This window comes from Uloborus diversus, chromosome 5 (assembly GCF_026930045.1).
Source record: "Uloborus diversus isolate 005 chromosome 5, Udiv.v.3.1, whole genome shotgun sequence".
Lineage (NCBI taxonomy): Eukaryota > Metazoa > Arthropoda > Arachnida > Araneae > Uloboridae > Uloborus > Uloborus diversus.
In genome coordinates this window covers 70,339,307-70,411,395 of record NC_072735.1, presented here as the reverse complement: position 1 = coordinate 70,411,395, position 72,089 = coordinate 70,339,307, and positions in this window count along the sequence as shown.

The following is a 72,089-nucleotide window of genomic DNA, read 5'->3' as shown; positions in this document are numbered from 1 at the left end:
TTGGGAATTTTAAATTTCGATAAGTATTTATTTAGTTTAATTAAAGAATTGAAAAAACGTGAATCTGCTTTTCTCTCTCTCTCAAAAAAGGTATCAAAAACGTAGCAATTCATGTTTATCTATAATGGTGATGTTTTTAAAATTATTGTTACAAAATATGTTCTCATTATAATACCAAATATTTCAATTATTAAATCGAAATATTTTATCAAAGTAACCATATTTCTCTAGTTTCTGTCATCAAATGCAATGAAAAAAACACATTTCAGATATATTTATTGCTATTTTAATGTTACTGGGACACTTTCTTCCCTACAAATGTTAGCCTATTTTGGTTGTATTCCCCTTTAGTGGTTCGTAAGCAAGATTATTGCACAAACGAATAAAACAACAAATGCAAGTAATGGAAAGTAATTAAACTGAATTTAGATTTGAAATTAGCATTATCGTTTTTTACTGAAGTTGTACAATAATTACCATTTTGGCGCTAGTACAGTGCAGAATTTCTTAGTAAATTGAATCAACCTCTCTTAAAAAGTTCCACCTTTCATCAATATTTTGTTTTAAAATGAATGCTGGAAATGATTACACTGCAAATCTTGAAACACTTACTGCACACAGACACTTTCCCTCTTTTTCCTAACATTTTGAAGCGCACTTTTATGAGTTTTCCGAACACCTCTGAGAACACTTATTTAGTTCGGCACACTTTTTTAACATTTGAAAACCTATTTTGAGAAATGTCCTGTTTTTTAGAACAACTTGGAGCATGCGTTTTGAGTCAATTTTTATGTTTTATGTAAATGCTTTTTCCAAAGTCATTCATTTTTACAGTAGTTTTTGCTGGTTACAAGCAAGTAGTGTTGGCCTTCCAATCAACCACAATTCAGTACCTCAGAGCCAGAGTGACGTAAGTCCAAAAAATGTGATTTTCTGTTTATTAGTGCATTGTATGTGGAAGTATATTCCACATCGAGCCATGTGAACGAAATTCTTTATAAAAAATATTTTTTAATTTTTTACCAGGGTTAAAAGAGCGCGCGTCCCATCCTTTACCTGCGCCAGAAAAAAGTTTTTCCTCTGTACTGTAAAATGATCATAATGTGACTTACGTTCCTCTGGCTCTGAGATACAGGATTTACGGAGGTGGCCGATGTCAGCCAGCAGGCAATAGACACTCCGATGGGAAAAGGTCATCCCCAATAAAGGTAATTTGTGACGATATTTAATAATGTTGAATCGTAACACGATTTCTACTTGTATCACATTTTCTATTTTTCAATAAAAATCGAAACGTGAAAGGGGTGGTAATACATGACACTGCCCCCCCCCCAACAAGTTCAATTCCTGATGCCATTGTACTTTTGTTACGGTCAGGACTTGAATGTGGAATTAACTAAGAAATATTTTTCCGTCATGAGGCAAGCCAACTCATAGTTGTATCAAAAAAAGCGATGATTTTACAAGTATACCAAGATATATTCTCATTCCGTTTTCACACGTTCCCAACCAGAAACCACATGCTGAACTTTTGTGGAAGTTAAGCTGTTATAGTTCCGAACAATGTTTATGGTGCTGCAGCAATCAGGTTGCTCCATTCTGATATCTCTACTAATAATAAAGCTGAAAGTCTCTCTTTCTGAATCTCTGTCTGGATCTCTGTGACGCGCATAGCACCTAAACTGTTCGGCCTATTTAAATGAAATTTGGCTCAAAATTAGTTTGTAGCATGAGGGTGTACACATCGAAGAGATTTTTCGCAAATTCGATTTTGTTCTTTTTCTATTCCAATTTTAGGAACATTTTTCCGGGGAAATTATCATAACGGGGAAATATAACACGGGACATAGCAAATTGGCGAGAAATTCATCATCCATTATTTAATTATACAAATACAAAGACAAATTCAAAAGTGACAACCAGCAACAGGCTCTGGGCCCAGCTAGGTTGCTCCTAGTCAATTTATAACCCCCACACTCTCAAAAATGGACTTTCAAAGTTGACGAAATTTTCTTCGTTTTTGACGAAACCACTTCCAGGGATATGCTCCGAGCGAACATTTCGTCAAATTGAAGAAGCAGCTTTTGTTAGTGGTTTGAGGATGCGAATTTCGTCAAATGTTACAAATTATTTCTTCATTCTACTTTCGTCAAATTAACAATCATTTTCGTAGTTTTGAGAGCATTAGTTTCGTACAAATTAATTTCGTCATATATGAGGACGTTAATTTCGTAAATTTTTAAGAAAATTTATTTCCTTTTTTTATATCTTGGAGCACATTAGTTTTTTTTTATTTTTCAGAATACAGTCGAACCTCGTTAATTTGAACACGCTTAAAACAAATAACTGCTGAAATGAACTTTTTTGCAATCCTTGTCTTATTGTTTATTGTTTTTCGGATAAAGCGAACCACGTTTTTAATCGATTTTAATGGTCCCTTTAAGTTTGTTATAACGAGGTTCGACTGTATTTTATAAGATTCGTGTGCGTGTATTCAAATCGTAACTTCAGAAGCTTACCACCGTGATTTCCCATTTTAATGCGTATAGTCACTTTCACAGGCCCGTCATTTATGTTGTCAGGGGGTCAATTGACACCCCCCCCCCCTCCCGTCTTGATTTTTGAACATTCATGTTTTTACACATGACTGGCCGTCGTTTTACTTGGTATTCTGTAAAATTTTTATTGAGTACAGACTCTTTCCCATATTTGGGAAAAAAATGAAATAACGGGTCTGCAGCCTCCCCCGCCCCTATAAAATAAAGTAATTGTTGAAAAAAGAGGCACATAAAATATGTCAAGCAAAGTTTTATTTATGGTAAAAATACAATTAAACAACTTCTTAAAAAAGGTAAAACAAATCATTGCAGATTAAACTCCCCATGGTATCTAATTAAACCCCCATAATGGGGGTTTTCCTTCAAAAAAATCTAATTTTTGTCGGATATTTTCCAAATTTGGCACAGAGGTTCGTTATTGGAGGCTCGGGAATTCACACAAGGTCGTTTATGTCTCTCTATGTGGGGGGGGGGGAGAAGGGGGACAGACAATCCCGCATTGAGGGTTCTCCGTATTAAAAAAAAGTTTTTGTCCGATCTTTTTTAAATTTGCCACACAGAGGCTCTTAGATGCTCAAGAATCACGCAGGATAGTTTTCATCACTTTATAAGGAGGGGGGAAGGGGGGGGTCCTTGAAAAAATCTAGTTTTTGTCGGATTTTTCCAAAATTTGGCACAGAGGTTCTTTGATGCCTGGGGATTCACGCAGGGTAGTTTTCGTCCCTCTTGGGGGGGGGGGGGGCTACCCCTATGGTAGTTTTCCTACAAAAAATCCAGTTTTTGTTGGATCTTTCTGAATTTGACACAGAGTTTCGTTATTTGATGCTCAGGAATTCTCATAGGATGGTTTTCGTTCCACTATGGGGGGCAAGCCCCATATGGGGGGGGTCTTATGAAAAAACCGTTTTTATCATATCTTTTCCAAATTTGGAACAGAGGTCCTCTGGTGCTCGGAAATTCACACATGGTAGTTTTCAACCCTCCATGATGGGGGGGGGGGAGCAACCCCGCATTGGGGGCTCTCCTTATATAAAAAATTTTTTTGTCCGATCCTTTCTAAATTTGCCATAGAGGTTCTTTGATGCTCAGGAATTCACGGAGGTTATCTTTCGTCACTCTATGGGGGGGGGGGCGACCCCGATGGGGGTTTTCCTTGAAAAAAATTAATTTTTTGTCGGATCTTTCCAAAATTTGGCCTAGAGGTTCGTTCATTGATGCCCAGGAATTCTCATAAAGTAGTTTTCGCGCCGCTATGGGAGACAACCACCAAATGGGGGTTTTCTTATAAAAAACCAGTTTTATCAGGACTTTTCCAAAATTGTCACAGATGTCATTTGATGCTCGAGAATTCCCGTTTTCGTCCCGCTATGGAGTGAGAAACCATGTGTGTGTCGGGGGGGGGGGGGGGGTCTTATAAGAACCCAGTTTTCGTCTGATCTGTTCCAAATTTGGTACATTTGTCTTTTGATGCTTGGGAATTCCCATATTGTAGTTTTCGTCCCGCTATATGTGCCAAAACCCCACAGGAGTTTTCCTTATAAAAATCCAGTTTCCGTCGAATCTTTTCCAGATTCGGCCCAGATGTCCTTTGATGCTGGAAATCCACATAGGATAGTTTCTATGGAGTAGTATTCATATGGGGTATTACCCCATGTGATTAAAGGACCTATGAGCCAAATTAGAAAAAGATCTGACAAAAGCCTGGATTTTTGTGAGGAAAACTCCCCTAATGAGGGAGGGGGGTGCCCCTAAAGCGGGAAGAATATTTCAAACTGTTTGGACTACATCGCGATGCATCGCTGCATCGCGATGTAAGGATGACCATGCATCACGATGTAGAAATTCCTACATCGCCCTGTCCTACTGGGAATATAAAAGCAGTGGCGTAGCCATGGGGGGGGGATAGGGGGTCAGAACCCCCCCTATACATACATATATATATATATATATATATATATATATATATATATATATATATATATATATATATATATATATATATATATATATATATATATATATATATATATATATATATATATATATATATATATATATATATATATATACATATATATATATACATACATACATACATATATATATATATATATATATATATATATATATATATATATATATACATACATACATACATATATATATATATATATATATATATATATATATATATATATATATATATATATATATATATATATATATATATATATATTATATATATATATATATATATATATATATATATATATATATATATTTTAACCTACAGAAAAAATTAACCCCCTCCTAAGGATTTTTTCTCGCTACGCCACTGTATAAAAGTGCTACTTCCTCAGCAGACATTAGGTTCTGGAAAAATAAATTATGTGCCACTTTTATGCACAGTTACATCGATATATGCTCGGGAGAAATTTGCTGGGAATTTTCTTCTCCATTGCATTGCATGAAAAAATTCCAGAAAAAAAAAAAAAAAAAAGATTTTTATCCAACTTATACCACAAATTTCAAAGGAAGAAGTACAATAAAATGGACGACTTTAAGTTAGTATATCTTTGTTCTAAAATTAGATTATCTTAAAAAAAAGCTTACCTTTTTCTTTTTCCAATCAATTATTTGTTTTATTAATTTTGCTTGTATGTAGAATGTTTATTTGGCCAAATTTATGTTTAATAAAGGAACTTTATTATTGCATGCATTTCATACTTCATACTTTGAAAACAATTCTCTGCCAAAATTGCAAAAGGTATTTCAAAATATGAATCTTAAAAAAATGCAGATGTGAAATAAATATTTTGGTAAAATTAATTTATTGCAATGTTTGTTAAATAATTATATAATATACCTTTGCTTTTTACCCCTAAGTTTTTATTATTATTTCCAAACATGTGTAACATGAAATCAATGTATAATGTACGAACACTCTGAATATTGTTATAATTATGGAAAAAATCTTCGTCTGTCTTGGTTCTGATTATCTCTATGATGTTGGATCCATCCTTAAAGAGTTTTAAAAAAGAAAATATATGTATAATAAGTAAATGTGTTAGTCCATGGGTGTATGCCCTCATGCACATTGATCTTTTTTCTATTTCGAGGCAAGTTTTACGATTAAATGCAGCAGCTTATTTCTGAAATAAAGCATTTTTCTACAATTTCTTTCAAAATTGTTCCCTTTTAGTTAAAAAGCTACGATTCTCTTGTGACTTTAAGGAGCATCTGATTTCGTTTTCATATTTTTCAAAATATTATTATTCCGGCGGTGACAGCTATTTTTCCAAGCAGATTGAAAGAGTGAGTTATTTTTACAGCGGATGGGCAAAATTTTTATTTAGGCAGACAGACAACGATTTCTCTCAGTTGATATCTGAAATTAATTTGTGAATAGCGTTCTGGAATTAGAGTTTCTTCAATTTATCGACAACCAGCATTACTTAGCCATTAAACTAGTTAATTCCTTTGCATATCAAGTCGTGAATTTTCAATTCTTTTTTTCGAGCTATAAAAAAAAAATCAAGGGTGCGACAATTGTTGATCTGTGATTTTTTTTTAAATTTATTTTTTATTTCAGCCGACAGCCAAAATGCACCGTTTTTTCCCGACTTTCGTTTTCAGATTTGCAGTTTTCTTGACAAATGTTTTCTGAAGTACTCCCTACACCACAAATTAGTTCTATTAAGATACTAACAAATTAAGTAGTACTAAAACTGATGATTATGATTTATTTTTACTTTTTTCAGAAATTTTATTGTGTTATGTTATCAATAAGTAACATTTACTTACCTCCTTAAACCACTACCAAATTAGAGTGAAAAACCAAGGGCCTCAACACTCGATTAATTGATAGTATAGTACCTTGAAATCTTTAAAAAATATTCAAACAAAATCATAAAAGCGATAGAATTAATCACTGGTACAAAAATATTCAAACGTCGCTCTAGCTAGCTTGAGACGGAGGGAGTATTACCAAGGAAGTATTACCTTTTCCCCAAGCATATTTGATTTCTAAAATATGTAATTTTCACGCAGTAAATAAAAAACACGCCAAGGGAGAAGAGTTGCCAAAGACAGGGGAAACCCAATAACATAGTGCTTTTGTTTGTGTCTTGAGAACTAATTGACATATATCGATGGATTTTCTTTTTTTTTTTAATCATCCTTTCAATTTTTTAATTAAAGTATAGATGTTCAGTTAAAATTTCAGATATTTTACTTTGCATCCAGCAAAAATCACAACTGTAATTTACATTTGGATTGATTAATAGCTCATCTATAAAATGCTTCTTAGTCTGGTTTCATGTAGACCCGGATTTCTCATTTTTTGTTGACAATACCTTGAAACGTGAAATATGGCAATAAAATTAATGCTGCATTAATTTTAGACGTAGAAACTATGTATAATAGAAAAACTCATAATTATCACAAATCATGTAACACAAATTGACATAGAAAAACTTATAAATTTAGTGTATTAAGTTTGGAAATAAACAACAAAAAATGCTTATCATTATTATTTTCAAAACATGCTACTATATATGTATTTTTTTTAATCGAGGTTAAACATTAAAACTCTATTTTCATTAATTTATTTAATTTGCGGAAAAATTAAAAAAAATATTGAAAATATTCTGCTGAAATATCAAGCAGAAAGATAGAGTTCTTTATGGAAGTTAATATCTTCTCTAACTTAAAATGATTTGTATTAAATTGATATTTACTTTACTTCATGTTTTATGCAAGTAAAAAAAAGGCTCCACAAATAATGAAAATAAGCACTTATTGCTAGAAACATCTGCCGTAGGGAAAGAGATTATATAAACAACATAGGGTAAGCATTTATAAGTCCTGTCTACGAGCATAAAAAAAGAGGGTATCATTTCGGATCCAAAAGCTGATATAATAGTCCAGTTGCATACTTAGAGTAAAAGACCCTCTACCACGTGGGAAATTTCGTGAGGAAATTGTGAGACCAATTCTAATACATTCCTTATGGCCTATATAACTATGCCTCACCGGGTGTTTTGCTTGAATTTGTGTCAGACGACCTGTGTGACATCATTAATCCAAGATGGCGGCTGCACTAGATATTGATGAAAATTTTCGGTTTTGACTCATTTTTAAGGCATATTGTGAAAGGTTTTAAACTTTTATTATATATTTAATATTTTAATACTATTATATTTCAAATTAAAAAAAATATCTGTATAAAATAAATTATTTATTTTGTTACTTTTAATTTTCGATACAGATTTTATGAACTTTTTTTAATAAACAATGGCAGTTAAAAATATTTTGGAAAGCTTGTACGATAAAAATCAAATTTATTATTCCAAAAAACCTGTAAAATTATTTGAATGCACGTGATTTTGGGGTTATAAGAAGCTTTTTTTTTTTAAATGTAGAAAAAATTTACAACTTCCGTTACTAAATAGCGGACGCAATGACAATTTTATTATATACATTTTTTGTGCTTTAAATAATGAAATTAATTATTTAAACTCTGATTTTAATTCAAAAATATAGATTTAAAAGTAAACAAACAGATCTTACTTAAAGTGTCATCAATATCGCTTTGTTGGCTGTGCTTTTCACATAAGTCCCTCATCACCTCCACACATACGAAGTTCAGTGCATGCAATGTTTTAAGATTTGCATTTGCATGCAACTATGCATTTGTCCTTTACGCAAATGCATTGTTTCATGCAAATGCAATTTGGGTTTACTTGTCTTTGCTACATCGAACTAATTTCAAGATGGATTCAGGTGCACAAGGAAGTACACATAACTGAAGCATAGAAGTTGTCTTTCTTTTCCCATCCGAAGTCAAACGGTGATATGAATTTGGGTGCTGATGGTCAGCAAGACGCCACTCTAATACCTGATAATGAGCTCTTAAAATATATGAGGACAAAGATATTCTTGTAGGGGGCAAAGTTTTATTTTGGACCCACTGCTTGGAAAACATGAACCAACGAAGTTCTCCAATACCTGAAATCTTGGTCAGCGGCATATACAAAAAGTAAATAAATCCTTCAATAGCAACTTTATCATTATAAGAATTATCAGCATTAAATTCTTCGGTTGACCCCAGATGACTCACAGCATCAAGAGTATTTTTGTTTGCCGTCTTATAAATTTTTCAAAAAGATGGTTTCCCTTCTTAGAAAGTGAACCTGTTGTATCACATCTTGATAGAGCATGGAGTCCTAATATTCCTTGAGTTTTTTTCTGGTCCTAATACTGTCATAATGCCTTTAATATCTCTCTTTGTGTTTTCTTATCTTTTAATGCTTCCCCATATGCTGAACGTTTGGGCTTACTTATCTTTGCAATTTTATAGGACGTTATTTCAGTCAGAGACTGAGGTAATGTCGAAAGGGAACGGGATGCTGAAGGTATGGTAAGAGAAAGTGGAATTCGTCTATCCGAGTCTTTTTTTTTTGATAAAGTACCATTACAATGCCATGCAAAGTACCCTTCCCATAAGATGTGTCTTCAAAGAAATCAATGTTATCTGCAGCACAAAATAAAAATCTTGCCTTTTCAAATCAGGAGGAATATACATCCCGTCACTATCATCCATGCGCCTTATTAACCTATTTGCTATCTATGTTTCCAAACGTAGAACTTCGGCACAATCAATCGAAACACCTAGTTTATGTAAAGTATCAATTATATATTTGCTTAGGGTAACAGAGTACAAAGTAAGGCCAACACCTACTTGCAAAGGCATATCTCGGGCGTGTCGATGAACAGTTTCTTTCGATGCTTGGTGCGGAGACAGTATTTTATACATGAATATGTGTGATGGTCTTTTTGCTTTATTCAGCACGATATTGTCCTGCACGTCAGAAATAGAACTAATTTCGAATTTTCCGTTGCAGCACCATTTAAAAAACTGATCAACTTCGATTGGAACGGCATCAACTATCTGATTCTGTTCAAGAGATCCTGTAAATGTCCATTTCTGGTCAAATGAAACTGCTTTGCGTAATACGTTTGCAGCTTCAGATATAGTTCTCATGTTTTTTCCAATGTCTATAAAATCATCTTCTGCATTAGATAGGGTAATATCTGCAGTTTCCTTTAAAGATACGCGTTGCGACTCATTTACACTTTTTGGATTATTATAAATAAAGCGTCATCAATTTCTTCTTGAATGAGATTTTTAATTTCTTTTTGCGTTCTATTTTTTCCTAAATTTTTTTTTGCAATTGACTGATAATTCATTTCAAGGTCTGATATTGTAGTAACTTTTCCCTGAACAAGAAAATCATTTAATGCACACAGGAATTCTACGTCTGTTGCTTTATTAGAAATAATGTCTTGTGACTTTGTTACTACATCAGGATCGCATTTTTTTCGGAAAACATTAAATATATGTTTTGCTCAGCAATATTTCTGGTGTAAAATGTTCTTTGCATGAGGGTCTCCTGGATCTGTACAGTCACTGAGTTTAATTTTGAAAGTTTCATTTTTGGAAATTTCAATGGCTTTTTTTAATTGCTGACCTGCAGAATCTGTTTTTATCGCCACCAATGGTTTTCTTACACCGCCTTTTCCGAGGCAGAAAAACCACTTATTTTTGTCACCAACGACAATTTTGGATCTCGTTGTGTGTAGCCTACAACATTGTCTTCATGAATGGAAGTAGAACAATATAGTTTATTCTTATCCATTTCGTGAAATCTCTTACTTCTGTTCATGCTTAATTTATGAGTGCACTTCTCTTAGCATCCTGCATGCCTTGCTTTTTTCAAAGATGGAGGCAAAAAAACTTGTAAATGAGTTTCTGGGAGAGAAGACATCTATACATATAAATAACTATAAGATGTTTGTGTGTGTGTGTGTGTGTGGCGCGCATCCGGGAGGAAAACGGTAAAGGCCTAGACAAGATGAAACTTGGTATATAGGTGTTAGTCTTTTTGCTGAAGTTGTGCACCTCGGTGCTTTCGATTTTTGATATTTTTAATTAGAAAAAAAGTTATTTAATGTTTTATGTGATTGTTTTAGCAACTTTTTAGTACTTTCTAACCTCACAGACTCCGAACCATACGCGCCAGACAAATATTTTTTGTACTATAGGGTCGGAAATTTAATATTATAAATATGATGAACAAAAATATTTTGAAAATAGAGCAATTTTTGTATTTCTTTTATAAATTTTTGAAATAACCTTTATTTTGAATTTTTTTTCTGGGTTTTTATATTTTTCGAATATCATCCTGCAGAGAAGCTATCAAAGCCTCATTTCTAAAATTTAAGTTGGTAATAGTAAAAAACATTTCGCCCTCTTCAGAAGAAAAAAGTTCTTTTAAAATACGCAATAGTTTGTTTTTTTACAATGTTTTTTAATGCTGAACACATCATGTCCTTTAACGCATCAGTCGAAAGAAAGCGTTCTCTCAATCTTTTATGCCCTGTGACGTCACTACTTGGGTTTCGATTCGATATTTACGATGGAATCTTAATCGCAAGCAATGTTAATCTTTTTTTTTTTACTATACAGCTTACTTCATTTTCTGACTTCATTTTCCAGGAGGAGGGACATGCTTGGTGGGGGGGGAGCCATTTTCTAGAAACAATAACTCTAATGAGTAGGGTCTGTGTCGCAACTCGTGATTGCGCAAAACATAATTTGAATTCAAAGTTTCAGAATTCAAATTAGATTTTTTTTTTTTTTTTTACTATATAGCTTACTTCTAATTTTATGACGTGATGACCACGTGTTTTTTAAAGCAGCGCTTGCTTTTTTTTCTTTCCTTTTTTTTTTTGTTTTATTTAGGGACTAGCCGCCTGCGGCGACCAGCTGGTTCGCCTTCTTACGCCATTCACCTTTCTATGCAAGCAGCCACCTACGGCGGCTTGTTTGGCTAACTTGTCATTTACCATTTTAATTCAAGTTTGCCGCCTTTGGCGGCTGTTTAAATAAATTTGGCAGCAGTATTAATTAATCCATCTCTATCTTTTTTTGTGCCATTAACAATTCTTACGCCAAGATTGACGCCTTCGGGCGGCTATCTGACCTTTACGATCTATCTCTAAAATTTCTTATCCATCTCTATTTATTTTAAACCTCCCAGCTCATTTCCTAATAAAAACAAAGATCACTAAAAAAAACCGCTTTTTTTATTTAAGTAGAGCAAAAAAAAAAAAAGTTATCTCCAAAATTCCCCGTAGTGTGCCAAAAGTAACAAAGTAAAGTAAGTGACAAAGAAAAAAAAATCTCGCTGTTTTCATCAGTGACTTAAATGCGCGACAACTGTGAAATATAACGTAATATAGATACAACAAAAACGTCCAGCTTGTGGGGGGGGGGGGGAGAATGAAAAAAGAAATAAATGCAATCCCTAAATAAAACAAAAAAAAAGGAAAGAAAAAAAGCAAGCGCTGCCGTAAAAACACGTGGTCATCACGTCATAAAATTAGAAGTAAGCTATAATAGCTAAAAAAAAAAGATTAACATTGTTTGCGATTAAGATTCCGTCGTAAATATCGAATCGAAATCCAAGTAGTGACGTCAGAGCCATAGAAGATTGAAGAACGCTTTTTTTCACTGATGCGTGGAAAGACATGATGTGTTCATCATTAAAAAAATTGTAAAAAAAAAAAAAACTATTGCGTATTTTTAAGAACTTTTTTCTTCTGAAGAGGGCGAAATGTTTTTACTATTACCAACTTAAATTTTAGAAATGAGGCTTTGATACTTCTCGCAGGATGATGTTAGAAAAATATAAAACCCAGAAAAAATGCAATATAAAGGTTTTTTCAAAAATTAATAAAAAATACAAAAATTGCTCTATTTTCAAAATTTTTTTTTTCATCATATTTAAAATTAACTTTCCGACCCTATAGTACAAAAAATATTTGTCTGTCGCGATTGGTTCGAAGTCTGTGAGGTTAAAAGTACTAAAAATCACATAAAACAATAACTTTTTTTCTAATTAAAATATCAAAAATCGAAGCCCCCTTTTGGCACACTACGGGGGATTTTGGAGATATATTTTTTTTTTTGCTCTACTTAAATAAACGGTTACATTACGGTTTGTTTAGTGATCTTTGTTTTTATTAGGAAATGAGCTGGGAGGCTAAAATAAATAGAGATGGATAAGAAATTTTAGAGATAGATCGTAAAGGTAGATAGCCGCCGAAGGCGTCAATCTTGGCGTAAAAATGTGAATGGCACAAAAAAAGATAGAGATGGATTAATTAATACTGCAGCCAAATTTATTTAAACCGCCACCAAAGGCGGCAAACTCGAATTAAAATGGTAAATGACAAGTTAGCCAAACAGCCGCCGTAGGTGGCTGCTTGCATAGAAAGGTGAATGTCGTAAGAAGGCGAACCAGCTGGTCGCCGCAGGCGGCTAGTCGTGAATAAAATAGCAGTGATAAGTTAAGGAAAAAATAACCGTTACTTGAAGATTTACAGACTATTCACCAACGAACCGAGAAACAATACTTTCTCTATATCCGGTCAAAGAGTTTAGGGGGTATACAGGTTATTAGAATTCTGTCAAACGATTATACAGTCAAACCTCGTTAAAACGAATTCAAAGTGACCTTCAAAGTGAATTTGTCTCAACAGTAGCTCATTTTATCCGAAAAACAATAGTGTTAGGTGTGTTAAGTGATTTTCAACAGAAGGACGGGGATCGCAAATGTAGTTCGCTTTAGCAGTAGTTCGTTATAATCGTGTTCGAATTAACGAGGCTCGACTGTACTAATGTTTAGTGATCTTAGCCTGAAAATTTAACGTATTTTTAACTGCGAAAGTTTACCCGAGGTACTTTTAAAACAGCTAATTCTGAGAGCCAAAGTAAAAAAAGAAGATTTATCAGAATTTTTTTAAAAATGAGTTAATAAACAAAAAAATTAAATATTTTGTTTTTAATTTATAATAGGAAGATGAATAGAGTATTAATCAAGTGAATTCACCAGAAAATTATCACAAAATACCCAAAAATTAACTCATAATTGCAAAAACTCATTAAAGCCGCCATCTTGGATTGATGACGTCTTACAGGCCGTCTGACACAAATTCAAGCAAAACACCCGATGAGGCATAGTTACACAGACCATAAGGAATATATTAAAGTTGGTCTCACAATTTCCTCACGAAATTTCCCACGGAATGTAGTATGCCCCCCTACTATAAGCGATTTGCATGTATTTTTTATTGCATCAAGCGCTTTTTTTTCTTCGAGTTTCATCGGTTTATTCAAAGATTGCTAAACAATTATTTTAAAATATTTTCTACGAACACTTTTGTGTTATAAAGTTTTTGATACTTTTTGATCATTAATTTCTTCAAAATCATATTTTATTTTGCTATTAAAATATTTCATGTAGTTTTGTAATATTGTTTACCCATTTCAAAATATTAATTTTTACTAATGGGTAGAGCAATATTTCATTGAAAATGATAAGTGTACGAACACTTTTGGGAGCAACTGTATAAATTATAACATTGAATAAAACATTACATGTAGAGTGGAAGAAGAAAAAATATCAATACTTATTGGGGAATGGGTACATATTTGTTTAAGAAAATAAAAATACACAGTGAAAAAAAATTGAACTATTAAACTAAAAAATACACTTTGTTTTACAGAATTATTTTTGTAAAATTCATGGAGAGGAATGAAAACACATAACCATGCAATATATTCAACGTTGAAATTAAAAGCTTCAAAGTTCTATGCCTTTTATAAAAGCGCTATATTTATCATCTGCGTTAGTTTAGCTACGGTGGAATTTTTTTTTTTTTTTGTAAGTTTAAATTTGTACAAATTCTGTGATCATGTTTGACATTTTTTTAACGAAATAAAGGAAGTACGTTTTTGGAAACTAATGTCAATAAACCAACATTTCCTTTTGCAAATAAAAAAACAACGCTAGTTAAGCCTAACGTGGAGGTGACTCAAAGTTAGTTCAAAAAACACACAGAGTTCTAAACCTAATCGAACGGTTCGTTTTCAATTTTAATGTGTTTTAAACACAACACTAAACAAAGATGTAACAATAAATAAAAGAAAAAGCACATTGCACATATAAATTTTAATAAATACTAACCTTTTTTTATGAATCCTTTAGGATAATTTAACGAGCAAGTACAAGACTAAAACGAAAACTTCCAGAATGCACTACAATATGACGAAATCGGGACGAAATAATTTCGTGAAAAAGTTGAGCTTTCTGGTTAAATATCACGTGATTTGGTGACGAAAGGATCGTCGAAAATAACGAAATAGTGCTCGAGGATTGCCAAATCGTCGAAATTGAGCGTTTCATTTTTGACAGTGCAGTGAATATCAATGGCCCTTTTAAAACTATCTACTCCTTCGTTCATTACCACCTTTTCCGGTAAGCTGTTCCAAGGTTCCACTACCCTGCTAAAATAATAATTTTTCCTAATATCCATTTTAGCCTGATAGCTTAAAACAATGACCCCTTGTCCTGTTTTCAGGGCTAAACTTTAGCACCGTAAAATCTTTCATTTTAATAAATTTAAACAATTGAATCATATGCATTAAGTTACCACCCATAGCCAGGGCTACGGCAGAAATGCGTGAAATACACCGCCAGCTCAGTCAATTCCAGCCGAGGACTGCAGTTTCGTGCTTATTAGCACTCATCAGCCCGGCATAGGAGTAACAGAGCTGGAGGTGGAAAACCTCTTAAGGAAGCCAAAAGTGTCAAACAAACTGGTAGCTAACACAGAATCAGCACTGGCCAGACGAGTGACCGAAGCAATGGTTCGGTTCAACTCGAATATTGAAGGCAAGACAGGTATATTCATTAAGTTTCCGCCTATCATGTCCCCTCGGTCTCTTCTTAGCTCAAGACTGTATATTTTTAGTATTATAAGCCTGGAATCGTAGTCTAAATGAGAAAGTCCATTTATTAGCCTTGTAGCCCGTCTTTGAACCCTTTCCAATACATTAATATCTTTCTTAAGATAAGGAGACCAAAACTGAACAGCATACTCCAAATGTGGTCTTACCAAACTTCTATATAAGGGCAGAAGAACTTCTTTAGGCGAACGAAACGACCTTTTAATTTTCTACTACGGGAGGGTACCGCTAATATTTTAATAAGTTAGTATTTATTAAAAATTGCCGCTGTACTTTTGTTACGATCAGGACTTGAAAGTTTAATTAATTAAGAAACATGTTTCCATCAGGAGGTAAGCCAACTTATAGTTGTTTCAAAGAAAGCATTGAATTCACAAGTGTACCAAGATATATTCTTATGCTGTTTTCACATACGTTCCCAATCAGAAACCATAGCCTGAATTTTTATGGAAGTTAAGTTGTTATAGTTCCGAACAATGTTTACGCACTGCTGCAGTAATCATCTTTTAAATTGCTTTTCAATATTTATTCAATTTGATGCCTAAGTAATGCATATGATTAAGAATACAAATCAGGTTGGTGAGGTCGCAATATTGGATAGGGTACAACATCGAGCTAAACTCGTTATATGAAGCAAAACTCGCTTATTTTTCTTTAGAAATGGTAGAGAATAGAGAAGTGAAAGTATGTACTGCGCAGAATAATTTTCAGATGATCTAGGTGGTGAATAGAGAATTCGACATCATAAATGCTCCAACTAAGCTCATGTAGACAGCGCTGGTAAACGAGAATTTGTTTGAAGTGCACATAATTTATTTTTGAAATCTAGACTAGTTTTTTGGTCTTTGTGGAAACCCAGAATAGGAACGAAATGCATCGGAATTAGGTATTAGCTTAAAAATTACCAATTTTCGAAGGAGAATAATTTACTGATAAAATTGTTTCTTCAAGATTTTTGACCCAAATAACAATGATGCTAATCCAGAAATTTGAAAATTTCCCTATGAAACGAAACTTATTTGAAAACGTTATCGTTCCTGTCGTAATTAACTTAGAAGCTTCAAACAATTTTCAACTTATATAGAAAAGTCAGCTCTTACAATTGGTATCAATATCAAAAAAAAAAGAAAAAAATTCAGGGTGGAATTATATTTTCTTTTATTTTTCTTAAATTAGTGAATGAATGCGAAAAGTTTGCTGGAAATTGATGGTCCATGAGACCTGCTACCAAAATTTTGTACTTTAGGACTTTTCTTCCGGTGAGCAGGCGAATGACAGACGCAGATGCTCGCGGGCAGCTTATTTGTTTTATTTGTAAGAGAAAAATATGTAATACGGAATGAGCAAAAAATACCAATATTCTTTCTGGTCTCTTTCTCCAAATTTCTCCTCAGTTGGCTTAACTGGGCGATTGATTTATGCAGCAATGTAGGCTGTAACAGTTGACGCCCTGAATGATTCCACACGTGTTGAATCTGGTGATTGTACAGACTAAGAAAATGCTGAAACTTAAATAGTACTGACCCAATCTAGATATATCAGCACAAATGAAAACGATTTTTTTGTTTACCATCTGCATTGGAGAAATTCGATAGCATATCTTTAAAAATTACATTGAAATTGACTAACAGAAAGCTCTTTATATGTTTTGAATTTATTACCTTTCCACCTTCAACTGAGTTAAATGTATTTATGTTGATACTTATATTATTTTTTCTATTACTAAAAATTTTAAAAACTCTTAGATTTTTTTTATCTTATTATTACTTCTATCATTGCTATTACCATTTATTTATTGATCAAGTTAAAATGCCTTATTAATTAATTTATTTATATTTTTTTCAGTGCTTCGTATTACAATTAACACACTAATTTTCCTATGATGAAATTTTAATAAAGTTCCTTGAAAAATTCAAAAACAATTCGAAAGTCCCTGAGTGTTTTTGTTTTTGTTTTCATTATTTATTCTTATTGATTACAAATGTCTAACATTTTTCTCTATTTTTGCTAATTTCACTCTGGTTGGGAAGAGAGAAAAAACTATCTGGTCACAATAAGCTTGTTGTGAATGATACACAAAAAGAGGATTTACCTACTTCATATGACGTCATATAACAATCAACAAACTGCAGTCCTCTGTGTGAAGTAATATTTGATGATGGAATAAATGACAGCCAATAAAGAAACACGAAAGCATGTTAATTGAATTACGTACAACCAATGACATGCTCAGAAAAGATACGACAAAAATTTCTACTGTGTCAGTGCTCTGTTTTCGACTGTATCAGTGTTGTACCAGCCTTGCTAGTTACGATTTTCTTAGTAATGTTAACTTCTTATCTAAAGCAGAAAAACTTGGTTTTTTAATTTGTGAATCAGAATGACAAAAAAAAAAAAAAAAAACTGCACTTGAACAAGTCGGAAGCATTTTCATTTTATTGAGTTAAGCTTTGGTACTTTTCTGTTAAATGTACGTCACTTGGTTTGGCGACTTATTTTTATCTTGGTGACATTAGAACAATAGCTTAAAGCTAAAATAGCTAAAGGATTCTGAAGCTTTTATGGTTTGAGGCACCCTTTGAAGAATTAGAAATTACAAAAGGGACTTTAGTATATTGGATACTTCGTGGCACCCCTCGCTTCTCTGTGCGATACCAGGACTATGCGATACCCCAGAGTGCAGCGACACCCACTTTGGAAAACCATGGCTTAAAGCAATTGACAATATCAAAAGTATATAGCAACAATAAAATTTAGAAAAAGTTGTTGAGTGTCGCCACCTACAAAATTTTTAGTCTGCAAATAGCTATAATTAAATTAAAATTGTCAAAAATAAAAAGTAGGCCAAGTGACGCACTTGTAATGGAAAACACTTAAATTTCATATTATGTGCAATTTTCGTTCCTATACGGGATACTATTAGTTTAGCTTTTCAAAGAAAAAATTCAAACAAAATAAAAAAAAAAAAAATTTGCTTATCACCATAACCATTTTTATTTCATTACTTAACAAAACGCTTATCAGAACGGAAACAATAATTAGCACTTAACCAACTGTCACCCACAAAAACCAAATTAAAAAGAAACCTTATAAATTTCAACGTTACCTAAAAATAAAAACTGAACGTGTGAACTCCCTAAATGAAACTTGAGTCTTGATTTGAAGCCCCATAATCAAGGGAGGAATTTTTAGAAAATCCTAGCGTTCTAAATGAAAGTGAAAATTGAGAAAGAGCGCGTGGAAGTGAGCCAAGTCTATTTCACAGTGAAGTGGATTATTGATTTCCTGGGGATAAAGTCCATCGATCGGTTACAAACTCCTCTTACAAACTACCGGCGCCATGATTTTTCCCATCTTTAAACTTCAAGTATTCCTCTTTATCTTTTTATTTCTTCTTTTAATTACATTCAAATGAGCTTCGGAATTTTTTCTAACGTTATTTTTAAACATTTTTTGCCTCCTCTTATAAAGTAAGGCAAGTTCTATTGAATTCGCCAAAAAATTTTCATTTAAATTTGGGTCTGAACTTCTATTGTACTCACTTTCAGGGGCGGATTTAAGGGAGGGTCAAAGGGTCAGCTGACCCTCCCCCCCCCCCTGTGACAAGAATTTCATCATGATTTTTATCAATGTTTACCTGTATTTTGCTTCGTTATGTAAAACATTTCTTCTCATCGCGTCACATTTTAAAGGATTAACTGGGTACGTTTAAATGGAATATTGCTATTTTCATTTTCTTTTTTTTAAAAGCACAATCATCTTTATAGCTTAACCATTGAAAATTTTAGGGAGGGGGATTTGAATGAGTTTTTATTTCATTGGGAGGGGGGGGGGTATTTCTGGATCCGCCTCTGCTCAATTTTGAATGAACATTCGGTAGTTTTTTATTTATTTATTTATTTGTCATGTTCGTGTGCATATGTGCGCACGAGTTTTCTCGTGACGACTGTATGTACGTATGGCACATAATTAAAAAACGTAAAGTCGTAAAAAGTTAAAATTTCGTGTTTAAAATCTGTTTTGTGTTTATTAGTGTATCTTTCTGTCTTTCTTGGATGCAGTCAGATGTCAACAAAAGACTCTTAACTCATTTTCAACGGTATTTAGCAAAAGATTCCCGTGGAACCACTGCTAACCATTGTCAATAGTTCTATGAATAAACTCTGCAAATCTGTTTTGCCTGCAACGATTGCACTCAATCGGTTGCAACAAATTAGCATGTATAAGGGCCATTCCACGAAAAGGGTCGTTTTGCCCGGCAGTGACACCGCATATATTCATTAAAAATAATACTTTAAAATATTAATGAAATTTTTTTTCTGCTTAACAAATTACAAACATATGAATAATTTCTTAAGCAAAAAATATCGTCATTACCCTTTAAAATTATTAGTTTTTAATGAAATATATGAACCGTCACGTGTGAGACGAAGAACTTTTTCGTGGAATGGCCCATGATTATTAAAAACGTTTTTCTTCTCAAACTTGGTCACTTTTATGCATTGTATTGTTGTTCCTTTTACAATTTACATTTAATCTTTGTTGTTGCAATTTCAGACCTCTGGCACTAATAAAAAAACCTCTTTAAGTTTGAAAGTTAGTTGGTCTATATTTAACATACTTCTTAAGCGCAGAAAAATGTCTTAGAAATACTCAAAAATTCGTACAAAATTTATTCTTTTCAGGAGTATCACTTTTGACACGCGTACATGAACTCATACATCCTTTTCTTTTGAGCTATTAAATTGATGCTATTTAATGAGCGTGCAAGAAAGTGATGAGATGCACATCAGAACTTTTAAATCAAAATAAAAAATATCAAGTTACAGACTTAATTTTTAAGCTTGAGAATTTACAAAAAAAAAAAAAGATATGCATCTAATTTATTTTTTTTTTTTATGAGGAAACAATTTTATTGGAGATAAATTCAAATTTCCTTCTTTTTGTGTCTGTTGAGCACCCAGCTTGAGCCAAGATCAAGCTGAGTTGCAATCTTGAATTTTGACCTGTAAAATATGAGGAATTTCTACAGAGTGTCTGAGATTGAAGGGGGAAAAACATGAATGTTGTAACGCAATATGAGGCAGTGAAAAGCAAAGGGATGTAAATAGACTTTTTAAAGTCTTCAGCAAAAAAGCGAGAAAAGTTCAAACAGTAGATACACTTTAATTGAACAGTTTTCTAAATCATACTGTAAAAGTAGCAATTACCAAGACTGTTATTACCATCTTACCTCCAAAATAGATGAGTGTTTTTCCTATCATTTATATACAGTTATCCCCTTATTTTTTATTTTGGCACTTACACTCCTTTGCATGGAAGTGCTTCATAAGTAGAACTTTTGTGTACACCGTGAAAACGATTCAGAAACGTTCCTGGGAAACAATGAGCAGCTGATGTGCCCCATTTCTGCCAGTAACATCTCTTGCAAAACCAGGAAAATTTTCAGCTGAAAAATTCAGTATCCTTCCTAAAATTTTACTGAAAGCCTACTGAAAAACTCAGAAATCATCTCTTTTAGAGCCAGACGTGTCTCTTGTACTTTACAGGAAACTTAAGTAGATATAATATAATCACTTGGCACCTTCCTGATCTATCAAGGAAGTTCCAAAAGCAGTATTGCAAGCATGGCCAAAGCTAAGACAGAATTGCAAGTAAGCATTAAGTATTTTACTTGCCTGCAATTCTTGCAAAGCTGCGTAGTCCATAGACGTATAAGTTCTCTTTGGGAGTTTAATCAGTCTGGACGGGCCGTAATCGAGCTGTAGCTGATACACTTTAAAAATACGCTCAGTTAATCTTTAAACTGGGAGCTAAAAACATTTTTCACAACAGTGAGAAGTCTGCATTCGTGCAACTTGTAGCAATTCAGGAATCTTTTCGACGATGATACTTGATTTTTCCAAGAAGTGGATAAAAACCATTAAAATCCCGAAACGTTACTCTGAAATACTCAGTAGCGTTTCGGAATTTTTTTACAGTGTATAATGGATGAAACTAAAAACCAAAGTCAAATCAAAACTCATTTATCTTTTTAAAATATTTATTCAGTTGAAATTCATTAAGCACAGATAGTTTTTGGGTTTATTGGTTTATTCCAAGCAATTCTTCATTTGAAAAATTCTATCAACATTCATTCAAGTGAAATATCACTATAATACTAGTACATAAATGTCGAAAAAATATTAGCACATTTTCACCGTTTTTGTTCTTTTTGTATTCCTTTTTGTTCTTTGTAATTTTGTTCTTTCTTCATGTTCTAGCAAAATCAGATTTTTTCCTGTGGAAACGGAGCTTGTTCCTTCTATTAAGCCAAGCACACTCATATTTTCATTTTTTAAAATTTACTTAACATTTTTCATTTGTCACTTCAGTTTAGAGACAAAAGCCACACCTGAAATTTTTTTTAAAACTTTTGTTTTAGTGACTCATTGATAGTGATACTCACTAATGTGTCATTTAGAAGCAAACGCCGTCGAGTGCAGAAAAAAAAAAGAAAAAAAAAACCATATTTATTATTTAACAAAAGCTGCAAAAACGAGTACATCTTTTAATCTCTAATAAGAATATTTATTCCATTAAAAGTTTAACTGTTGAAAAAAAATCAGAATATGAACTCTAAATTTACCTCTAAGCGTTTCATATAACAACATTTCAATAATTGCAAAAATTACAGTGTGCAAAGATTAACTTTTAATAGCTACAATCTTAAAAATTCGTAGAATTTTATCGTATGAATATGACTTTTGCGGTAAGGTTAGAGAATTTTAATGACTTTTGTAAAAGAAACGAAAAAGGGGGGGGGGGAGAAAAATGAAAAAGTGTAATTATAGGTAATCGCTGCATCAACATATAAAAAAAATCAAATGCCATGTGTGGTGTTCAACCATTTTATTAAACAGAGAGCAATAGGGTAGATCGGGGCACGTTTACGTAGTGCCCTTTTTCAAAACGAATCATAAATGGAGAGCCAATAGACATAACACATTGATGCTGCTCCCATGCAAATATCCTCACAAGTTCTTGAGCTTCGGTCTAGCATGCAGAAAGAATAATCTGTTTTCTACCAAGTCGAGTAAATTTTGGGTTGAACGTTTTGTAGCTTATTGTGAGTAAATAATACTTTAATTGTTTTTTAAGAATTGTATTTGTATGAACTGAAATGATATTAAGTTTTTTTGCACGTTAAACATAAATCCAAACTTGGCAACGGGGCAAGTTTACGCGTTGACGTTTCAGCACATTTGAGCACGTTCTTACTGTGTCTTACTTCTAAACGTGCCCTGACGTTTTTTTCGCTCCGAACTGTCTCAAAACATTTTTGTATTTTCAGGCTATTATTTTTTGAAAATCAAAATTAAATTTTTAATTGAGTTGCAAATTCGTATCTTATAGCTTATAATCATGTAGTGCTGTTTTCATGCCCGTTCAGCTTTTACTTTATAAACTATTCAGTCTTAATAAATTCGCTTTATTTCAACGATGGTAAGACATTATGTTCAAAATACTAACCGAACCACGTTAGGTGTCAAAATAAATATGCGTAAACGTGCCCTGTGTCTGTAGCAAGTTAACGCAACCGACTTCGACTCAAAAATAATTTTTTTAACGATTACAAACACAAATTGAGCAGCAACTGAATGTACCAATGTTGACTCTATATTAACTGCTTCATAAAGCCGCAATGTCTGGAAATTCCTAAGTTAAAGCATAAAATTTAGAAAATTCATTGAAAAAATTCTGCATAAACATGGCGTGGTCTACCCTACCTTTTATTATCAGAGTTCAAGGTATCCATGGTATGTTGCTCGAACCACATCTAAAAGGCACTCAATTTCATTCCATGTGTCCACAAATGGTACCCACATTGAACTCTGGTAATGAGAGATATCGCTTTCTTTTTAATAGTATGATTTAACGCCTCACAAGACGCTTGTTTTTCTTATTACTGTGACGAATACAGCGATTACTTATAGAGTAAGTCCGCCAATCTCGCCCCACCTAAGCAGAAACTTTGTTTAAAAAAAATGCAATGACGAAAAATAAACAATAATACCTCCAGTTTCCTTTATTATAGGTCTAGATAATGTATACATTTTATTATGACTAAAAACTGCGAATTTAAGTTTTTATTGCAAAAAAACGAAATTGCTACTATGGAGCATATTACCTTGACAGTCAGACAATTCGCCCCACTACTTCAGGTTAAATGCCCCACTTGAGGTAACATTACCAAACTTCGTATAAAAAGCAAAAAGTTTTTTCAGTTAACTAAATAAATGCAAATCAATAAGAATCATAAGACGAGCAACGTAATAGTTGCTAATTTAGGTAAAAACAAAATTCTTAATGCATTTTATTTATGCCTTACAATGTTTGTAATATATAATAAATGCATAAATTAGAAAAAAAAACTACTGCGATTTTTAACGTATTTCGACATTTTCAAAATTATTTTACTCAGTTCTAGATTTTTAAAAATTCACTATGCATTTGTGGTAAACAAGAGCTATACAAAATCAAATTTCATTGAGTTGCAAAAAGTTACATAATGCAATTAGCTGTAGATAAAATAAAAAATAATGACAACTTCTAATAAATAAACTCAAATAATACACTTTTAGAAAAAAAAATCAACTGCAAGTAGCATCGCTACAGAGGAAAATGAAAATGATGCTACTTTTTTTTCTTCTTCAATAGTTTTTAATTGAGTGTGGAGAAATACACCGACGTATACTATCTCAAATCACATCAAGTCGGAGTTCAGAGGTTTCTTAATTTTTATCACATGACAAAGACAGAATCCAATCCACGAATGCTTTAGCTGCTTCATCGTGCTTCAATACACAAATAATACAATTTTAAATATGTTGTCAATTAGCTACCAGTAATATTTATTAACCAGATATCAAACGTTTATACATCGTTCGTTCAAACCCAAGCATCGGTAGCTACCAGTTTTTCGTAATTAACGCGCAATAATGCCACGTGTTGGCCTCAGTCGCACTTCTTAAATTTACGTTACTAGCATTTGATCATTATAACAATGATAAATGAACTGAAAATACTGTGTCCGACTTGCGTAAATTCAAATCAACGCTACTCTCTCGGTCCCGTCTAACTTTGAGCATTTCTGTTTTATACATCTGAAAATAAAAATTTTGATGGCCCCGATGGTTCCCCGCTAGCCAGCCTCCGGTTTTAGATGCAAAAAATTTCTGAAATCGAAGGGTGTCAATGAAAACATTAAATCGGCCAGAAATAAGTTAGTTGATGGAGAAAAAACGAAAGTAATTAATTTTTATCAACAATGAAAAGAAGTAGTATTTTAAATATTCACTGAAAAAATGGATTACTGGAGTCGTTTATATTTTATTCATTAAGTGTTTGAACACAATGTGGACGGATAATATTGTCGACGGTTCAGGGGTGGGGGGGAAGGGGGGCCTGTCCCCATGACCTTCCCCTTGTATCCGATCCTGACAGGGATTGCGACTCATGGGTTAGGGAACACCAAAGATTTGAAGCAACATTTTTAGCAATTAAATAAGCCGAATGTTATGTTTCATAGAACAGAAACAAATGTAAACCTCAGAAAAGAATTTTCCAATCCAGAAAAAATTTCGTCCTAGTTTTCAGTTTTTCAACTATTTTATATATATATATATATATATATATATATATACAATGTTGTGACCAAATGTTTTTTTTTTAGATTTAAAAATAAAAACTTCTTAGTGCAGACACGATTGCGATCTTGTAGTTTTCTGGAAAAAGAAAATAAATAGAACATACGACAATTAGTTGCTTTTCTGTGAATTTTTAAAATGTGTACTCGGACACCCCGTATATCCTGAAAATCGACAGCAAAAGCACTGGAATCCATGTTGCCAGTCTTTGTTTCTTTTGCTGTAAAATATTATTTCATTGTAAATTATTGCGGTAGAGAAATAATATAAAGCGACAACCAATAGACGCTTCGATTAATAACTTTTCCAATTTAATTTTTCGAAAAGTTTTCTTTCTCTGTAACTTGCACATTGCACTTCGAATCTTCCTGAATTTTGAATCGTGTATTTTCTTTCTTAAATATCGGGAAAGAAACCAAGGCTTTTTTTTTTTAACCTGTCCCCAATATGTAGGAGGAAAAAGAAAGAGTTTGCTCAATTTCGCACTAAACGAACCATACTTCTCTTGCGACAGCATTGATTTGCCAGCATCAAGTAAATCTTTCCATTAGTTGGCTTAGGTCGCAAACACTTTTTCAGATAGGAAATTTTTCTGAAAAATTTAATGTATACATATATATTTTATGGCTTGTTCTAATGCCTCTAGAGGTGTGGATTTGTGTAGCTGGTTAACAGATTAACAAAGAAGAAAAAAATTAATACCATTTGTGCAGCAATGTTGTAGTAGTACGAAAATTCAACGTTCAAAACACAAATTTCCAAGAAATTGCTTATATGTGGGATTTCAAGGCTTTTTAGGAACTCTTCTTTTCCTTTACCTCTTTTTCCCCACTTTGTTGGATGGCTTTACATCTAAAAGCTCATACCTTTCTGCATTGAAAAAGGCGCTTCTCTAAATCCCGAAATAAGTGTCTGCATTTTTTTCCAAATTGTTGCTTTGAACGATGGTTTTTCGTACTAAAACCAAAAAAATGTTCATGTTTATTGATTAATAGAGAAAAATGTTAAACATTTGCTGTAATTGCAAGCATTCATCGGACAGCTCAGTTAGAGCATCCAGAGACTGTAGATTCTTAGTTTTTAGCTCGTCAGTCTGTAATAGACATAATAGAGCAAAGGTTAAGAAAAACCTCACCTGGAAGGTGAGTATTTCTTTTCAGGTAACCAAGCATATTTTACCACACTAGCAAAAATTCTGAAAATATGGCACGACTCCACCTCGAAAGGTGAAGACAAAAGTTATAGCATAAGCTACAAATTAATTTTTAGGTAATAGTATTAAGACATACTCATAGCCTCTATTTAAGATCTTCTGATTTTAGCTCTATTAAGGCTATTCAAGACTGACGAACCCGAAAGCAAGAGCGAAACTGCTGTTTGGTACATGCTAGCTGTTCTGCCTTAGCTCCATGGAGCAGTTATTTGATTCTTTATTTTTCATAATGTTTCGAGAGCTCATTTTCCTTTATCATTGTTCGGAAGTTTAAAAATAACTCAAAGGGAAAAATTATTCCATTAACACACATTCGACCCAACGAGCCTATCTCATTTTGGACTAAACAAGATGAATATAATACACAAATCATGTGTATAGCAAATACATAAGAACATTTTGCTACTAATCAAAAAAATTATATTACTTCCTGCAAGACAGTCTTTATTTATTTTCGATTCATAAAAATGGTATGTTTTGTGCTTTCCTGACGTCACCGGCATCATTATTAGAAACACATTTCATAAAGTTTTTATGACGTCATGAATATGACATCATCAAACACAAATGAATGAGTTTAAAGAGTGGATGGAGGCGATTACGTGAGTCGTAAAAGGCGAGTCGGATCACGGTAAGTACAGATGGATACACTTTCAAGCACGAAATAAAATGATGATCCCAAACAGTAAAAGAGCTGAGCAGAATTACAGGCCTCCGTTTCGACCGTTACGAGAGACGTAATTATTCAATTATAAATCGGGGTTTGTTGTTTTTTGAGGACAAATTATGTCAAACGTAGTGTACTCGCTCGAAATATTTTTCCTAGCGGAGTTTTATAAATTTTTAGAACTGTGTGAAGCAGTGTCGGATTTTCAGGTCTGGGGACCTGTAGCCATTGGCGTACCCAAAGTGGGTGCGGGATGCAATGGTCATTTGCTCCTTCCAAGATTTGCTCTCGAAATCGAAAATTTTCATTATGTCTTTTAAATTATACTTAAAGTCCGCAGGATTTTTTTATTGACTACTGGAAGGGACAGTATTCATTTCCACTAAATGGCTTTCCGTGGGTCACCCGATCTACATTCCGAAAAAATACGAACTGTTCTACAAAGAGTTAAAAAATGTAAAAACACCTAAAAATGGATTTAAGGCACGCTTTTAAAGATATTTTTATGGATTTATATGCGACTAAATTGCCCTGAAAAAGCATAAATATGCACTTATGTTGTTGTACATAATCCGGGCTCTAATTATAACCCCTTTTTTTTTCATTAAATTAAGTATTTTATTTATTTATTTTCAAAGATGGAGTGTACTGCTTCTGACTCGTAGAAGTTTTAGTTATGCTTTAGTTTTTTTAAGTGGTGATTTGAAACTGAAAAATGTGCATACTTCTGTTACAATGTCAATACTCCCTTAAATTAACTTGCAAGTACTCCTCTGCAATGCATTTTTACGGGCCACTTAGCGATGAACGAAACTACGAGAAACCCTTTTTCTGTGAATTTTTGGATTCCCATCGGGGCTTCTAGCTCATGCGACATGGCAAATGCGTCACACTTGCGTGAATTACAAAGATACAGAATTTCTTAAAACACATGAACACCGAGTTTGGAATTTAAACAGCGAGAAAACTTCCATTTAAGCAACACTGCCAATCCAAGTGCTGTAATATATATACATCACGAAAGGACAGATCTGACCCTCCATAACAGGGACCAAGTTGTCGTCCCGCAGATAAATTCTGGTCAAGATAGTAATCTACGCTTTTTATATAGAACAAGTTCACTTTCAACATTCTTCTTGTCCTGTGTGCCATGCAGTTATTTATTAAAAAATCAGATTTTTAAAATTTTCGTTTTATATATTTCTTTATTTATTCTGAAACAGTGTACTTGACATGCTATGCACTTTTTCCAAAAACATTAATTGGAATTTTAAAATGCTTGTTGTGCCTGTCATGAAAACATGCAATTTTGCCTCTATTCAGAGGGAGATGCAGTTAGTGGACTCATTGGTGTCGAAAGAATTTTTTTCATTTGAGTAGAGGCTTTTCACTAATGAACTAGTTTCACATGAGGATTTGAGGATGAGTATCAATGCTTGTAAGTAGTGGCTCAAAGTCGTTTAAAAAGAAGTTTGGTGAATGTGGACTTTTCTGATGGCAACTTGAGTTACAAATTCAAGAGTTTCATTTTAATACTTCGACAGCAATTTGATTGAGTCAATTTAGTGTTGATTCTACTGTGCTAATTACTAATCTTTGCAAGAGATTGAGTATCAATGTTAATGATTTAGTTTTTGATTTTTTTGTAGAATACCACATGCAATTTGGGCTAAAAATTCTTCATTTTCCTGTGCCTATAAACATATTTTACAGGAGTTTTATTTGAAATATGTCACCTGCGTTTTGATTGAGCAAAAACGCGTTGACTTTACTACTATTAATTACTAACTTTCGCACGAGAGTGAGTACCAATACTAATGAGGTGGGATATAAATTCGTTTTAGGAAGAAGTTTAATAAATATGGATTTCCAGAAGAATATCAATGGTAATTTGGGGTGTTAGTCTTTTGAGTTTTGAAGTTTATCTTTTGAGTGTCAATAAATATTTTTTTCAAGGGCGTTATTTCACATGCGTCGTCAGCGATTTGAATGAGTCAATTAAGCTTTGGATCTACTGTTTCAACTACAAGTTTCACATAAGAGTGAGTATCAACTGTAATGAGTTGGAACCCAGCTGCATTTAAAAAGAAGTTGGATCAGTACGGATTCTTCTGTATAGGATACTACCAGGTAATAAGTTCTGCGTTTTGCTTCTAAGTTTCAAGAGTTATTTCTTTAAGGGGAATCAATACCCTGTATACTCGTGATGTTGAATTCCTGTACTTTATGTACCTTTTTCTCAAACATTTTAATGATATACTTAAAACTTTCACTCTGTATGCCAGAGATATCTAAGAGTCTACTGCAGTGAAATTTTAAGGCAACTCCGCCTATTTTATAATTTATAAAAATTTTAACCAGTAGTCACTTTTAAATTAAAAAAAAAGGTTGCTTTTGACCATAAAAACAGCTGCTTAGAGAAAAAATGTGAGTCTTAAAGCAAAAATTTCACTTCAGTATAATGATGAACATACAAATAAAATTTGGTGAAAATTTCAAAACAATATGCAAAGTATTTCTTTTTAAAGAAACATGAGCTTTTAAAATTGATGTGTTGAGGAAATCGCGTTGGAGAGTAAAATTGTATGTACATTTACTATTCCTGCTCCATTAATATTAAAACTGAGTTACTTTTGATCTATATATAAACATGAATTCGGTGTCGTTTAAATGCTCTTGACTTAAGTATTTCGAATACATAAAATCTGAAAAATAAATTTTTAAAAAGGTTTTAGAGTAACAACTTCCTATAAATACGTCAGCGATTTGATTGAGCCAATTAAGCACTGATTCCACTGTTTTAATTAAGAGTGAACATCAAAGCTAATGATTTGGGACTCTTTTTCGCATTAAAAAGAAGTTGAATGAATATAGATTCCAGTAGAATACCACTGGTAATTTGACTTGTAAGTTCATCATTTGAATGTCTATAAATATCTTTTTTGAGTGCGTTTTTCACATGCGTATTCAGCGATTTGATTAGGTCAATAAAGATTTCTATTTACTGTTATAGCTACTAAGTTTCACATAAGAGTAGGTATCAACTGTAATGAGTTGGGGCCCAGCTGCATTTAAAAAGAAGTTGAATCGGTGCGGATTCTTCTGTAGGGTACCACAGGTACTTTAAGCTGCAAGTTTCGCTTCTGAGTTTCAAGAGCTTTTTTTTAATACGTCAGCGATTTGATTGAGTCAATTAAGCGTTGGTTCCACTGTTTTAATTACCTAAGCTTCACACGAGAGTGAGTATGAATGCTAATGAGTTGGGCCCAGCGACACAGAACTCTCTTTCCAACGGAATATTCTAATGTAACAGCGGAGATCTTCCTGCATCCAACCCAAGAGGGAGGAGGAGGGTAAATCAAGGAAAGTCTTGTAATGAATCTCTTCCGCCGATGCAGCTAGCCGTGTTTTGAATACGTGTAGCCCTAAATGAGTGCTCCCCATGGCTGGCTTGTGGAAAAGAAGGCGAGTGCAATCAGAAGAGGCGAAGATGGATGTTGTTTATGATGACGCGAACAAGGGCCTGCGCGACGCCTTCACTGATGGGCTGGAAATACCATGGGTGGGCCGGCAACGGGCCACCCACAGGAAAATCTCCCACGCAATCATGTACATCACCAGGATAGGTAAAGAGGCTCCAGCCCCCTCGCAGCGGACGGAATCCGAGGAAAATACCACAAATGAGGAAAATTTTAAAGATATCCAGTGAGGAATCCGGTATCCCGTGGACGAAATGCAGCAGCGGCGCTTAATGGAGCCTTGTATTTGGTTAGCTAATTTTGACGTTTGGCACCATTTGTAGCACGCCCTTTTTCTTTCCGAAGGACATATTCGCGGTTCAGTGAGTGATGCAACAAACGTTGCATTCATGAAGCGCACAAATCTTGTTTCTTTATTTTCACTCCATGTGAGCAGATGGGTCTCCTATTCTGTGTGAAACAAAGACACTTTGTTATAGGCCTGAAACTAGTTCATTTTTTTAAATGTAGTTACCACTGACCTCTTTGACGTAAATGACTAATATTTTTCACTCTAACTCGCTTTTCCCCCTTTAAACTTGTGCTCGTAAAAGCATAAATTCATGCGTCACACATCATTTTTGCTATTTTCCAGATTTTCTACGGTTGAGACACTAAAAAAAAAAAAAAAAAAAACTGTTGCACAGCGAGAGAATCTCTAGGAAACTGATTTTTTAAGTCTTCTAGCAACCGATACGCTTCTTTAAAAGTAGAACAGTTCATAGTACAGTTTCCGACATATTTTCTAGTGGAATTTTTTTTACAGTGATAAGTATAATGTACTTTTGCTCATTTAAATGTTTGTTTTTGCTTCAAAAAAACAATGACCAGAAGCCCTTTGCACTAAAATATTTAATGTTCAGAATTTTCTGAGACACATTTTGAAAAATACGGACATTCTGAATCATCAGATATTTTCTCATTGAATGCGCAAGACTCTTTCACCTCTGCTGTGCCAATTGACGCAATTGCTTTTTCGGCAATAACTGATGCCATTTCTATTGGTTAACATCCCCAACTGATGGTGTCACCAGTCATCTCCGCCACTACAACTTAGACTCGAGTTTGAATGGGAATTAAATTTTCTCCACTCTCCTATGCCCTCAATAACTGCTCAGCGATTGACTTGACACACAGAAAGCGATCCGATCCTTCTTTCTCGAGTCGATATCCAAGTCCCTAGACTTGCCACGGCCTTAAGATTACAGTATTTGTAAAATTCATTGAGAAAGTTAATGTTTCATTTTGTGTTTAATTACTGGCTGTGTAAATATCAATTTTATCTTTAGTGACACTGGATAATGTTTTGTAAAGTAAATTATACAAGTTTAATATCTTGTGGATTTTTATGGAGAATACGAGATGAGACAATGTAAGTTTTTTTATACAGCTCTCAACAGAACCTGAAGTTAAATTGGCGACTTAACAACAGAATGTTCATTAAGTTGTCAGGTAGTATCGGCAGTTTAGTAACACATATGTAGCACAATATTGATTGCAGATAATTTGTATTGATGTTCAACTTACTGGTTTAAAAAGCATTTTACGAATTTATCTTGACCTTCTCTTATTTTCGTCAGTAATCTGTGAAGTGCTAAATACGAGGGCGAGTTGGAAAATAAGTCTCCCCTAGCCATTCTGGATCATAGGTGTTTATGAAAATCAAGCAATATAAAGAGTCAATATAAGTGCCGAGCACGTTGAGAAATTTGTCATACCGCTTGATAAGCTTCAAAGAACCCTCCAGAAAAAAATCAGTGTTTGTATATGAACGTGGTACTGTGACGCCCCGTCGAAATTGACAGAAGTGACTCGGAAAAAGCGGTCTGTCCTTCTCTGATCTAGTGTTTTGATGTTGTGGATGACAATGAAAGACCATACTCGGCGACACCAAAGCAAAACTGTATTGCGACTCTTGGTTCGTAGTGCCTACAACATCTGTCATAGTCCTGATCTCACACCAAGTGACTTCCATCTATTTTCGGTTTTGAAGAAAGATTTAGGCCTAAAGGGCTTTCGAAGCAAAATGCTGAAGGTTAACATCTTTCTAGTTATTCTTGCTGAAGAATAACTCTTTCATATGCAAAGTCAAGAGTTTTTTCTGGAGTGCTTTTTGAAGCTTATCAATCGGTATGACAAATGTCTCGATATCATTGGTAACAATGTGAAAAAATTAGCTTGGGTTAATAGAATGACGCATTAAATTATTATTAATGTGTCATTCTATTTTTTGACTTTCATCCACAACTCTGGCCGACAGGGGAAACTTATTTTGCGACATACTTTCGTAATATATATGTTACCGTGAAAGACCAGAATTGAAGAATGTCGACTTTCACCGGTGGTTAACTGGAATTATTCGGTCTTCCACCGATGTCTTTAGTGCGTGAATGTTGATATTCACCGGGTAATGTCGGTATTTACTAGATAATGGACTTTTACAGTGAAAAATGAAAATAAGCGTTGCATTCTGTTTCATTGAAACCAATTTCAACTGTTTCCAACTTTCAAACCAGTAAATAAAACTCAAAATATGATTTTACCCGCCATGAGTTTCTTTAAATAGTATTTAAAAAATTGTACATAATTTACTGTGTTATTATGGTTTAAAAAGCTAATTTGAATATTAAAAAAAATATTCAAAATTAATAGATTCTAAAAACAAGCGGCTTGCTGGAATAAAACTCTATGTTTGTATTTTAATGTTAATAGTATTTAAAAATAAAAACACAAACTCAAGCAAAATTTTATTCAAAAAGACATTTTTATGAAGCAAAATGACCAGTCCTAGTTTTCTTCGAAGACTTTCAGATGTTGAATTGCATTTCCTTACTAAAAATATTTACTTGATCAATTGCAATTTGCACAGAAATCAAAAGTATGATATGTAAAACCTTTTTTCAGGTGACGAGACAACATTCTACAATAATAGGAATAAGACATGGAATAATTTTTTAAAAGGAATTTTTTTCTTTTGTTATGAAAATGGGAACTATATTTGTTATGAAATCCATTCCAATATTTTAAGCTTGTTGTCATAAATAAACAAATTTATGTACTTTAACTGAACTAAATGCATTTTTTCTGAAAATTTAAAAAATGTCGAAAAATTACTCAAATAAGTAGTACAAAAATAAATAAAATCAGCGTTCAAGAAAAGTTTTATTCAAAAAGAAATTCGTGAAACAAATTGACCAGCTTAAGTATTCCGCAAAAAAAATCTGGTATATTTTGACTGTCAGGATGTTGTACTTTCCCACGCCTCATTTCAGAAACGACCATTTCCCGAAGATGAGTGACGTAAAATAAAAATGAAACATGGAGAAAATAGGTTTGTAATAAATAACTTAATTCTTATAATTTTTACTTTTTGTCCAACTAAAAGCAGTTATTGCCACACCTTAAACATTTCAATGATAAATAATCACTTACAGAAATCATATTAAAGGTACATTTTGTCATCAAATCAGTCTAAAAGCCTTAAATATTAATCATCAAAATTAAATACAGATTTTTTTTTTTGGAAACTAAATATCATCAAATTTCAATCAGTAAACGATAAATTAAAACTTAAAGTATTTCACTTCAGACATTTATGGCAATCTCAATCGAAATAAATATTAAAGTAATAAAATGTCGTACAGGGTAAATTTCGAATGGTTGATAAAATGACACTTTTCTTCTGACCTCATACAGTCAATTCGCCATATGATCAAAATGTCGAAAAACTCTTTCTTTAATATAAAAAAGTGTAATTTTTTTCGCAATATAACAATTATTTTTTTAATACGACAAAGGTAGAGTTTCCCACTTTATAAAACGTGTTAAGAAACATATTCATATCACTAAAATATCGCTAAACTCGTATGGCAAGTCTTTTCTTTTTTCCTACCGATTTGAAGGTAATGAACTCGTTTCTGCCTACGTCACAGAGGATTGATTGACAGGTACCAAATTGCCACAGTCGAACTTTAAGTTTCAATATATTCCATATACTTTCGTAATTTTTTTACTGGTAATGAATCAACTTTTTGCAAAACCAAAATATTTGACAAATATGATAATAGCATATAAATATAATAATAACAGAATAATAATGATAATACTAAAATGAATAGTAAAAAATGCAATTAAAAGGTAAAATTGAAAAGGAAATGAAATAATTATGATGAAATAACTTTGAAAAAGGATTTTTTTTTTTTTTTTTTTTTTGTTATTAAACTAAGAGTAACTTTTGTGTTAAATCTTAAGAGTTACAAGTCAATATTTTGAGCCCTAGTGCCTTAAATAAATGAATTTAAGTCCTTTAACTGAAACAATTGGAGTTTGTATGAAAATTTCAGTAAATACGAAGGAATTACTATAATAAATAAATTAATTCTATATATTTATACATTTTTATTAATACTAAATGAGTTAAAAAACGAGCTGATGTGTGCATCACATGACAATTTAATGCCATTTTCCTATTATTGGCTATTTTAATGTGATTCAATAGTTTGCTCTCTAAATATCACCACCAGTGGCCAAATTGAAGTCAGATTAAAAATAAATAAATAAAATCGTAAAATTTGTCGCCAGGTTGGCGACAAAACTTGGCGACCAAAAGACTAGCAATATATTGCCAAATGTCCGCCAAATTATAACACCACTTGAGTATCCATTGAAATTAACAAGGATTTCCCCCCAAAGGGGGCAAAAAAAGAAGACCCCTTTAGAAACACCCGAATGCAACCAAAAGGGGAGGTGCACAACTAGATTCCACTAGGAGTCTACGTACCAAATTTCAACTTTCTAGGACATACCGTTCTTGAGTTCCGCGACATACATACGCACATACATACATACATACGTACATACGGATATCACGAGAAAAGTCGTTGTAATTAACTCGGGGAATGTGAAAATGGATATTTCGAGTGTTTATACATTCTTAGGCACTTATCCGCGTGTGGTCGGGTTGAAAAAAAAACTCAACATTAATTCGGGGCTAAGCAAAATGGAAATTAAGGCCGAATTTTGAATGAAAATTTTTTCGCGAATACAATACTTCCTTTTTTGTAAAAGGAAGTAAACATATAAATGAATGAAAGCAATTCAATAAATGTGGTATTAATGCACTAATTTTTCCTATGCTTCTCTTTTTCGTACATTTAAAGGAACTTATTAAAAGGGATTCTCTTTCCATTTATCATGTGTAGTTAAAAAAATTTATTTTGAAGCCAAAATTTTCTGCAAGCTCTCTTTAGCATGTAGTATTTAACTTGGTACTTTTACTCACAATTAACTACTGTTTTCTTTTGACTTAGACCTAAGACTGTGCAACTCCATTTTCATAGATTTATAATATCATTAAAAACAGTATCAATGGGTAGGAAAAACTTTTTCCTTAATGTATAATTATCAAGAAAATATTGTTGCCAATTTAGGTATGAAAATTTTTTAAAACTTTAACAAATAAAACTGCGGGTTGCATATGGCACTTTTTAGATGAAACGCTTGTAGCACCATCGGCACCTATTTAAGGGTGCCATTTTGACTCCCTGTCACGCTCTGTGGTCCACCATGGCCAAAGAGGCACCTTTAAGACTGTCGTAAGGGAACCAAAATGTTACCTTTGTGGGTGCCACTGGGACTACAAGTATTTCCCCCTAAAAGGAACAAACCAAAAGACATTTTAACTTTCTACTACGGGCAAAGCCGTGCGGGTACCACTAGTTCACAATAAAAAAACTATTTTAACGTTAAATCCCACAAATTTGCGAAGAACTGCATTTAGTTCCCTATAAACGTTTGTGAGTTGTAATATTGATGTTTTGACTTTGTAATATATATATATGTATTTTTTTTTTTTACTTTTCTCTCTTAAATGTATTTCCTTATATCTTGCTCATTCATATTTTGGATTACCATACCATCAATTTTTAGTGCTTACTCCTATTTATCCTTATCAGTAAGAAGCTGTCATATTGATTATTTATGCTAATTTGCGAGAAAAATGAAATGTGTGTCTTTTTAATTTTCCACTTATAATGTAGTCTACTTATCATCAAAAACTACTTACGGTGTAGATAACTTATAATGTTGATAGGCTTTTTTTCTCTCTTTTTTTTTTTTTGTTTACTTTTTAACATTTCACACTAAGCAGAAATTTTGAAAATCTTCAAAACAAACAAACAAGCTTTTTATACATTTTATTTCATTATTGCAAACTGATGTAAAGTTTTTTGAGCATATTTTTAAATCGAAAGTACGGAAAATGTATTTATAAAAAGAAAATTGCAAGCATTTGACAAGCTTTAAGAGTATGAATTAGAGTTCATAATTATTTATTTCACATAAGCTTTATTTTATTTTATTCATATACAATGTACCATAACAAAAAATATTTACGAAATAACTTTTAAAATACCTGATTGTTCAATTTCAGTTTCATCACTGAAAACAACCTGAAAAATAAAAAAGCATTTTAGTGGCGGGGTCTAAGTACATCATACAAAACATTTATACTTCAAAAACGCATTTTTACGGGCAAAAAAATTCGTAGTTACTTCACATGATTTCTAAAAAACTTATTTCTTATCTAACAAAAGCTTTCTTTAACATGGGAAACTTTCAATACAATAATTCTATTTATTACAACTCAATTCAGCTATTGCTTTAGCAATTTTTTAATCAGTGCAAAAGAGAGATATGTTCGTAAATTAATTATTTGGGTGATGTTCACACGAATAAATTTATGAAAAATACATAGCACCTCACCTGCTGGAAAACAATCAGTTGTCCATCTTCAGAAGAAATGAAAAATACTTCCTAATTATAAAATATTTTAAATGTGTTTTGCTCAAGAAAAAAATTAAATTGATGCCAATGTTTATTTTTATGATAATTGTTTATTTCCTTTGTTTACTTCCTGTAGAATTAAGAGAAGAGAAGATGGCCTATTGTCCCCTCCTAGACAAACATCAAGTTCAATAAACGAAAAGATTTCATCGTGCAAAATAAATGTAATGAATGAATTTAAGAAATAAATTTAAATCCAAAACAAATCATGCAGAATCTGTGGATTACTTGTACACTATCACTTTAAATAAATAGTTTAATCGAAAGAAAACTTTGCTTTGAATAAAAAATATGTTTAAATCATTAACTATATCTATCAAATGTACTTATTTTTTAACCTTTGAAAATCAACTATTTATTTATACGTATTCCCTATTCAATATTTATATTAGTACTTGTGCAAAAATGGAGTGGACATCACCAGTAGCAATAACATTTCTTTAAATAATAAATATTTATGGCTTGTTCCTTTTCGGCTTTTTTAGACAATCATTACATTCTTGTCTTTAACAGCATTATTTTACAGTTCATCTTAATTTGTGCAACTTTGAAAAATTTGCATAGATATGATAGCTTAGATAAATAACACCCTAACGTGGCAGCTTTCAAATAGTGTAATTAGAATCTGCGCAGTCTTCACAATGCTGCCAGGTTAGGTTTGCCTCAACTATAATGTAGAGTTAATTATTTTATTACATTTCATTGAGTATTATAGTAATAAAGCTCTTAAAGGGGCATATTGAATGCACATTATTAAAGTTCTTTTTTTTTTTAATAATTGCTCAACTTTAATGAATTGCTGTTATCCCTATTTTAGACAACGCTGAATGTTTCGAATTAAAATGCTCGGTTTATGAAATAAAATTTGAGTTAGTTTGATCGGTTATTTACAAGTACCACCAACAATACATAGAATTTCATGTGTTATGAAAAATAAATTCTCAGACTTCAAGTTTAATGATAACGAATTAAAAAATGAAATGTGATGTTAAATGATGTTTAAGGATTTTCACTATAATAGTGATATTGCGAATGAGAAATTATCATATGCTAACAAAGATGAGCTCGTGATGCCTTTTCACAAAGACGAAAAAAATAAGTAAGCACATTTATCTATTTTGATCTATGAAAGACTTCTATAGAGTAATTTTATAAATACAGTTGCTTAGAAAAGACGATTATTTTAATGTGGCACAGGCACGCTGATACAATATGCACTTTAATTTTAATTGAAAAAAAAAAGAAATATTTTATTTAAATTGAATGGCAGCACTGTTAGAGAAAACAGATTTTTTGCGGAAAAACTGCCTTCAAGACTCTTACACGAAGCACTGTTATCTGAAAATATTCAAAAATATGTGCGAATGAATGCCGGAAAACTTGAAGTTTTCACCAGTCAAATTCTTGAGAAATGAAAGCAGTCTCATTTACATATTAAAATGAGCATTAATAAGTGGAAGACACCGACATAAACTTTTTTTTTTACATTGATTCATTTTTTTTCAGGAAGCAGAATGCTAAACTTCTGCATGACGGTAAACTTCTGCTTGCTGAAAATGAATTCAAATTTTTTTTACTGACAACAATAGTTTGTTAATTTTAATCGATTTACTAAACACAAGTTCATCTTAAGATTTTTAAGGTACCGGTGATTTCCATGCCCTTATAAATGCCTGGTTTTTAGTTATTTTCTACCAATTTAAAGAAAAATGTAATGTACCCGAAATTTCAAATCAATTGTTCTACATTGTATTAAATCAATTCCAAATATATTGCCCAGAAATGATTCGCGAAGCTTTCAACTTGAACAACCCTTATCGCATAATTTTCACATATGAAACAAAAAGAAAGAAAAAGCGAGTTTGAAAATTATTGTCTAAGCAAGATCCATTTTCCCCCCAGTTGATTCATTTAGTTGTCACTACATCAAATAGCAAAACGCACTAATCTTTTAAAAAAGAGCAAAACGAAAAAATATTGCAACACAGAAGAAACTACATACAGTTTAACAAGAGCGAATAAAAATAAATCATGCTTCTAACAATGCTCGGCTAGTTAGTTTCAAAGTATTTCACGTGTTTATTTAGATTCGTTTTTAATGAGGGATAAAAATAAAAGACACTAGACAGAAGAATTTATTCCTCTCGAAAAGCAGATATACCAGGAAGAAATTCAACAAAAAACTTCGCAGGGTATGAAAGGAGCAAAAAAGGAAAGAAGAAAAAAAATCTTCTAAATACAGTTGTAGTGAGCACGCTTGTGCCGCTTGTTGACCTTTTTCACTTGAAACACAGAGAGACCTTTTATCTAGAAATAAATTCTCTTCTTTTTCCCTCATCGTTCTATTCTATTTCTTTCTTTTTTCCCCGCTTCTTGTCTCTTCTTTTGTTTTTATTCTTAATCTAAGAACTTGTTTATTCAGGGATCGTCTACTAAATTTATATAATGTCGGAGAAATGATATAAGAAGTTTTACTGCAAAAGAATCGTTTCCACCTTAAATGATATGCTGTACTGCTTAGGTTTAGCTCGTTTTATATTCAAGATATTGCTAGAGATTACATATCAGAAAAAATATGTAAAAAGTAAAAATGCAGTGGAATTGTTTACACCTCCTCTGATACGCGGTAGGTTTATTAGCTAGATTTATATTTAAAAACCTTCTATAGAATTATGTGTCGGAGAAATGATGTAAGAAGTTTTACTGCAGTGGAATTGTTTCCACCTGAAGGGACATGATGTATTGCTTAGGTTTAACTAGATTTATGACATGCTGTACTGCACAGGTTTAGCTAGTTGTCTTTTCAAGATATTGTTGGGGATTATTATGTCAGAGAAATGATGTAAAAAGGAAAACTGCAGTAGAATTAAGATGAATAAATACCTTTGTGCTGAACAGTAAAGTAAGAAAAACAACGTTAAAAAAAAGCACAAATTTGCCAATTACAGCAGACACGTGTTTCGGCGTTCCCTGTAACGTCGAAACACTTGTCTGCTGTAATTGGCAAATTTGTGCTTTTTTAACGTTGTTTTTCTTACTTTACTGCAGTAGAATTGTTTACACCTCACATCATATGCGGTAGGTTTGGCTAGATTTATATTTAAGAAATTTCTACGGAATAATGTGTCGGAGAAATGATGTAAGAAGTTTTACAGCTGTAGAATTGTTTCCACCTTAAGTAACATGCTGTATTGCTTAGGTTTAGCTTTTAGCTAGTTTTCTATTCAAGATATTACTGAGGATTATTATGTCAGAGAAATGGTGTATGAAGTTTTACTGCAATAGAATCGTTACCACATTCAGTGACATGCTGTATTGCTTAGGTATAGCAAGTTTATACTCTAGAGGTTGCTAAAGGCTTTTATGTTAGAGACATTATGTAAGAAGTTTTATTGCAACAAAATCGTTTCTAACTTAAGTGACATGTTGTATTTCTTTCGTTTAGCTAGTTTTATGTTCAAGATATTGCTGAGGATTATTATGTCAGAGAAATGGTGTAAAGAGTTTTACTGCAATAGAATTGTTTACACCTCATATGATTTTTGTCAAGTTTAGCTAGATTTATACATAGTTAAGAAATATCTAAGGAATGTTGCTGTGTCTGAGAAATGGTGTAAGGAGTTTTACTATGCTGTATTTGCTTAGGTTTAGCTAGTTTTATAGTCAAGATGTTGCTGTAGATTTTTATGTCGGAGAAATTATGTAAGAAGCTTTATTGCAATCGAACGGTTTCTAACTTAAGTGACACGCTGTATTTCTTAGGTTTAGCTAGTTTTGTACTCAAGAGATTGCTAAGGATTTTTATATAGGAGAAATGGTTTAAAATGTTTTACTGCAATAGAATTGTTTACACCTCACATGATATGCGTTAGGTTCAGCAAGATTTATGTTCAAGAATTTTCTAAGGGATGCTTTGTTTAGCTAGATTTGTATTTAAGAAATTGCTAAAGAATATTTTGTCTTAGAAATGATTTGAACAGCTTTAATTCAATAGAAATAGTTCCACTTTAATTAAATGTTAATTTTAGCCAACTTTGTATTCAAGAAACAGAAAAGGATATCATGTTGGAGAAATTATGTAAAAATTTTATTGATTCGATATTTTGCATTGCTTAGGTTTAGCTAGCTTTATATTCAAGAAATTTTCAAGGAATTTTACGTCGGAGAAATGATTTAAACAGTTTTACTTCGAAATCGAGTTATTTGCACCACAAATGATATGCTGTTACACTTAGATACATTTATATTTTCGAAATTCTTAATGATTATTATGTCGTATAATCGATGTTAACAATTTCATTGCAATAGAATTTTTTAAGCCTCATATTGGAATATGTTGTAATGTTTAGCTAGATTTATACTCAAAAATTTCCCAAAGAGTGTTATATTGGAGAAAAAATGAAAGCATCATTTTGCTGCAGTAGAATTGTTTCCTCTTTAAATGATATGTTAGTTCTGCTTAGGCTTAGCACGCTAAATATTTAAAAAATCGCTAAAGAATACCATCTCGGAGAAATTGTGTAAAACGTTTTACTACAATCGAATTGATTCCCACTTGAACGATATATTTGCTGCTTTAGAAAACTTCATAGATTTGAGAAATTTGAGGAGGAATGTAATGTCAGAGAAGTTATGTTGCTAGCTTTAGATTTAAGAACATATTTAGAAATTTAGACTACTAAAAATTTGTTACTCTTTTACGTATTTGAAATATACTCCCTAAGCAAAATTTCTCATTTTCAGTAACCATTTCATGGTTCCCGTATACAAGGTTAGTTGAATAATCCAAAAGAAATTAAATAATAAATTTTCCATGTGTAGTAGCCAATTAATTACATCTAATATTCAACGATATTTATGCAAAGAAATATTCTCTATATCATGCCCCTTTCAGTAGGATTTTTCCTCCAATTAATATAAAAACTAATGGAAAATTCTAAACACAAGTTTGTCAAGTTTTTTATTTATTTACTTCACTAAATTTCTTCATTTTGAAATAAAAAATTTTAAATTATCTAAGTAATTATGAAAGAATTGAAATTCTTGCGCTTGGAAACATTTTTCTCTTCCTCAAAACTTTAAGAGAATCGGTAACTTGAAAAAAAATCTTTTCCAATAAAAACAGTTTTTTTTTTTTTGTCTTTTCTTTTTTTCTTTTTTTTTTCTTAATACGCACTGCTAAAGCACGCAAGCTAAACTGCGTAACAAATAAAAATTGCACAATGATCAATATAACTAAGCAGTATTTCAAGCAATGGTCATTTGAATAAATTAGTGTTTAAATGTTCTTCGTTAATCGTAAATGTATTGTTAGCAGTTTGTTTAAAAGTAGAACATTTCATGCAATAATTGCTTAGGTAAGTTATTATACTACTCAGATGTTTTTTTAATATGGCATTATTATTATTTTATTTCAACCAAATATGCTTTTCTCCGATGAGAAAAGCGAAACACAATTTTTATAAATTACTGAAGAACATCTTCCGCCCGTAACTTAATGAAAAAAAAAGTGGTGACGCACTAGCTGACAAATTTACTATGTCTAATCTCGCGCATTTTAAAATCAACCTGTTTACTTTCAAAATTTCTGATCCTTGAGAAAACATCATCGCTCCATTGCATTTTCGTCCTGGTTTTCATGTTTCAAAATATTTTTTTAATTTACAAATTTGCTTTAAATGAATAAATAAGTAGCACACAAATATTTCCTACATTACTGTGTTTTCTCTTACTGATAGAAATTGATTTTGATTTTTAAATGCGCACAAACGAATGTAACTCTATTCCCATGACGTCACTTACGGGTATTATCCGATAGTGTGAGGGTAACGCAGTAGACGAAAATCCTATTGTCTGTCGTTCACTAGCTCATGCATTTTACCGATTAAAAATTCTTATTTTTATTTATAATAAAAGTCTTCTGAAAGTTTTCACTTAGAATTGCTGTAAAAGAAGGATGTAATGATTTATTTGGTAGAAAATACCCTCTAAAAATTGAATTGTCTTAGTTCTAAAACTAGGTAAAGTGAATAAAATTACTTCCTGCGTTAATAACCAAACGGCATATTTATTCTTACAATGTAACTCGGTGTCTCAATCTGAAGAAGCAGGAAATGAAAGTTGTAGTTAAGATTAACCATATGTTTTATAATGTTTTATAATTTTTATCACGACTTCATTCCTCAGTTTTTTCAGTTCTTGTTTACATAGGTTCCATAGAAAGAAAAAACCCCAACCTCTAAGCCAATTTCCCGCTTAGCATTTTTTTATTAATTATTTTTATTTTGTAAACGTAGCTCTTTTAAAATGATGGAGACAGAGATTTAGAACAAAGAATAGACAAATTCTTTGCGCTGAGTTAGTGTTTTAAGTCGCAACATTCATGCACGCATCAATTCTTCATACTCAAAGAAAGAGAAAATATATAGACTGGTTATTCTATACCGTATTTATTAATTGATCCAGCACAACCCTTTACTCCTTAAAATTATTTTTGCTAGTAATTTCAGTTTTCGCACAAATTCACGATGAAGGAGAAATAAGTAATTCATAAACAGACAATCGCAATGTTTATTTTGTTTGCTGCAAGTAATTATCAAGATTTGGAAGTTTTTCTAGTTACCAATAGCTGTCGTGCTAAGCACAAAAGTCGTATCTGCACTTTTTATCGAAATTCAGTAACGTTCACCGGGTGGTTCGTTGTAACATATTTCACCTAAATACAATGTTTTATGGTCATTTGTCAACGGGACATATTCGTAAAAAGATTCTGATAAAGTTGCATCTGAATCAAATCCATAAAGGAACAAAACTTTAAACGGAAATTTCTCATTTTGAACTCAGTTGCAGAAATGATTTTTGCGCTTAGCACAGCAGAATTGTGATAAGCAAATGTATGAGTCGTCACGTCATTTTTTTGAATTTAAAAAAAAAACAACGAATTAAATTTTAAACTGATTTTAAAGCATAAAAATTATGAAAAGTTTACAATAAATAGTTAACGATATTAACATCAATTGATTACACAAGGGGTAAGGAAAGTGGCGACCGTGTTGCGAATGATACAAATACTTTTAGTCGCCACTGCTTTTAATTTAGTCTGCACGCGGCGAGTGACGACCGCTCATCTTGACCTTTAGCTGCAAGGCAATGAGAACTAACCAAAACAGTTTATAAGCCTTTTATCTTATCCTTAACATCCGTTGAGATTCTAGTAATGCATTAATTACTGGTGTTTCAGTTGTTACAGTCATGATTACACAAGTTCAACAACAAGATAAACATCATCTACCGCCTTTGCAATAATTCAAATTGATACCATCCCTGCCTACCCGACTAGCTCTCCTCCTATTTTTTAAATCTCCTTTTGTGTTTGTACATGTCATTCGGAGAACAATGCGCTTGCCCTGGGGAGGGTGGCGAACGATATCCAATGAAAAGGGAGGAATTTTCTAGTTCCCCCTATCCTCAGGGGCTCCCAAGTTTCCTTGTTTTTCCCCCTGTTTCCTTGCCTGTCAGAAAGGAATAGGTTGTATTATTTGGCTTAGTATCCCAAACAACCTTAAATAAAATTAATTAGTATTTTAATAGTTGAAACAGTCGGTTGAGAATATTTGAGGACTAACTTAAAAATCGAAATTGATTGCCATTTTAAAAATTTTGTTTTGTATTTTTCATTTTGTCATGAAGAAAATTCATCTCCATGAAATATATATACTATTACAAAAAGCTAAAATTAAAAAAATATGCAAAGATTTATATAGATTGCTTTCAATTCTACTGAATATTTATTGCAAATGGCTCTCAAAATTTTTGGCGTTTAATAAAGCTTTTTTTCTTCAAAAATATTTTTGAGGGCCATTCAATAACTGATTTTTAAAAAAAATACCGTCGTTCCTATTCGAAAGGTATCATTAAATGTCTAACCCATTTTTTTCTCTTCTACCTAATTTCTAAACTATGAGCTGGTGATTTATTTTCAAAGCCCACAAAAAATTTCCACTCCAATTCTATTTAAGGGACAGGAAAACATTTATATTTATCCTTTTCAAAGTTTATGCATAAGTGCTCTATTTTATGACAAGTTAAGTTTTTTCAATTCTCTGTCAAAAACTTTACACTGAAAAGAAAATGAGTGTAAATATGATGGAGAGAAAAAAGAATATATTTTTCATTTTAAACGGTATTCATTATTAAGAATAAAATCGATTATCAAAATTGAAAACATAATTTACACTTTTAATGTTGAAGAATTAGTTTTCCTGTCTTCCTTATACAATTAGATGCAGGTCCTCCCCTCCCCACATATATATCAACTGTTTAAACCCAGGTTAATTTAAACACAATTCATGTATCAGAAACGTATAAACGAATCAATTAGAACAAAAAATAGTTCGTATGCTTACTAATCATAATGTTACACTGAAAAAAATGAAGTTTTCAAAAATGAGTATATTCATGCTGTTAAATTTTCTTGAGAACTTTTGTTTCAAATATGAGTACCCATGTTTTCAAATAGTGTGCTGAATCATTTCATACTCAAAAATGAGTACACAATACTCAGTTTTGAAATTATTAAACATTCAAAAATGAACACAAATACCTCAGAAATGAGCACGCATGTTGATTTGAGTATTTGATGAGTATTTGAATGTTTCAAATTAGAAAACCACGTACTCGGAGCCATTTTGACTCGCGATATGTTCAAATTTAAGTACTTTTTCGTCATTTCTGAAATAGTTGTTTTTAGAGTATAAAATGTAAATTCAGAACTCACAGTTCTGAATATTTTCAATACTGCTAATTATTGGTTTTAAGAACTTTTATTGCTAGTTACTTGATTACAGATATATAGCTAGAATTTTATTTTTATTTTCTAGGCGTAAATATAAACCTTAAAAATTTTTAAAGCAGCGAAATTCATTTCAGATGAGAAATACATCCGAAAACAGTGACGACCATATTAATGATCTATTCCATGCGATTTTTAAAGGAGTGAAATTCATTTCAGATGAGTAATATTTGTGAAAACAGTCATGCTTATGTTAGTGATGTATTCCATACAATTTTTTAAGGAGGGAAATTCATATCACAGGAGTAAAATGTGCGAAAACAGTGACGACCAACGACCATATTACTGATCTATTCCAAACAATTTTTAAAGGAGTGAAATTCATTTCAGAGGAGTAATATATGGATGCCTCAATTGCTAAGTCGATTAACTCCACTTAAAAAAAAACCTCATTTCAGCTTTAATAGTGCTTTATCAATGCTTAGCATGTAAATTTATATTAAAGTTTTGGTTCAGTACATTTCTGACCATGTTAGGGCAGAAAATGTAACACGAGGGCCTATTTACGATCATATTCACATTATAAATCTATTCCATACGATTTTTTAAGGACTGAAACTCATTTTAGTGGAGCAATATTAGTGATTTAACCCATTAAAAAAAAAAACTTTTTGAGGATAGAAGATGCGAGAAAAGAAGAGATGTTACTGTTTCAATTTTCAAGAATTAAAATGTTTGACATTTTGTACAAAAAATATAACAAAACATTCAAATGCAATATTTTGCAAATTTTAATTTCTTTTTTTTTTTTTTTTTTTTTTTTTTTTTTTTTTTACACGACACTAAATTTTTATTTAAAGTACAAATTGTAAAAATACGGTTGACTAAAATTTTGGCGTATTTCAAAACTCTAATGCGTGAAATACGTTTGTGCAGGTGTTAAGATTATCTCTACCTGTGTTAAAATCAATGAAAAAGCAAAACATGCTTACACATTAAGCTATACGAAAATGGAAATTAACTCGTTTTTTTTTTCTCTCAAAACGGAAAAAAGTACGTAACAAAATGTATAACGAAATGAGTTTGTGAAACTCGAGATCTTCGTCTTTAAAAACCAATAAACGAAAAAATACTCAAAAGTTTTTCACAGAAACAGTCAAGAGCTAAAAATTCAAACTTCGTACCCAATTTCAGGATCCGGTAAATAAACGGGGGAAAAAAACCGATGAAGTCTATTGACGATGATGATTTGGCGCGTTTTCACGCTTCGAGGACTACTTTGGCGACATTATCTTGCAGCTTAAAAACGAAGTAACCTCATTCGAAATGCTATCATACATTATGATAGCGTACAGGGGTGGAGAGGGCGGAGGAATGGAGCATGTTGAAAATGCATTAGACTTGCTGTAAAAAGGGAATGAGCTAATTTACCATTCCCTCCCCCAGCTTTTGCAAATATATTTCCTTTTTTCTGTTCCGAACATATTGCAAACCGTCTGAAAAACATTAGGTACGATGACGTATTTTATTTGGGGTGTGAGGCCCGCTTCAAGTGGTGAACATGTACTTTTGAGTAAGAGTGTACTATTCTGTAGCTTTTTATCTTTTATGAGGACACAGTCGTTTAGATATTCTCTTGCAGACGATGATACAAAGAAAGTCGTCGTAACTTACTTTAACGTTCCCATAGAATGACACTGTAACAACACCATCCGTGAGCGTTATTACTTTAAGGAATATTTCCCATTTGCACACATCGTTGTAATCTTTATCAACTTGTTGTAGTTATTAAATGCACTGCTTGTAAGTTCCAAAAAGAAAAAAAAACATTTGGCATTCAGTTCCTGGTATTCTTTTCAGTTTTGACATACATTTTTTGCCATCACGAATTGCAATAGGACCCTACTCGTTGGGTTTCTTGTCGGTACAAATCAAATAGGATGGAACTGGAGAAAAAATTTACACCCGTTATATTATGACTGACAGGTGATTTTCAAGAGATGCAAATAGTTCAAATATTGGGAAATATCAGCTCAAAATTAAAAAAAAAAAAAAAACTGTACATTAGTTCACTTAATAGTTATTTTTTTTATTGTTATTATTTTTTTTAATTGTGAGTTGAACTTTCCCAAATTCAAACTATCTGCACACAAATTGGAGGTCCACAGCATCATTTTCAATGCTTTCAATAAAACGTTCTTTCAGAACTTTTGCTAACTCCAGCAGGAATAATTTCCGTAGTTTATGATTTAGTTATTGCAGAAAAATGTAAAATCATATATATATATATATATATATATATATATATATATATATATATATATATATATATATATATATATATATATATATATATATATATATATATATATATATATATATATTAGGGTGCGTCTTATAATGCACTTTTCGAAAAAATTTTGAATTTCTTATGGGGCACCCCTTTAATAGCTTCCTTTTGATGAAAAAACATCCACTTAAAAGTTTCATAGAATTTGAACAAAATTTAGAGGTTGCTACCAGCGATTAAAATTACGTTCATTGTGAAAAAATAGAATAAAAATATATTCCCAATTTTCTATTGAGTATTTGACATCAACATGAAACTGGGATGGTTAAGGTAAAAACATAACCCAAATACTTATTTCCTATGCATACAAAAAAATAATAAGCATTTCATGGTTGCTATGCTGTGTAATAATGTCAAACAATAATCATGCAAAAGTTTCACTGCGCAATTTATATCAATGGTTTACAATTTCAGTCTTTTACATTCACCAATATTGTAATTCCCCTCCCCCTTTTGTTTCTAGTAATGTGAAATATACAAGCCTTTTTCTGATTGCTTGGTCATCTGTTCTGCTTAGGTCATCATTCAAACTATTTGATAATATCTTCAAAAAAATTTGATGAAAAGACCTTTATGGTAAAAAATCTGAATGTTGGTAATGAAATCCTCTATTTTTTTTCCCTTTGATTTTAGTTCTACAACATCTGCTGTTCAGTGTTTCATTGGAGAAGTTGTTCTTTTAGGTTTCTTTAAGAAAGAGACCAATTTGAAGTTAGTCTCTTCAGAAATGACAAGTAGATGTCAAATAAAATTACTTGAAGCAACAGTTTCCTTCTTGTAAATGGAAATGCTTTTCAGCAACAAAATACCAAATCTAGGTAAACTTTATTTCAAATTCTTGTTCTTCAGACTAAGTCAAAGTACATTCAGTTACAACAGAGGCTAAAAAAAACTACTTTCACTACAGTTGATTCAGATTCTTCATGATTTTCTTTCTTTCAAGATTTCTTCTTTTCGCCCAAGTTCTGTTGCCTTTTTAAATAGAGATTTATTTGTTACCAATTTCGCCTTGTCCTCCTAGTTTTCTTTCAGTCAGAAATAATTTCTCAGCTGGAAGTGAAATCTTGCGTTAAGTATCATCAGCAAGAGCAAGGTCAAGCAAATAATCCAATGATGGATTCCAATAATTTTGTTTTTGATTATTGAAATAGAACTCTTTTAATTTTCTTTTTGAGTTCTTAACTGATAACTTGTGTTTCTTTGAGTTGCTAATCAACAGTTAGTTAAGAAGTTGAGAGTTGATTGTAGCCACAGTTAATTAACATGATTTAATAAAATATAAAATAATTTTAAAGTCAGTAACAATCTAATTTATTATGAATTAGAATTAGTGGCAAAAAGATAACATAAATAAATATTATAATAATCGACGAAAAAAGAAAAAAAAAAGTAATATTTCAAATTTTGCAGCAATGGTAGCAACCTTTAAATTTTATTCAATTTTTATTTTTAAGATATGTGAATTTTTTTTTCATCCAAAGGAACAAAATGAGAGGGTACCTCGTGAAAAAATAACATCTTCAAAAATAAGACGCACCCTAATATATATATATATATATATATATATATATATATATATATATATATATATATATATATATATATATATATATATATATATATATATATATATATATATATATATATATATATATATATATATATATATATATATATATATATATATATATATATATATATATATATATATATATATATATATATATATATATATATATATATATATATATATATATATATATATATATATTCCAAAATTTCATAAAATACCTGTTGGCTTTCGTTTTATATGTTCTTCAACGAATACCATTGGAAAAAAATCTGAGTGTGAAATTTGAACAATTTCTCAAAAGAATTCTGTCTCAAAAGAATTACGGCTGAAGAGCTCTGGATTTATCCTTTGTTTTTTCCTATTAACTACCTTAACCTTTGCTGCTATTAATTTCCTTTTTCTCATCATTATTTTTCGTATAAATTGTTTAAAACTTGTTATTTGGTTTGTATACTTTTTATATTTACTTGGCTTTTTAGTTTTGCTGAGTTGCGCATCTATGGACTTTTGGTGTGGTCTTTTCAATATTTTTCACTTTATATATATATATATATATATATATATATATATATATATATATATATATATATATGTGTGTGTGTGTGTGTGTGTGTGTGTGTGTGTGTGTGTGTGTGTGTGTGTGTGCGTACGTGTACGTGTGTGCAAAGATGTGATCTTTCAGCTGTGGAGAAAGTTAGAATAAAATTATAATTTCGAATGTAAATTAATTACACAAATTCTATTAAAAAATTAAGCATAATTAGCCATGAATTTGACTGGTTCTTTTTATTTGAGGAAACTTTCCCCCTCACTCAGTTAAATTTCATTAAGACCAAAAAAAAAAAAGGAAAAGAAAACATTGAAGTGCTAAATTATTTTCCTTCGCTCAATTAGTTCCAGTTCACATGCAGCATTTTAAAAAGATTTCCTGAAAAGAAGAAGATAAGAAATTTGTGGAGTTGTGCGGAGGGGAACTTGAGCAAAATTGGAAGCCACCAACTGATCTTGTGAATCATTCGACAGCTTGCCGCCAGATGTCGTTTTAAAAATTACTGCCTGATAAAGGAGGAGGAAAAGGACCAGAAAGTGAGGGGAGAAGGGAGCTAAGGTAGGTTTCATTTGGAGAAAAGAAATCTCTTTAGTAAAAAAGAATTTCTTAAAATATATGCATGTGAATTTCAAGCTCGACTTTTCTCGGATTAGGAGTCTTATCGTCGCTTGGCAACGGGGACGTGATTCCCTTGGAAACGGTTGCTAAGAGCCCCTGACACGGGCACGTGCAATGGCTGAGGAATAGATATGTTACCCAGGTGGATTAGAAAGTCCGGGTATCTGGGAAACACGTCCGTTGGGCCGGACAGAATTGCACAAATTCGAGGAATAGTTTATTTTCCGGACATTAGTTTTGGACAAATCGTGGTGAGGGGAAAATTCCCGCAAGCCCCTTTTCGATATGCATTTGGGGAATCTTATGGCGATAAGCACATATCGGTGTGATAATACGTTTTCCCCTTCCAGGGAGTTTCGACAAAATACAATTTCAAGTATAGAAGTCTGAATGATGTATCTGACATGTATAGAGCTTTTAAATTGAAATAAGGATATATATCATTAACATATCGAGAATGTGGTATCACGAATGTGGCTATCATTAATTACTTTTATGACCGGTTACTTGTGAGGAACATTAGAAATAAAGCAGGTTTCAGAACAGAAGTGTGATTAACTAGACTTTAAAAGTAATAATAACTTATATTTTAGTTTACTTATATTTATACTATATAAATTGATATCGAAGTACACTTCCCTTTAGCAGCGGTGTAGTTGGAAAAAAAATGTTGTACGGAGCTCTCTCACCTTAAGGTTTGGAAGACTCATCAAAAGAAAAAGAGGTTTGAAATCTATACATTACATTTGGATTACTCTTACAGCAAAGAAAAAAAAAAGCAAATATTTTGGGGAAGAGGCGTCTCTCCGTGTCTTCCTCCCCCCGTCCAATAACTAAAACACTGCTACTTAAAAGACTAAAGGGGATGCCTGTATAAATATCAATTCAAAGTTCTGAGATGGATGGATTAGGTAGATTGTGACAACGTAAGAACACTAAATTTCTTCATTAATGTATCTAAAGTACTCTTTTGAAAAACATGATCTATGTAAAAATAAGCACATAAAAAATAACAAATTTTTTTTTTATCAACCGAAGGAGAAGATTTAATTAATGAAAATCCGCTGTCTAAATGAAAATTACAACCGTTCTTGAGTTTCAACTTTTGCATGGTTTCGTAAGTACATCAGAATGAATCCGTTAAAAAAGGGTCAGGAACCATTTTGCACACCGATGAAAATAAAAAAGATGGAGATCTTCCTGAGGAAATTTTCAAAGGCTTCAGCCCTTTGAAATACACATTCCTGAATATACAATATAATATGTCACAGTTTCAGCATTCAAATCATTTTCTTAGATAAAACATTACTCGTTGTTTTACTTAGTTCCAAAATATTGAAATTTAAAAAGAAAAGCCTACTCATGTGTGCACATTATAGGTTAAACTTCATAAATTCAGTTTTTAGTTTCATTTTAGGGATTTTTTACTTAACATGAGGATGAAGGTATCATATGTAAAAATGTTTCGTACATAGGGGAAGACCGCCTATATTGGACCCCTTAAGAACAAGAGGCCCGTGTCAATAAATATGAAGCAAAACAAAAATTAAAAACAAGTCAGCTGAAGCCAAATTTAATTAAGAACCGCCATAGGTACTTACATATTTTGTAAATATGACGATAATTTAAAAAAAAATGTTTTTGATAAAGTTGCAAAAGTCCAATTTAGGAATATATGCGCCTATATTGAACCATGCGCTTCCTAAATTGGACCGTACCAGTAAATGATATAATAACTTGCAGTGTGGTCACATTTCAATTTATCCGCACAAAGCTTGTGATGGGCGGCACACTATCAGTCGGAGATGACCCTTTATGAACAAATTGATGAGAAGAAAAAGCATGAATGTAAGTCTCAGAAAGAATTTGGGATTATATACATACTTTTCTCTTTGCATATACATGTCAAGGCAAACTTTTGCCAGTAAATTTTTGATCATAAAGTGAACCTTGAATTCCAATAAGTTCAACATTTCTAATGCTTTTATACATTATTTTTTGCAATGTTTCTCTGTGACTGTTCCTTAAATAGAGTGCCATTTAATCACAAGCAAATACATTTAGAACCTATTCAAAGGGACTGGGATAAGAAAAAATATCCCTAAATGGAGATACTACTGTATGTGAAATATATTCAAGTTTCATGAATCAAACTCTTTTTCTCTCTTTATGTTTCTGAAGATGATATCTTTAAAAGAAATTATTGTTAGGTTTTTTTGTTTAAATATGCTTAAGAATTATTTAAAAATCGTCCAATTAATTTTCCTGGGAAATGTTTTGATGTTCACTAATGTTTCGAAAAACTACACTTGATCTCATTCATGTTGAACGCAAAAATTGCCATAAGTATTCCCAACTTTTTTATCAGCCTTTTAGCGCTATAGAATGATGTATATAGCCATCATATGAAAGGTAATTTTTGTTAAAAAGTAAAGCAAGCACTTTCCGTATCAAAGTTTCATTCGAAATAATGAATCTTTACTATTTTCTCTGTCTGTTTTCTCTTTTAATAAAAGAAAATAAGTAAATTATTATTGTTGCAACCAATCATCACTACTTGTTCGTGAAATAATTTTTATTTTAAAATAAATGACAAAAAGCTTCGCCAGAAATGTTAAGGATGAATAACAAACAAATGTTTCTGATTCAAAGTGGAATTTAGTTAAAAGCAACCAAAAACTGTAGCAACATTTTAATTAAATGGAATTTATTATTCAATTGTCCTCTGCACCAAAAAAAAAATTTTTTTTTTTCAATAAAACCGTCAGAAGAAACGTGTTAATTACTCTTTGCTAATTGATTTGATGAAAATGAATTTTACGCAGAAATTTAATGCACACCAGAAATGCCAAGAACATTTCCCTTAAATGTGACTAAAGTTTCTGACCGTATGTCAGTCTAACCAGGTAATGAACACAGATTATTTTATATTTCATATAAGTTATGTAATTAAAAGACTTTGTAGTTAAAATTGAGGAGATTTATTTTATTTACTAAAGGGAAGAAAAATATTTACTTTAAAATTCCAAATAAGTGGAATGGAAGAAAAACAAAAAGTAGCAAAAAAAAAAAAAAAAAAATCTTGTTCATTCGTGTGTCTGAAAACAGCACTTGAGCAAGGACAGTTAAGTGCATCTCAGAATCTCCCTAAAGAGCCAAATAGAACATTCAGACGTGACTAAAATGCTTTTCAAAAATTTTCCAGTCGGAAGTACTTTTTAAAGACAAATAACTTTATCTAAATAGTACCTAAGAGATACAAGAGAGAAGCCGAACACTGCATACTAATACATAAAATACGACTGAAAGTTCAGCAATACTGATAGCGTCTCACTTTGCCAACAAAATGTTTGATAAGAAGCACATCAAAGAATCTGCAAAGTAGGGCGAAAATCTATAATTTCAGTTGCCACGATCCATTAAATCCTCTTAGTTTCTTTACATAAAAAACCTAGTTGGCCTCTGATAGTACCTTGAAGCGTAATTGCTAGAGAGAGAGAAAAAACCTTTAAAAAAAGAGAGAAAAAGAAAGAAGCAAAAAAGAAAATCAGTGCTAACTCGGCAAGACCTTATCTCAGTACTAGTCCATTAAAAGCTTTCAGAAGACAAAAGCGCCGGCATTGCAACAAACGTAAGGGATTAAATTTGGAGACGTGAGAGCGGACTAGTTGTGAGGGGGTCTGAGAAAGGTCTGTAGGGAGGGACGTCATATTTTAGACAGAACGGCTTAGTGCCTTCAAATTATGAGCTTGATAATATCCCCAGCTCTAAATCCGGGGTATTTTCTGGTGATACATACGGGTGTTTAAGGAAGAAAAGGAAGGGAAGCGTAGGAAGGGGAGGGAATTGGAGGGGGGAGAGAAGGTAGTCCCTTCCTTCTCGTACATCACTTGATAAAACCGATGGTACAGAAACGAGAGCGAGTGTCTAGAATTGGCGACAAAATTGCTCTTTTGAACTACGTGAAAATTATTGTACTGCAAATATTTATCGTCACTCTTCCTTCTTGTTTTTAGTACTTTTTTTATATTTTTTATGCATACAATTCTGGTGGGTTTTGACATTTTTGTTCTAATCTGATCGGAATGATTTGACAATCTGATTTGGCACGAAGTATATGCACTGCAAATATTCATCGTACCTATTTCTTTTTGTTTATTATCTGTACTTCGTTTTTGACACTTTGTTCTAACCTGACTGGAATTATTGAAGGCTCTGATTTGAGACAAATTATATGTACTGGAAATATTTATCGTCACTCTTCCTTCTTGATGTTTTTATTTTTTATACACTACATTTTGGCGGATTTTGACATTTTTGTTTTACTCTGATTGGAGTGATTTGACAATACGATTGGGCTTGAATTATGTGTACTGCAAATAGTTATCGTCACTTTTTCTTTTTGTTTATTGATTATACCTACTTCTTTTTTGACACTTTGTTCTTATCTGATTTTTATTGGACATTCTCATGGGAGACAAATTCTATGTACTGCAAATATTTATCGTCACTCTTTCTTCTTGTTTTTAGTACTTATTTTAATTTTTTATGCTGATTTGACAATCTGGTTGGAAACAAATTATACGTACTTCAAATATTTGTAATCACCCTTCCTACTTGTTTTTAGCACTTTCTTTTTATTTTTTATTCACACAATTTTGGTGGGTTTTGAAATTTTCTTTCAAATCTGATCGAAATGATTTGACATTAATATTGGAAACAAATTACACGTACTGCAAACATTTGTCGTTACTCTTCCTTTTTGTTTTTAATAGTTTTTTTATTTTTTACACTTAAAATTTTGGTAAGTTTTGATATCTTTGTATTAATCTGATCGAAATGATTTGACAATCTGATTGCGCACGAATTATATTCATTGCACTTTTCTTAGAAATGAAGAATGAGAAACATAAATGAAAGAAAATTTCAAATACTCATTGTGATTCAGATACCACAGTTCACTAAATAGTTTGCCTTTTCAATTAGGATAATGAAAGTATGTAATTCATTTCCAAAATAAGATTCAAAACTCAACGTGGAATTTTTAAATTGAACTAACTTACATCATTTTTAGATTCAGATGTGATCATCCTCATAAATCTTACAATTATTATTATATAGGGACTTAAGAGGTAACCATTATTATATAGGGATTTAATAGGTTGAAATATTAAGTCCCTATATAATAATTGTTGTATGACACAAAAATCCTGCAAAAAAGTTATTTAAGTTTAATTATTGTTGCTATCAATTTAATTGTATAATTGTTAATAAGAGCAGTTTATCCTTCCCCAGTGCGCATTCCCTCCTACTTATAGTATCAGATTGCGCAAAAACGCTCTCTTATTTTGTAACAACTTCTGCATTACATAAAAGCGTAACAGCAATGAAAATACATAACTAACGAATGATGTTACAATTATAAGTGCATAGTTTAGCAAAACATTGATAATTATAGAGTGTTTTTTAACTATTCTGTTGAATTGTTCGCAAACTCTCCTAGCTTTCATTTACGTCTAAATGAGTGTGCGTGTTATATGCACGTTGATAACATTTATCTTCTTTTTAAAAAATCAATTATGAGCAAAAAATATAAATATTTTCAAATAATTTTATTAATTAATTAATTTTTTTTAATAGGAGGATCATGTGCTTGCGTGAAACCCACAGGACACGTAACTAATTTTGCAATGCATCTTATATTAAAGTTTGGTCGACGATTTTAGCATATTTCATTTTATTTCCAGATTTTTCATATTCTTATGCGAATAAAATGTGATACGAAAAAGAAACTTGTAAGCAAATGTGATTATTAAACAACACTATATCTCATGAAATACACCATTACATGAAATTAGTACCAACATTCAGCAAAGAGTTGCTAATGAAAAGCTGCCATAAAGGGAGTATAAGCGACAAATAGTCTGTCTGGCTGAAAAGTTACTTGCTTAGCAACTTAAAAAAAAGAAAGTCTCAACCAATCTCTTTTGAAAAGATTGGTTGAGACATTCAAACAAAGATGCAATTAAACAAACATATAACCTCAAAAGTATCTGTTTTAATAGGAGTTACGAATAAGAAATCGCGTCAGAAAATGAATAAAACATTCATACTCTTGATGAAAAGTAGTTGTAGTTGCCACAAAGTAACTCATGAATCTATACATTAGTTGAAGTGTAACGCTAAAGCAAGGACTTGTTTCAAAATGGAAAAGAAAAAAAAATGCCGAAGAATGAAAAGAAAAACAAAAAAAAAACTTCAGTCTTAATTTCGAAAGAACAATAATCGTATGGAGGACAATTAAAGGAAAAAAAAATTCGTACATAGAACTAACAAAATTTTTATCGTTTTTAAATTATTATTATTTATTATTATTTTTAATTGTTTTTCTCTCAAACAATATGGATTTTAAAGTTTAAATAAGACAAGAAGCAAACAGTACTTTGATGTAAAGAAAAATTAAATTCTCTTACAGCTTACATTATCAAAATGTAAGTTTTCATGCACGATACTGAACGTTAAAAATTAAATAAATAAATAAAGGAAAAAAGTACTGGAATGCAAATATTATATGTTATTGAACATATGCTAGAAATTTCAAATTTTCAATTTTTCTGAGTGAAAATCAATTTTTTGGCATAAATCGAAAAAAAAAACTCGGTTTTTTTTTTCGAATATTCTCATTTCTACTGATTCCTAAAATATAAATTCTTTGTTATGTTTAAATAATGCATAATAAAATGCTTTAAAAAAAATTGACGGAAAAGTTTCCGACTAAACTCTGATTAAACCTCAATGCGCTCTTCGTGTGTATTTCTCACGCGTTACACTTTTCGAAAGGAAAAAAAAAAAAAATCGCCATTGTTAAGCACCTCGATGTCAAAATGTAAGTACACTCTTTTATTATTTATTTACCCATACAGCTCTTTTCAAACATCCTCCTTTCCCGCCCTTACATCGGCATTATCCCCACCATCCTCCAATTCATAAACATCTCTCCACAGCGATTTGGCGATCCATTGGCGGTACCCCCTTCGCCATTCCCGGCAAACCCTTTCACCATGCAAAAGCGAAACCAACTTTCCAAGACGTGCCTCAACCATCATTTAGATTTGGTTCTTATCCGCTGTAGGAACAGTCCAGACATTATGCTCCAACGAACGCTTATCACTCTATCACCGTCCCCGAGCCTCCAATGGGGGATAATCGACTGGAGTTAATGTGAAAATCCTACCCAAGCGAGAGGGCAGATAAGACCCTACTAGAAATTGTCTACAAGTATAACGTGATGCAGATATAAAGGGGGAACGATATTTTTTACACGATTCTCTCGATCTGGTGTTTTATTTTCTGCACCGTTTTCGTTTTGGTAATTTCATAATATGTCCTGAGAAAACTTTTTTCTGACACTACTAGATACTTTCGAAGCACAAAAATACGGTCATTCAGAATAGCTTTAAACTACAATTTAATACTTACGGTTCAATAGATATGGTAATTTCATTATTTGACGGAAACTGCAAGATATTTTCTAAACCCAAAAATTACTGTCATACAGGGTAACTTTTCTCCACTATTTATTTAAGTTTCAATCGACATGTTAAGATAAATATTTGATGGCAACTACTAGATATTTTTAAGCACAAAAATTACTATCATTCAGAGTAGCTTTTAACCACAGTTTATTACTTCAGGTTAAATCGATATGGTAATTTCAATTTTTGATGGTAACTACTATAGACATTTTCGAAACCCAAAAATTACTGTCAATCTGGGTAACTTTCTACCACAATTTATTTGCTTAAGATTCAACCGATATGGTAATTTCAATATTTGATGGTAACTACTAGATATTTTCGAATCCCAAAATTACTATCATTCAGATAGCTCATAACCACAATGCATTACTTATGGTTCAATCGACGTAGTAATAATTTATAATTATTTATAGATACGATTTTTGAGTTGTTTAAGCAAAGTCAGTGATGATAATAAAAATTGAATTATTAAAAATAACCTATTTTCTGATCAAGTAAACAAAATAAATAAGTTACTAGTGCATGTTTAAAACGCAAACCATTTAAACATCAAATTTATTCAAATTAATTAATAGGTATAATTTCGTAGCACTTTAAGAGTAATACAAGAACTAAATGATTAATGCGAACTAACTACAGAAATTAGCAAATTTTTTTCAAACTAGACAACACATGGGAAAAGGAATCGTAATAGCAAATATGTATTCTAGTAGATCCAATTCTCTAATGAGAGAGTACTTCTTTAGAAAATTAACTGCGAAAAACTCTTTGTATTGTGATGGATGACGATATCACTGGTTTAATGATGCAGTTTTATCATAAATACATTTTCATGAACACAACCATCACAATATATCTCCTTTTCTGAATGATATTGTTTGTTCGACATGGAAAAAACATTGAACGCAAAACATCGCGGGTTGAAAAACATCGACTCTTTTTCATCGATGGGTAAAATTTTGAAAATATCGACATCGCTGCTGCACCCATAGTTACGATGTGTTACTGGTTAAAATCACCTTTTTTCTCCAGACTCAAAATCTTTCTTTTCCCTTGAAAATATTTTTGTTAGATGGCACTTCAAGTGCGTATAATTTGTCAGTCACCATGTATCAAAAATTAGTTACAAAAATATTTTTGTTAGATGGCACTTCAAGTGCGTATAATTTGTCAGTCACCATGTATCAAAAATTAGTTACAAAAATATTTTTGTTAGATGGCTCTTCAAGTGCACATAATTTGTCATCATGTATCAAAAAATAATTACAAAAACATTTTTATTAGATGGCACTTCAAGTGCGTATAATTTGTCAGTCACCATGTATCAAAAAATAGTTGCTAAACTAACTTAAATTTCTTCTTCTGCTTCTTTTTAATTAGAGAAGTTTTTTCCAGGGAAGAAAGTTTTCTCCGAGCTTCCGTTTTCGGAATCTAGCTTTTGAAATAGAAAGGACTGTTACTGCAATATCGCCCTGAGTAGATTCCCTGAAGATCGACTTCATTTATTGCATTGCTTGATTAAAATTCAGGCCTTATCTTTCTTCGGAACACCAGTAGGACATTGTTTGGGTGAGTGATATTTGTTAGATCATAACAAGATGGGATATATATGAACTTAATTTCCGAACACATCTAAAGAAAAGTCATCCAGCATAAGTCAAAGCATAAAACTTATCACAGTAACAAATACTGTATAACGGCAAATCTTTTGTTTTGCGATATTTGACGTACAGGAATTTTCGCAACGAACTGTTAACGTGTGCCCTTGTGTATAAACTGCGGAAGATAACCAAAAAATAGACGGCATTTCAGATTGCTTATCACACAGTATTGAGCTTTGATATAAGGTCTGCAATGTGAAGGTATTGAAACTGAGCAGCCAAACTAAGTTAGAACTTTTGTCTTATGAGTTAAAGTTACTCCATAATGCAGCCGAAGCAAGGAAAAACATAAGTTGAACGCTTGGTGGACCACATAATTTCAACAAAATGGTTATCATTACATCCTCATACATATAATAGCGAATTCACTAATTGAGTAACGCTTCTGGGGTCATCAACAATGAAACTTGCTCCACGGCATGATAATTTGATAATATTTTTTGGTAATGTTTGGCGTGCAGGGAAATGCTTTTTTTTTTTTTTTTGACGAGGCTGAACTGGATCCGCTGACTGAACTGTTTTACTGCTAAGACTTATTTTAGGAGAATGAAGAAACGAGAAAGTGGTCAACAATGAACGCTATCTATTGGAGTTTAGGGTTAATCCACTGGAGTTAAGGTTAAAATTTCAAGTATCAAAATGTCACCAAACAGGTAATTGCACAATCAAATGTGGCAGGTAGAAGCAAAGGAATGTTAGTGGCAAAAAAAAAAAAAAAGCTTTTGAGATAACCAATCCAAATGGTAGGTGAACCTCTCCTCTGTCTTGGGGCAAGAGGTAATAATGGTAGCCCTGGTAGGTATTGCTCTACAGCATGATTTAGAAAAAAAAATCAATGAAAGTCTACCTAGAACGCGTTTAACGCTTCAAACGCGTTTTACTCAAAACTTGAAAATGTCCACTTACATCCCTTTGTTTTTCTCTGCCTCAAATGTAGAAGCATTTTTTATCCGTCATACCTTGACGGGCCATTTTCTAGTTAATATTATAATGTTTATAACTACTATCATCATAATCGTAATAAAATGTCATTTTCGCCAAGAAGAACTGGCTGAAAGATTGTTTAAGACGGTGGAACACGATATCTTGTTCTTAAAAAAAAATAGATTTCTGTTGTTAATAATACATTGCAATAGAAATAAGTAATTTATTGCAAAACTTATGACTCTCCCTTGCAATTTTGTTCATTTTCATTTTTGCTCTAGCAAATAGTAATAATAAATGAATAAAACATAAAATAAAATTATTTGCAAATTGCATTGCAGAATTTTTTCTCGAACAGACCAAACTGCTGCTACTTTTTATCCCATATTCTGATAGAATTCCCCCCTACCCCCCTCTTTCATCTCGAGCAAAAATTTTTCAACAATGCCAACCAACCGAGGCGAGGACTTCCTCCCAGAGTTGCGTAAATCAAAGTTCTATCCCCTCACAATGCAAAACATCTCCTCCCCGCTTTTCGACAAACTTTGTTCCTTTCTGGTTGCGGCTTTGGAATAGGAAACAGAGAGGGAGAAAAGATAGGAACATATGAAAAGGGGGGGGGGAGATGGAAAAGATGTGGAGGGTTGATGAAATAGAAGAGGGGATGAGGTGGCAAAGGAAAAAATTGCTCGGAAGAAAAACAGGAAAAAGGGGGATGGAATGTATTTTAATTTTCAATCTTGCAGAGGGTAATTTAATTAAGTTTTTGGATAGAATATTTAAGTAAAAGATTATCGCATATTTTTAGGAACAACTCATTGTATTCTGTTCTAGTATGACTTTTGGGGATAATGGTATTAGTTTTGTCAAAGAACACTAGCAGAACCAGAATCTTCTCTTACACGTGGATTTTTGGATATTTGTCGAAAATTAAGTCATAATTTTCTCCTGGAGAGAGTCCTGTGATCATATCAGACCTTATATTTATAAATCTCTTCCATATTGCACTATAAAACGGGAGGGGGACTACTGGAAAATATCTAGTATCCTGAACTTCCATGAATGTTACTACATTAACTGAAACCCTGCAGAGTGGATGCCGCTTATATGAATCACGTTTGTTCAAAGCAGTTTTGATTCCATAAAGCGGCTGATTCAATAAAGCGGCTAGTTCAATAAAGCTGGGTTTTGTTTGTTTTGGACGGTTTGATTCAATTTATCATTGATTCAACTAACCGGCGTCCACTGTACTAGAAAGTATCTAGAAAACTGGATTCTCACAAATTTTTCTAGTAACGGTACTGTTTCTTAAGAAACGATGTCAGTTTTGCTTAAAAAGCAACTGTATTGTTACATGTATCGTTACTAGAAAAGTTTATGGAAAGTCTCAGTTTCATATAGAATTTCTAGCATAAATATTGCAGGGTTTTTTTTTTTTTTTTTTGCAGCGTAGCTAGCGATGAGGCATTTTCTTAAGTGACCTTGTAATGATACATCTTCTTTTCGTAGATATTTTCTTGTAGTACAGCAGTTTTGTTTTTATAGTATAGGATTGGCAAAAGCTGCATTTCAGCAGAAAATTTGGACTTAACGTTTCGTACTGTATGTTTTCATGTGTTTATCTTTTACAGAATATTGCATGTCTTTGTTTTCATTTTCAGGAGAGAATTAATCGTTTTTTTTTCTTTCTCTCTTTTTTTTTTCCTCTTTCTCTCTTGTTATTTTTTTATTTATTTTTTTATTGCTTTTTTTTTTTGAAGGAAACGATGTTCATGTAGTTTTATTGAAAGTAATTGCTTGAAATTATGTTTTGATTCTCACATAATAATTTCAAAGATGCGATGTAAGGAAAAGTGTGCAATAAAGTTTAAAATATCTTTAAAAAATTCTAATATTTTACAAAATTTCAATTTTTTGTTAACCAAGTTTCAGTCCTCCGTTTTTTGCACTCTCTCCTTCAACCCTTTATAATTTATAAAATACATAGACGTTTTACTTATTTGTTTATTTAAATTTCTGAGTCAGGCTTAGGTGGCACAAATATTCGAATTTCGTCTGTTATTTTTTTTTAATTGCTAGATTATTGTTGTCTTGTACAAAATTTAACTCTTATTCCTGTCGTTTCATTCAAAACTAGTTCACTTTTTGGTACTTCGTATCTTTTGCTCTCTGCTTAGCTAGCAATCGGTATAGAAGCCAGTCGACTTGGCGAAAAAATGACGAAATATTGTCAAATTAGCATCAATTTTACAGTTTTGAGGCAAAACTAACCAGGCAGCGCCATAAAGTTGAGATTTGGTTCTGCGAAGCGTTTGCAATGCTCCGAGCCTGGTTAGGTTTGCCCCAACAATAGATTTCGGCGTCAAAGAGGATGCGAATTCATCCAATATCGCCAAGCTTGGTGACATATAGATATTATAGTGATACTTATAGATTTTATGAGAATGTTTCGGTGTGCATTTAGCGAAATTGCCGTAGTTAGTGACTGAGACGTTGTTACAATAACCATTAAAAGAAAAAAAAAAGACTCGGTAACGGTGGCCTTAAAGCAACGTTCTTCTTCAAATGATTGTTTCTAAAATTGACTCTTGTAAAAATGTCTTTTACAGATTTTTTTCAAATAGAATTGACAATGGTTAGTAGTGGATTTGAATAATGGGGCAGTATCATCTATTAAGTAATGATCAGTCATTACTTAAAAGATTGGGGAAAATTAATAACTAAAATCAAGTGCGCTACATTATTTACAGCTAAATGTACAGCAAATGCCAGTAGGGGACTGTGGGGAAATGAGAAACAACGTGACAAATTGAAAAGGTGAAAGATTTACTCTGCTTTTAGTGCCACCGATCTGGTAATATTTTAACAATGTTGTAGCACATGCAGTCTATTCCATACACATATTGAAATACTTTGTTAAAAGTCAAAGATAGCTTTTGTAACTATAAATGCATAACATTCTTGTTATTAACATTTTAAATATTAATTGAGACCTTCTAGTATTCAATGCAGTATTTATTTAGTTAATACTTTAAATATTTTGTACAGTTAGTCAAGTAAATGCGGGGCAAAATGAATGGGGCAAACTGAAATAGTCTTTTTAAATTAAAAAAACTATTTCAGTTTGCCCCATCAATCTGATTTGATGGGTCGAACTGAAAAATCAGTTTGTTTGTTTAATCAATCAATCACTTACTAAATCACACACGTATTCATTCATAAATTAATTCATTTGCATTCCTTCATTTAGTAATTGCCTTATTTAGTCATTCATTCACTAATTTTCTCATTCGTTTACTCTTTTACTCATTCATTTATTTTTCGTCATATATTTATTTATTTATTTATGTAATTATTCAGTTACTGTTTCAGTATCTTTTCATTTATTCATTCAATTTTTTATTTGCTGATTCATTTGGATCAAAAATACTTTTGATAATCGAAGAGAAAATATTTCATTAGAAACATATTTTATTTTCATTTTGCACCATGAAAAAAAAGGGAAATTTTCCCTCCTTTTTTTTTTGTTGTTGTTGTTGGTGGTGCAAATTTACTGCCAAAATTAAAAATACTATTTCAATGCAAGTTTTATGGTAAAATACAATGTTCTATCTTATCTAATTTATTGATTTTGAAAAAGCTCAGTCATATTAACTATTTCACTTTGCCCTACATACCACTACTTAGCAAGCTATACTAACTTACTAGTATTTGCACTATAAAAAAGAATCCTGAATATTTACGGGAAAAAGTACTGACATCCATGTTGCCAAGAATTTTAAACGTAAAAAACTGCTTCGCTTCAGAATCTTAAGCCTAAAATTTTAAATATAGTTGAGGCAAACCTAACCTGGCAGCGTCGTAATGATGTGCTTAGGATCTGCGTAACCTTCACAATAATGCCAATTTATTTTTGTCCAAACTGTAGTGTACAAATTGATGCGATAGTTCACTTTTCTGGTGAAACTTTCTGCGTTAAAAGGACGGATCCAGAAATTTTTCAAAGGAGGGGCGATTTATTTTTATCACTTATTTTTACTATGTATACTGATTTTTAAATATTGATCACAAAAGTTCTGGATTTAAATTCCGAAACAGTTCTGAAATAGGGTCCCAAACTCAAACCTTCCTTCGCCCAACATAAATAAAACTCGTCAAAATTTGCGTTTTTTTGAACTTCATTTTCGAAAAAATACCGATGGAGAGTTCCTTTAAGGGAGGGCGATCGCTCCCATCGCCTCTCCCTTGTATTCGTGTCCCTGCTCTGGTTCTGTTTAGCACTCCATTTTACTGTAGTAGTTACCATCAAAAATTCCTGAATTTTTAAGTGTTCGTAGAAAATGAAACTAATATCTCATGCATTATTTACGCAATAAATAAACTAAATTACAATCTTTAAATGGCAAAATCAAGATGCCTAATAGTATTTTGAATTTATGGAATACATTGCTATTATTTGTAAAAGTATTTTATTGAAGGAAAAATTACTAAGCTTCTAGGATCGTGAGTGCACTACACAATGCATTTTAAATAGTGTGCTTTATTTTCGAACTTTTATAAGCACATGCCCCCTAAAAATTAGGAGGGAACGCTGAAAGAAGATAAGGGGGCAGGAGGAGAATAAATAATGACTTAAAGGGGAAGGGAGGGGGCAGAGAAAGCGACGAGAAAAGAACTCCCCCGGAAGGAAGAAGTTCAAAAGAGGGATTTCGTCAGAGAGGAGGAAATAGCATAGGGGTGAGGCAGAACTTGAATTTCGATTCCAGTCCGATATTTATTCTTCGGAAAAATAAGTGAATCAGGGTGTCTTTTGTTTATAGCTGAAAGGAAGGAGTAGAAACTATTGGAGTGTATAGAGACTGTTGTTAGGAGAACTAAGAGATAAGAAAATGGGAACTAGAAATGAAAATTTTTAATTTTTAAATCATTTTAAAATAAAACAGGGAGCGGTGAAAGGATCAAACAACGATTAGAAGGCAAAACCTGTTCCCTAAAAATGTTTTATTTATGGTATAATTGCACGGAATACCCAAGTACTTTCAAGTGAAAATTGAAAATGTCGATTCCAGTCCTATTTATTTTTCAGGAAAATTGGTGAATCAGGGTGTCTTTTATTTTTAGCTGAAAGGAGAAATATAAATTATTGGAGTGTAGATAATGTTGTTAATGGAACAAAGAGAAAAGAAAATGGGAACTAGAAAGCGGAAATTTCTATTCTAACAAACATTTAAAATATAAAGTGAAGGCATTTTATAAGCAATATAGGTTAAGTATCAAGCAGGAGTTCATTATTAATTTTAAAACAAAAAATATTTTACAAACAATTTCTTTCTCGGTTTTATATTGTTAGTGGTGAACTGGTACCATGATTCCACCAACGGTGAATTTATTCAACAGCATTCAGTTGAAGAATGGCAACTACAATTTGTTATAAAGTGTCAAACAATAAACTCTAAACCGATTAGGTTATAGTAGTTGATTGGAGAAGCTAATAAACCTCAAAATATCGTTTTCTAAGAACTTTGACTGTTTTCGGATTGAGGATTGCGATTGTCGTTGGTTAAATGTCGGAAAATTCCATTGCGTAGTACATTATATTATTAGACAGTAATTAGACAAATGGAAACGATAGCGATTTTGTAGTAATTAATTTTACAGAAGTTTTAGAGTTTAAAATACAGTAAGAGAAAATATTGTAAATATAGGCATCTTCTTTATAAGTGAAATAACGGACTTTCTTAAAGTAAAAAATGCAAAAATTATTTAAACTATTTTATTCTGGAACTTTGATTGCGTTAATCAACTGCCGTTAAACAAATAAAACTTATATCATTGCTAATGTTTCCTGCTTTTCTTTTTTAAATCCAGTTTTTTAGTTAGTTAAAGTATGAAAAAACTAAAATAATCAAAACCTGCAAGCACAGCAATAAATGGGTTCGAAGATCCTAAAATAAAATTTCAGAATAGAATTTGTTATGTAGAAAGGACGTTTGGTTGAATTGAAAATATCTGTTCAGCATAACTTCGATTTAACGATACTCGATTTAACTATTCCCTCAATTTAATGATGCATTTCACTAGGCAGGATTTGGATGCATTGAATGCGATTTTAACGAACTGCAATTTAACGATAAATTTTTTCAGTCCCTAAACAATTGTTAAATCAGGGTTACACTGTATGTGAAAAAAAAGCGAAATCTAACTCTTTAGAAAGTACAATAATCAAATAATCAAAAGATTAAAGGGAAAGTAATCTTCAATCAATTCATATCTCAGTCATTTAATATTATTATTTCTCTGAAAAATATTCTGTACATGATTATCGTCATATATTGTGCTGGTCTATCCGAAAAAATTGCTTCTTATTTGTGTAAATATCAAATCATTTGAATAAACTTGCTGTATTTCGTTTCGGAGAAAAAAAGTAAAAACCATTGGCAAAATCAATTGATAGGAACAGTGCTTAAATGAATGCAGTCCTTTTATTACTCTTGCTATTAAAATGAATATTCTTTTAAATAAACGATGAGTTATGTGAGTGCAAATTGCTTGCAGTTAAAAATTCAGGATAATGTTAAAATAACTTACAGGACAGACAAAGCAAACTATAATAGAGAAGTAAACGATCGCAGCGCCAGTTGGCTACTGTTTTCGTATTTTTTATTGCATTTTTATCTACAGTAAGTTAGATTTTAAGATAAAAATTGCTAGCAACATGGATGCCATCGTAACAAGAGAGAAGGAGAGAGAATAGGAAAATTAAAAAGGAAACGAAATCTACGCTTGCACATTTTGTTAGCTGAGCATTACTTTTCATTCTTGTATAACTTCTCCTCGGCATTGAATCTTGGAATTGTTTCATTCGGTATCTTTAACTTTATATTTTATTCCGATTTTTCTTTCAGTGTACGCGACAGATCGTGTATCCCTTACAACAGAATATAAGAAGTGTGCATAAATATTTAATAAATCATATGCACTTGATTTTTTGTAATTCATTTTAGATAGGGAAACATCCTTCATATTATTAATAAATAAAAAAATGAAGAATCTTTGCTGATAAGGGATTGATTATGATTTCCTGATAATGTAACTGCCTGGTAAAACCTTTTCTGGTTCGTTGCACTCAAAAATAGTGCCAAATATAGTTCCAGCTACAAAGGATGGTGAATAAATTGGACCACAATTTGGTGCAACATGCGGAAGTTTCGGAGCTCACTTGCATATTTTGCATTAAAATATAGTGAAATAATGCACCAACTTTCCTAGATACCAAATAAGCACCATGTTTGGTGTAATATACCAGTAATTTTGCTAGTTTCTACAGCTAGTAATGTACTTTAAAAAATCAATGTTTTATGAAACTTATGCTTCACATAAAACTCGTTCCTAAAAGAAACTTGTGTGTCTTAGCGAAATGTATTCGTTCACGAAACGTACTATTAGCGATTGAATTATTTCATGAAACCCAAGCTTTTATGAAGTGCAACCCTCCAACAAATATTATATGTTTCATGACGCCTTTGCTAGTCAAATACTTGTATAATTTTAATCAAAAACTTTGATTCATATGGACATACGTGGAATTCCATGTTCCACCGAAACACTTTCCGCTGGGGGAGAAGGGCGAAAATCTAAAATTATTGCTAAATTTAACTAGCAAAGCTCATAATTCCTTAATTTAAGTGCATGAAACTTCCGCAGGAAACTTTTCCAGATGACTTCCAATTGCTTATGAGAATTGAAGAAAATGTTCCATTTACATGCGCATACTTAAATACAGTCAATATGTTAACTATCCCCGCGTGCGTCGAAAGGGCAGAGGGGTGAGAATGGAACAGATCTGGGGCGACCCCCCGCTCCATATGCACGCCATTTCCTTTCAAAAATATGTGCATTTGCAAAGCGTTCGGAAGGGGGAAGCCCAGAACGAAATATCTCAGCCTGGGTACATAGAACAAATGGCACGCGAGGGCCATTCTCAACTTCGATAACTGGCCATTTTGCAGGGCCCGCTTTGCGCATTAATTCGTGGCCGTGATCGTTGCCATTCCCTTGCAGAAAAGTAGCTCGCTAATGAAATGGAATGTTCTCATTCCAAACCGTTCTAAATGAAGGAGGGGGAGTTAGTTGCTCGGTAATTAAGACTTCTATGGAATCTGCCCCTTCAAAAAGCGCGGGAAGGTGCAGACGTTTATTTCGGGAAAGAGGGGGAGGCAACTGATTGATATTATCACAGTTGCCAAGGTAGTATGGTATTTACCCGATTTGGCATCCCTGTTGGCGGCCATTTAGTGAATAGAGAGTAGTTAAGGATTCATTGTGTTCAGTTTCACGATGAGACCCAGAGGAGGCATTGGAATTAATGGACAGGAAGTATTGTTTACTGTTTGATGTAAGGAGAAGATATGGAATCGCTTGTGTCTAAGAATTGTCCACTGAAATTAGAAAGCAGACATCTGACTTTTGATTAACTTGGAGAATGTGTAATATTTTCCGTTAAATTATCACACTCTTTTTTAGCAACGCTTAAAGTATTTTGCATTTTTTCCTATTAAATGATTTCATTTTTACAAGGTCACCTATTGAGTTGTTTAATAAAGAATAGTTATTTATTCATTGTATTTAATTTCAGGATGGTCATCAAAGAGGCGTTGGAATTAATGGACAAAAATTATTGGAGAAGATACTGAATCTCTCAGAAATGTTCCATTGAAATTTGAAAGCAGATATCTGACCTTAGATTAACCTGGAGAATGTGATATTTTTCATTAAATTACTCAAGACTTTTTTCGTAACGCTAAAGTTATTCTTCTTCTTCTTATTTTTTTTTAATTGAAATGCTATTATTTTTACAAGGTTACCTATTAAGTGAACAACAAAGAATAATTAAGTATTCAGTAGGTTCAATTTCATGATGGGACACATAAGAGACATTGGAATAAATGGGCAGAAAGTATTGTTTACTGTTTATCTAAGGAGAAGATAGTGAACCGCGTGTGCCCAGAATTGTTTCACTGAAACTAGAAAGCAGATGTCTGACTTTTGATTGACTGACAATTCACGTTTTTTAGAGACACTAAAAGTTTTTTTTTTTTACATTGAAATGTTTTTAATTTTACATGGTCACCTCCTAAGTGAATAATAAAGGCTAGTTAAGGACTCATTGTGGTTTAGCTTTACGACGCGACTCAAAGGAGGCATTAGGATAGGTGTGGACAAAAAATATTGCTTACTGTTCAATAAAGAGATCTAGGAAGATAGGCAGTGAATCGATTGTTTCCAAGAATTGTTACTCTGAAATTTTTAAACAGAGATCTGCTTCTTTAAAAACCTCGAGAATTTGTAACATTTTTTAGCAACTTGCTCTATACACTTTATTATTTTTTAATATTATGAGGCTTTTAAATTATATATTTATTTATTATTATATATTTTTTAAAAAGTTAGACGTTTATTATGTTTTTTGACACTACATTGATGATGATTATACGTTGCAATTTATTTCACTACATTCTTCCTCATACTCAGGAACTTTATCAAATCTTTATTTTGAAAACACGTGAATTCAACAAAATGGCATTATTACAATTGGTACTATTTGTCTGCTTTGGAGTTTTAATATTTTCACAGAATGAGGTGTTTATTCAAAATGTATTAAACAAAATTTTCCAAAACTTTTGTAACTTCAAAAACTCTACAGTTTTTACATAAAATTTCATTACATTTCACAGATTCATAGTTTTATTAGACGTCATTGACAATTTCCAAAACTTAAAACCAATTTTTTTTTTAATGTTATGTTTCAAATTTATTATAACTACATAATTACTTTATTTTTCTTTTTTTTCTTTTTGTATGAAATCCACATGATAATGGCAAACATTTAATTTTAGAACCTCTTTTTCGTTATACCGATCACTATACTACTGATCTAAATTGAAACATTTTTCTTGCGTTGAAAAATCCGGCGTCAAAACTGTAAATAATACTTTTAAATGTTTCTCGATGTTATAAAAAAACTTTTACATCCCGAATACTCTTACGAAATGTATTAGAAATAAAACCTATGAAGGGCAAATCTTTAAAAAAAAAAAAAAAAAAAAGAAAGAAAGAAAAGGAAAAGAAAAAAATCTATAACATTTAGAGTTATTAAAGCCTTGAAATGTTAACGCTTTTTTTTTTCTTTTTTTTTAATTATAAAAAAAATATACAAACAATTAAACAAGAACGAATCTTTTTTCTTTTTTTGCATTTCAGCGGCATGTATCGTGAAACATCCGTCACTAAATCCGTGCAAAAACAACTAAATAAATTGGACTCGAAATGAACACATTATGTTTCTAGCCTCGGAAACATTGGTTATCAGTTTTGTTATTACAACCCAAGTACGTGATGCAGAAAACTCTCTTCACACCTCAAATATAGCTAATTTTGTGGACGCTGATGAACGGAAATTTTGATGCATCTTTTTATTTATTTATTTATTATAAAATATCTTTGTGCTAAACGGTAAATAGTTTGGACTCGTAATCACCACATTACGTTCTAACCTCGGAGACACTGGCCATCAGTTTTACCATTACAACCCATGTCAGCGATACAGAAACTCTCTTCATACCTCAAAAGTAACTACTCCTATTGACGCTGACAAACGGAAATTTTAACGCATCTTTTTATTTATTTGGGTTTCTTTTAATTATAAAAACAATATGCAAA